Consider the following 72089-nt stretch of genomic DNA (forward strand, 5'->3'; position numbering starts at 1 on the left):
GTTGTGATTTGGCGGAGGCGGGCGTCGCCGTGCGGTAGATTTGATGGACGCGACCGGGCTAACGGCGCTAGAATCGAGGGTGCACAGGTGAGAAGACAGGCAGCCGTGGGCGCGCGGGCGAGCGCGGAGCAACAGATTGTCAGGCGGATTCTGACAAGGCGGGGAAGGAGCTGTCGCTGCCGTGGTCGGGGTTGGCGAAGGAGGAATCGTCGGGTAGCGAAGACCAGGCAGCGCGACTGTGTTCGAAGTGACGGAAAAGACGGGCGACATCGGGCTCTGTGGCCGGGATCTGGCGGTGTGATGATGGGCGCGGGAGGCGAGGCGCTGCAGAAAGGTTGCAGAGGGGCTTCCGCTGCCATTGGGGAAGGGGCCGCGAGAATCCATTCGGTCGCGGGTCAGAGACGAGGCTGAGCGGCGGGCGTCGGAGAAGATGAGCCATGTGGCGGGGAGACTCTGAAGCGGGCATGCAACTCGAGTGCGCCTGTCGCGAAAGATCCGGGGGAAAAAGATCTTGCGGGTCCACTGGTCAGATAGAACGGATGTTTGGGAAAGACTCAGAAGGATCCGACGGTGGGCTCGTTTTGGCGGGGTCGGAATCGGAGCGAAGCGGGGAGGGGTCGGGTCTCAGGGGTCGGGACTGATCGGAAGATTGAACACTTAGGCGCGGAAAAACTCGACAGGTGATCAGGGGCTCGGATTAAGATTAACTGGGAAGATTTGGGGCCGGTCGTCACACTGATGCTGCTGGCTTGTTGGCATAGGGGCAGTTGGCGATGAAATGACCTGGCTCCCTGCAGTTGAAGCATGCCCTACCGTTGCCAGTGACTTGGCTGGCGCTGCTCTGTGGGGTCTTGGCAGGGTTCTGGCTCCTGAATGGGGCAGCGGTCTGGTGCGAACCGGGTGCTTGGGACTGGGTCCGGTAATGCATGGGAGCTTGGGATCTGGGCAAGGGGTGACCGAAGCTCCTCAGCTTCTGGAATCGGTCCTGCTGATGTGCCTTGCTCTCCAGGAACCGGCGCTTGTTGTCCCTCCGCTCTTCTGCCTTGGCCCTCTTGGTCAGGATGGCCATGTTCATCAAGGTGTTGAAGTCGGGGTAGATCTGGGGAGTGAGCAGGGTCCTCAGTTCCGCGTTCAAGCCTTTCTTGAACATGTCCTGCTTCTTCTCATCCTTGTCCACCTCCTCTGGAGCATAACGGGCCAGCTCCATGAACTGGAAGGTGTACTCTTCCACGGATCTGTTGCCTTGGCGGAGCTCACGGAACTCATCCGCCTTACGCTTCATGGTGGCTGCGGGGATATGGTAGCGACGGAATTCCGTCACGAACTCATCCCAGCTGATAGTGGGGGCATCCTGGGTGGCAGAGCAGTAGTTCTCCCACCAAGCTAAGGCAGTCCCAGTGAGCTGGTGGGCAGCCAAGAGAACTTTCTCCCTGCCTCACAGCCAAATGGTTCCAGCTTCCTCTGGATGACGCGCAGCCAGTCATCTGCGTCCAGAGGGTTGACGGACCCGCCAAAAGTGGGTGGCTTGGTCCGGAGGAAGTCTGTCAGCTTCTCATTCATGTTCTGCCCGCGGGGCCTCTGGCGGGTAACGACGTTGGCCAGAGCTTCCAGCAGAAGGGTCTGGTTGTTCATCACTTGAACCAAATCAATAACCGGCGGGGGTGGTGGCTACTGTGCTCCCACTTGGCTTTCTCCCCTTCCTTCTGGCTGGCTCACTTCCTGCTCCTCAGGAAGCACTACCGGAGGCGGTTCTTGCCTTTCTGGCTGCCTCTCCGCACTGGGGGTGGCATGGGCCTGACTTGGGGAAGTCCTGGTGGCACGCTTGGGCGGCATCTGCGGATTGAGTGAGACTTTATGAGAGTGGGATTTGGATTTTAGTGATCTTTAAAGTGGTTATTTCATATTTTCGAAGAGATAGAATCCACCTCCTGTCGACAAACACACAGACTAACAAGCAACAAACACAAGCGATTTTATTTATTTTGCCAAGGGGGGGTACAACACTTTTGGGGTAAGACCAAAACACGTACTACACGACCGGTTACAGCAACACAACTGGAGGGGGTACAACTCTAAACTGCGGACCAGGTAAGCTTCATTCCTTGGGCAATTCTGGCTGGGCATTCTACTCGCGGGGCGAGTCTTCTCCCTGGACTGAGTGGTCTTCTAACAGGATGAGGAGGGCCAGCACCTCATCTTTCAGAGTCCCGCCCGTTGGAGGGGTCTCGGGCGCCTCTCCATCTGACACCTCGGAGTTCCTTTCCGAGGGTGGTGGTGCTGGGGTGGCATCCGGGCTCTTTCATTTACTGGACCCTGGGGCGATGGGAATTCCTTCAAGGATCGGGGCCTCTTTGTCCTCGATGGCCACAATCCTCCTTCTAGAACGAATGGTGAGGTGGGCATCCTTCAGTTCCTGGGAGTGCTGATCCTCGGCTTCCTTGAGAGCCTCAATGGCGATGGCCTCGTTGCTTTGGGCAGCTGCGGCTCGGGCTTTGGCGGCGGCTAACTTCACCTGAAGCCTCCTCACCATAACCTCTGCATCCTCAGCCCTACGAGTCTGCTGCTTCAACTTAGCAGCCTGCTCATCGTAGAGCTTGTCTAAGGTGAGAAGGTAGGCAACCATGTGCACCACAGTGGGGTCATCCTCGCGCTGTCCACATCCTTCCAAAGTCCTTACCTGGGCCAGCCAAACCGAGCGGTTCTTCTTGACAGGCGGGTAGAACCTCATCGAGGTGCGGCCGATGTGCCTCTCGTAGATCTGGCATAGGAAACGGAGGGCCTTCCGAGCTGCCACTTGGTAAGTGTCCTGGTGCCGGAAGCCATTGGCAGTCACATTCCAAGGCTGGATGTCGGGGTAGCGGCTACTCCGCCCGATGTAGATAATCATCTCACACCGAGGGGTCCCACGATCCTCGTACTCCCTGCTGGTGTACTCCGGACGCTCGTAGATTCCGAGGCGGTCCATGCAGGCGAACAACAATCTGGGAAAACCAGGCTCCTCCAGGCAGTGGCTGTTGACCCATCCTTCCTCTGGCATCTGGAAAAGATCCGGGGCACAAATTAGTTTCGCAATAGAGCAGAGGTAGGCAGAAATTTTATAAATCTTTTATTTTGGTCAAAAAGGACTAATCCGGTCCTAAGGTCGCGTCCTACAGCCAACGATGGCTCTGATACCACCTGAAGCGTCCCCACATAAGTAGAGACTAAATGTGATACAAATATCAGTCCCAGGAGGCTGATAGCATATTTATTCGACAGATAATTCAGTTACCGTACAACTCCCGAGGGAGTGGGCGTGAGAGCCACGCAGCGATAAGAAGTAAATAAACAACAGCGGCTAACCAAGCGACTGCCAAAAGACAGCACTCGGGACTACACGGCAGCAGCAGCATCTTGGAAAGGGCCAACACCACAGTCAGCGTTGGGTGCGGACACAACCTCTACTCAAGGTCTTCAGCGATGAAGTCAGGGTCTTCCTCTATAGTAACGAAGCAAGGGTGAGTACGAACGTACTCAACAAGTCCAACCCCATCCACGGAGGGGGATACAAGCAAGTATATGCACAGGATACAACAAGGATAGGCTAGAGTTTATTTGCAATAAAGCTAGATTTTTCAACACATGCATAGGCTCGTTTCAAACAAATTTTTGTAAAGCTTTTCTTTAGTAACCGAACAAGGAGTGGGGTTGATCCTACACAAAGGATCCAAGTTTTTATCGCTATCGGACTCCCCGTCCGCCATAGCGCACGGCACGACTGTCGGACTCTTCCAAAATTCAACTCACACACACACACACACACACACACACACACACACACACACACACACACACACACACACACACACACAACACCATCCATGCCCAAGTGCTAGTTATGTGACCAAGCCGTAACTCGTCCAATGCCGTGGACACGGCTACCCAGATAGGTTTTAACTCTGCAGAGGTTATACACTTTTCCCAAAAGTAGGGTACCGCAGCACGATCACCTTAGTGCCGGTGCAGATCCTAACAAAGCCATTACCCACCTTAGCTAAGACTGGCTAGCCCTCGCGGAAGCACCCAAAGGGTTCACGGCTCATCCAGGAGACCGTAACCGGGACCTAAGTCACCAAGATCTTATTCCTTTTCCATGGGTGCTCGCCAGCACCCCTGACGGCTAACAGTTCAGCTAGTGGGATTTATGCTAAGCTGTTGCCCATACAACAGTCGAGTGGTTGCATGATGGTGGAATTAGGCAAGATGACACATCAACTCGGTCCTTAACCATGACAAGATGGATATCTCCCGACATTGCTCAACCACTAAGGTACGAGCACAACATCCTGGCATCCCACACAAGGAATACCCATCCATCCTGTCTACACATCCTTTTTCCTCTGAACCTAGAAAGCCATTTTCCTTACTTGCACACACACACACGCTTATTTTCCGAAAACATAGTTGTAGTGGTGATTGTACTTGAGTAGTAATTTCCTAAGCATTCTAGCGGTGGCTATCGACCAAATAGAGCGAATCATATTTAGAGACAACCATAGGATAACAAGGAATGTTCATAACAATCAAGGGATGGCTATCCAACCACGTCTTGCGATGAAATAATATACATTTTGTAAAACAGGCCAATAGGTTGTGTTTGAAAAACTAGGTATTAAATATGCATCAAAGGGTGAGATTGGACTTGCCGTCTTCAAAGCCTTCCGGGAGCTCCGGCTCGTGCTGCTGGTCCTCGGGCTCGGGCTCACAGTCAAACTCCTCCTCAGGCTCCTCCTCGGGCAATCCGCGATCTACAGCACACATAAATGGACACACAAATAAATAAAAGAAAGATTGGTTTTTAACCGTGAGCTCCGAACAGAAAATGCGAACGGAAAATAGGTAGAAAGATTATTTTTGGGAAATTTGGATATGGATCAGCGAAAGTATTCTGGAGGATGACGTGGTAAAATTTGGGATTAATTGGAGGAAGTTGGCGCATGAAATGACGGGTTAAACATGAATTAGGGTTTAAATAGGAGGTTTAGGACTGTTTTGTACTAAACCAGGGACCTATTTGTAAATACTTTTGGAGGTGGAGGGGCCTATCTGCGAATAGGTTTATGAGAGTGGTGGAAGGACTGTTTCACGAATAAGAAGAAATAGGGGGTCAGATCGGAATTTTAGGGAACTTTAGCTCTTCTTCTTCCAGGAAGGGAGAGAGAGAGAGTCGGGATGAGTGGGGCGACGGTGGCCGGCCGGCCGAGCTCACCGGCGGCGGCCGTGTGCGGAGGAGGTGGTGGAGGAAGGGGTGGAGACCCCATTTTGCCTCCCTTACCGTGGGTGGCGGCAATGGGAGAGGGTCGGCCGGTGGTGGCCTGCGGCGACGGCGCACGGCTTCGGTGGCGGCTTTCGGCGGCGGCGGTTGGTGGCGCGCGGGGGACTCGGCACGGGTGGCGGTGGTGCTGGTGGATGGAGCAGGGAGATGGCCGGGCGGGCGGCCCTTTTATAGCCCAGCGGCGGGGTGGGGGTCCGGGCAGTGGTGGCGCCGGCGGTATGGGCGGAGGCGGGGTCTGGCAGGCGCGGCGGGGCTCGGGGTGGCGTGCCGCTTGGGCCGGCGGGCGGCGGTGGCCGGCACGGCACCAGTGGCGTGGCCGGTCGGAGGTGGCACTCAGGTGGGGGTAGGGGCCGACGGCGGCGCACCGTGCGCGCGTGGGGCCGAGGCGGCCAGGCGCCGGGACGGGGCGGCCCAGGTGGCCGGGGCTGATCGGCGGGCGCGCGGCCCGAGAGGGGGTGCCGGGTGGCGCGAGTCCCGGGAGGGCCAGGCGGGATGGCGTCAGTGGGGGTGGGTGCGGTGGAGTTAAGGCGTTGGGGCCGGACGTGCGGCACCAGGAAGAAGAAGGAGGAGGAGAGAGAAGAAGGAAGGAGGAAGAAGAAAGAAGAAGGAGGAAGAAAGGAAGAAGGAAAAGAAAAAGAAAAGGGGAGGGAAAAAGTGAAAGAAAAAGAGAGGGACCGGCGGCGATCGCGGCACGCGGTCGGAGCACGCGCGCGGCGTCTGGCGACGGCACGCGGCGAAAATAATACGAGCATGGATAAAAAAAGGTAGGGGTCGGCATGGGTGCCGGGACGGCGAAATCGCCGGGGGGGATTCTCGATTTCCGGGAGCTCAGCGGTAAAAAGATTTTGAAATCGATTTTTTTAACGGATGGTTTTAGTTGGCGATTTCTGCGGATGTTACAGTCAGGCCCTCAACGACTCCAAGATTCGTTACAAACAGGTTTAGAAATTTCTCTACGCAGTTCTGATCTTGTCAAGAAAGCTGCGCCATTACTTCTAGGTGCACAAGATCCGAGTGGTATCCTTGTACCCCATTGGCAAAATTCTCCACAACAGGGATGTTAACGACTAAGTTGTCAAGTGGTCCATGGAGCTCGACGAGTTCGACCTTGATTTGTGCCCGCGTCATGCAATCAAGTCGCAGATCCTGGCTGACTTCATGGCTAAGTGGACAGAGATCCAAAAGCTGCCCTCCCTGGAGAGGCCAGAACACTGGACTATGTACTTTGACGGCACCCTCAATCTCGGGGGAGCCGGTGCGAGGGTCCTATTCATATCCCCCTAAAGCGAGCAGCTCAAGTATGTGTTCCATATTCACTACAAGGCCGCCAACAACGGTGCCAAGTATGAAGCTCTCATCCATGGCCTCTGCATCGCCGTTTCCCTCGGGATCAAGCGCATCCTTGCGTGTGGTAACTCCAAGGTTGTCATCAAGCAAGTCAACAAGAACTGGGACTGCACCAAGGGGTCCATGGATGCTTACTGCGCAGAAATCCGTAAACTTAAGGCCCACTTTGATGGTCTTGAGTTCCACCATGTCCCTAGGGAGCACAATGTTCCCGCCGATGTCTTGTCAAAGCTCGGCTTCAAGCGTGCACTCGGCTCCAAGCGTGCGCTGGTTCCAGTTGGCATCTTCGTACAAGATTTCCGGAAACCATCCATCAAGGTTCTGGACCAGGACCAGGTCAACAGCAGCACTGAGGCCCTAGCCGTCCCAACTCCTACTGATGTCCTGATGATTGAGGCAGAAGACAACTGGTACACCCCGTTCATAGCCTTGATCACCGACCAGATGGTGCTAGAGGACAAGATAGAACATGAAAAATTAGGTCGACAAAGTGCAAACTATGTCGTCATTAGCAAGGAGCTCTACAAAAAGACCGCATCCATAGGCATCTTGATGAAGTGCATTTTGCACTGAGGGCATCGACCTCCTCCACGAGATCCACTCGGGGACATGCGGGAACCACGCCGCCTCGGGCACCTTGGTCGGCAAGGACTTTCGCTCTGGTTTCTACTGGCCAACGGTGGTTGCTGATGCAAAGGAACTCGTCCAAAGGTGCAAAGGGTGCCAATTCTTCTCCAAGTAGCAACATCTACCAGCCCAAGACCTGCGCACCATCCTACCATCCTGGCCCTTCGCGTACTTGGGGCTGGACATGGTCGGACCCTTCAAGATCGCTCCGGGTAGCTACACCCACATTTTTGTGGCAGTTGATAAATTCACCAAGTGGATTGAGGTGAAGGCTATCACCAGCATTGAGTCAGCTAAAGCTGCTCAGTTAATGGAAGAAATCACACACCACTTTGGAGTGCCAAACAAGATTATCACCGACCTTGTCAAGTAGTTCACAGGCTCTGAGTTCTAGGAGTTCTGCCAAGACAACCTCATCGATGTGTACTACTCCTCGGTTGCGCACCCGTGCTGCAACGGTCAGGTCGAACATGTGAATGGGATGGTCCGCTAGTCCCTCAAGTCTGTCATCTTCAACGACGTGTGCAAGTACGCCACCAAGTGGCTATGAGAGCTATCTCATGTCATCTGGGGCCTACAAACCCAGAACAGCCGGGCTACCGGCTACAACCCTTTCTTCATGGTGTACGACTCAGAGGTCATCCTGCCATCCGATGTGGCCTTTGTCGCCCCATGCATCCAGTACTACGAGGAAGGCGAGGCAGAAACAATTTGGTGAGTCGACATCTACAGCCTCGAAGAGCATCGCGTGATGGCCCTTATCCAGTATGCACGCCATGAGCAGCAGATATGGCGCTACCACGATCGGAATGTTAGGGAACACTCCTTCAACATTGGTGATTTGGTGCTACGTCGGATCCAGTCCACCATGGACATGCACAAACTGACCACCCCCTGGGAAGGCCCCTTCATCATCAAATAAGTCATCCAGGTAGGCACCTACCGACTCCAATGGGCAGACGGCTTAGGTGTCCCCAATCCATGGAACATCGAGCACCTACGATGCTTCTACCTTAGAATTTACAACCTATGTACTCTATTTTCCTCCAAGGTTCTTTGTGTACCTACTGCCTTATTGTTTCTATGTCCGAGCTGTTCCTGATGCTCGGGGGCTGTCCGACCCGTTCGATGACCCGCTCAGGGGCTGTTTCTATGTCAGATTACCTTTCACGTAACTACCAAGTAGATTAGATTCAAACCGACTTGTAACCCTAGGTCGTCAGCCTATATAAGGCAGCCAAGGGAGTCTCCCAAGGGCAGGGAAATTCATAAGGAATACAAGACACCAAGCATACAGGACGTAGGGTATTACTCTCCGGAGACCCGAACCTGTCTAAAACCCCCGTGTCCCTTGTGTTCTTGTGATCACCTTCGAGTTCTTGGTTTCACAATCGCCTCCACGAACAAATCAACCATCTGGGTACCCTCTAGGTGGACTGCCGGGCTTATAAATCGGACATCAGCATCAGGAGGATCACGAGGGTTCTGAACATCTGGAAATTTCTTCCGATACTGATAGTGGAGAGGATGTGACTAACGTCAAGGTTGATCAATCAGAGCTCATGGCTGGCAAGGACACTTTCATGCCAACACTTCGCTTTGGTCGTTTGTTGGTTTCCCAGAACACGATAGACTTTAATGTCAGCAAAGGCTACTTTCCCAAGGATGTTGCGAGGCCTCCCAACGAAGAGCTTGTGCCGAAACCCAATCATGGCAAGGCTGTAGTCTTCAGGGATTTTTTCACTACCGGCCTACATTTTCCATGTGACAAGATGTTGCCCTAGATCTTTCCTAAGCTTCACCAACTTACACCTAATGCCTTTGTGACACTTTCTAAGTTTTTCTGGGTTGAGCGCACCTTTGGTGGTGTTGTTGATGTGGATGGCTTTGCGAGGCTCTATGAGCTTCATATTCAAAAAAAGAGGGTTCAATTTGATGATGAGGAAGAAGCTTTCGAGACTCAGTTTGGTTATTGTACATTCAAAACCTGGAGGAAAAATGAAAATAAGAAGATTTCTAGAGTCAAGCTCTTTGTAATTCAGAAGAACAGATGGGATGATGATTGGCTTTCTTACTGGTTTATGTCAAGGTTGACATGTCCAAGGCTAAAGGTTTTGGTCAGCCATTTTACCTGTTCTATATCTCGATGTCTCCGCTTAACATTACATCAGTTCCCACTTTTGGGAGGACAAAAGCTTTCTGGACTTGCGAGGATGCTTTTGTTCTTGTGTGCTCGGCTGTTGCCCACGGGATTTGGTTGAAGAATTTCTGGCTACAAACATTTGGCCCCTTTCTCATGAGTGGATGCCAAAGGAAATTATAATGAAAACTGTAACGTGGTACCACAAACCAGTTCCTTTTCCTCTTTTTGGTTTGAGGTTGCCGGAGGTGGTGAATGCTAGTCTTTTTGTTGATGAGATTGGGAGACGTGCTATTGATATCTTGGGGCCTTGTCACGAGAGCATATATCTGTCGGCTCGCAAGATTGTTACACACGGTGTCCGAGTGAACCGTGTATTTTCTGAGATGGGAATAGAAGTGGAGCCTCGAGTCAAACCTCGCAAACCCTTGAAGTGGATGCGTGAGGCTGGTGCTACTGGTTCTATTGATGTTGGTGAAAACGGAGGGAAGGGTAAGAAGAGGAAGAAGAAAATTGAAGATTCAGCTACTTTGCCTGTGGTCGAGACTGCTAAAAAATCCAAAACTCCTAGCCTCGAGACTCTTAAGAAAAAGAGCTTACTTGGTCAGGGTTCTTCTAGTGATAAGCTATTAAGCTCTTCCAACAAAAGGCTTGAGGTTGTCAAAAGTTCTGAACCTATGGTACGGGAGCCTGAGGTTAAGTCAGATGCCTCAAAGTTGGAGCTTGAAGGTGCTAGAGCTTTAGCCGGGCTGAAATTGAAAAAGGCTGGCAAGAAAACTAGAATGAGAATTGTGAGTGTCTTAGATGATGATGATGATGATGATGATGATGAAGGTTTTTGGGATAAGGATTCATCTTTGGTTTCCCCTCTGCGGGGTTTGCTTGATGACGAGTCTCTTGATTCTCCTTCTCAAAAGGAGCTGTGCCTCGAAGCTGCCGTCACTGCCAAGAAGGCTAATCCCGACTCGGTGCCTATTCAGCCAGGTAAAAATGTCGTCAAATTCACACCTAACTTAAGCCTCGTGGCTACCAGCGGTGCTTCCACTAAATTTTGGATGGAATTGCAAATTACTGTTGGCGTAGTTGGAGAGCCATATAGCCAACCCTCGTTGCTTCTAAGGGTGGACTCTCTGCCCTAGGGTTCTTCTCTACCCCAGTCTGTGCTAGACTACAACAAGGCTTTCGGAACAGATCTTAAGGAAAAGTTACTGGCTGTGCATGTGCCAGGGTCATGTGAGGATGATGATCCTTTCAATCCTCCACTACTATGGGGATCGAGGGACACACTTCGGGTTGTAGGTGAGATAGCGGAGGCAGCTTTGGGGACGTCAAAGATCAATGTTCCTTTCGAGGTTCTTGAGGAAGCCGAGCTTGCCAACGAAGAAAAAAAAAATCCTCAAGCTACAAGGGTTAAGTCTTATTTTCAAAGCGATACTCGAGGTAGTTCTTTTGATCCCGAGGGTTAGTATTTTGGTAGTGTCTTTTGTTTTGTTTGATTTTTATTTACTAGCTTGCTTATATGATGCTAACTATTTTGATAGAGTATGAGAAGTCGTTGCGCTACTATGACCTTGATTACTTGGTGAGGATAACAGCTACCCTCAACTATAAGATATTGTTTGTGTGACTATTAAGGTTTTGGTTGTTTGGTATTGTGGGCTTCTTCTCAGTTTTTACTTGTTTCTCATTTCTTTTTTGGCTATGATTGCTGGCAACGTTGCCATTGATAGGCTTCAGGAGAAGGAGAGGGCTGCGCTTAGCCGCAGTGCTAGGGTGCTTAAGTTGAGGCCGAGGTTGTGAGGTTGAAAAAGGAGAACTTGGCTTTAGATGATCTCAAAGCCTCGCTTTCTGAGGAAAATATTGAGTTGAAGACGAACAAGGAACTTCTTGTGAAAATCTGTAGTGACCTCGTTCAGAAGGTGGAAACCTTGGAGAAGAATTCTCAAGACAACCTTGGGGTATTGGAGAAATTGCGCAGCACCATTGAGAAAGATTCAACGACCATTGTGTGTTTAAAAAAAGCTTGCGCTGAGAAAGATACAATGATCCATACACTGGGTAAAAGTCTCGAGGATCAGAGAGGCTTCATTGATGGAGCGGAGCAAGTGTTGAAAACCTGATTTGCACAGATTCATGAGGGATATAGGCTTGCTTTGGCAGATTTTGGAGCGGAGCCCCTTCCTTTCCCCGTGGATAAGGGTGCTAAGGAAATGTTTGACTGGATGGATTAAGAATTTGAGTCCTTACCCTCAGTTATTGCGGGAGCTAGTGATTATGCGGCCTCCTTGTGTTGCGAGGGTGTGCTGAAGTTGCTTGAGGGTGGAGGGTGCTTAGACTTTCTAAAATTTTGGGCACGTAGTTACCAGTTTCCCTTAGCCTCGGAGCTCGATGCATAAGAAATGTCCATGCATGTGAAAATTGTAAAGAAGAATTTCTTGAAGCAATTCTGGGCGGCTTCCGGATGTGATTATGCGAAGCTAGTTGCCCGTGATTGTCCTGCAAAGGTTCGCACTTTTCTTTCTTGTTTTACATTTTGCGTCTTGGTTATTTTCTTATTGGCATTGTTTTGAGCAGGCTAAGGAAGAGGAGTTGAGGGAGAAGGACGAAGCTGGAGGTTCTGAGCAACAAGGGGCATAGGCCCAAGGCTAGATTTAATTGGATGTATAGCGTAGGGCCAAGAACTGAAATATTTTCTGTTTGTAACTTAATCTACATAGGATGTCTTTCCTCTTCGATTTCATTGTGGAAATGTTGTTGCCAGTGGCCATTCTTGGCATCTCTTTCGCGCTTTTCATTCAGACGCTAGTTTGTGTGATTTCTAGTGCTTTTCGCAGTGGACATTTTTTCATGCAAAGCTCTGTGTTGGGTCGCTATTTTGAGCCCCACGAGGTTATGGACTTGGTACTAAGGAAAGAGTAACACCTGAAGCTTCGAGGTTTAAGCTTGAGCCCCTTGGCCCATAATGCCGCGAGTTTGATTTCGCCTAAGTGTGATGCTGTAGAGTTTCGAGGTTCAAAACCTGGTCATGTGGTAGAATTGTTATTGACTTGTAACAAAACTCGTACCATATAGGAATAAATGTTGTTTTTTCTTTTGAAAAACTTCAACCCCCCCCCATTCCTTTTTGCGAAGATTTTGTTGTAGCTATTAAAGATTGAGCGTGCTTGTTTAACATGGTTTTTGGTGTGTGAAATTTTGATTAGCCTCAAGGTGGGTTATTGATCTGTTGCTTTATCGTAGTTTTCACACAAAGGGATGAAAAAACTTTTTGCGAAAAAATGTCATTCCCCTTTCATTCCTTTGTGTGAATTGTGTTGGTTGATGCCTTTTTGATCAGTGATTGGGTCATCCTCGGAACTCTTATCTTTTGATGTAATTTTTACTAATGTTTTTGTATTCAAGTATTCTAATGATAAGTCGATAAAAACTTGTTTCGTGTTTTGTGGACTTAAAAAATTCGACGAAAAGTTAGTTCGAAATCGCAACTCTTGGTTGCTTCGACCATAAAGCTTGAAGACCTACAAGGTTACATAAAATTTTGGATAAATGTTGATCTTGTCAAGCTGATGCCACAACTTGCTGTTGCTTTTGGCTAGAGCTTGCGTAGAAACGCAAGTATTTTTCTTGCATAGAAATGCGAAGTTCCTTTGTGTAGAAACGCACGCTTCAAGATATTCAAAAAGTAAAATTGGTGCTGCAACTTGTTGTTGCTTTTGCCCAATGCTTGCGTAGAAACGCAAGTTTTTCATCGTATGGAAATGCGAGGTTTCACCGCAACTTGGTATTGCTTTTGGCTAGAGCTTGCGCATAAACGCAAATCTTGCTTGCGCGTAAACGCAAGTTGATAGCCCCTTCGAGGCTTAACAAACATGAGGTAAGGGGGAATTGTACTTCATTAGAATATAAAAGGTTTACATGGATCCACCTCATTAAAAACCTTGCCTCCAGTGCGGAGCCCCCCTAGCAAGGAAAAGAGTACGGTCCGTTTGCTGGAAAGTAAATGCGAGAAAGTAAATTTTCTACCCTCGACATTGTTTATGGATTCACAGGTCGAATGCTTTTGCAAGTGTGGCGACTACGGGTAATATTTGAGCAAGTTGTCCACATTCCAAGAGTGTGGTAACTCTTCTCCAAGCTGGTCTGTGAGGTAAAAGGATCCTGGCATGTTGCTTCAAGAGACAACATATGGCCCTTCCCAAGTTTTTTGTAACTTCCTGAGGTTCTCCTAGTTCTTTCTCCTTTTGATAACTAGATCTCCCACCTTGATTTCTCAAATGCTCAAGTGCATTGATTTATATACTTGAACCACAGATGCAAAAGCTATTCTCCAAAACAATCTATGTTTCAGGAGGCAAAAGGCATTCTTCCTACTGCAAATATCCATACTACTAGAATTCAGCAATAACATTGTGTTGTAAATTGATTTGGAATGCTATTGTGAATGCAATGCACAAAAGATGTCACTCTGTACTACTAGAATTCACCAATAACACCATCTGTCATTGCTCCCTGAAAAATAGAACAAAAATAATTCAACATAATGACCATGTATGATTCAGAGGAAAAATGTATTACTTTGTAATATTACCGTCAATAGTTGAGAGAAACTATGATGACTGTGTATGATTCAGAGATCTCTTCCTGAGATAAAGATGGATGGTTCGGGCATGTATTTTGTAGTGTTGCGCCATCATCGACTGACACTTTTGTAGTCTGTTGCTCCTGATCAGATAGAAGAGAATCAAATAGTTAAATACAATTGAAATTTTTTGTAGTGAATACAGTTAGAGAGAATCTGATATATTTTGTGTTGTTAAATACCTTTGAACATTTTTCTTTTTTCTTGTCACAAACCTTCGAACTTTTTTTTTCTTGTCACACACCTTTGTACTGTTTTCTTTTTTGTTACCTTCCTTTTTTATACACTTGCGCTTCTTGTCAAGCCAAGTTCTTTTGCGCTTCGAGGTTTTTGTTTCCACCTCCTTTTTCTTTAGGCTTGCTGTACTCAACAATTCATTAGGCAGAGTAACATTGGTGGGAGCGATGATGGGATCCATAGGGCTTGTAACACCATTCATTTCTTCTTCAACTTGCTTGCTGAGCATATCCAGTGTGTTGTTTACTAATAAGGTGCATTTTGGATGGCTAGCAGCTCGATAAGCCAAATTGAGAAATTTACGAGCCATATCTTTGTAGCGAAGCATAACATCTAATTTTGGATTCTCTATTATGTCTCGGCCTTTGTTGTCCTGTACTGCTCCACTGCGTGCTTCCCGTGTCCATCTCTTCAGTACATATTGTGTGGGAAGTGATTTGATATTCATCAAATCAAGGACTTTTAAAGCATGGCCACATAGTATTCCGATTCTATTGAATTTCCCACAACTGCATGTACTGATCTGTTCTAATGGATCACCAATAACTTTGTACTCCTTCTCAAAGGTAAAATTTTCATCTAGACTCCCAATTGCTACAAGATATTCATTTGTGCCTTCCAATGTTGTGGTGCATGCTACCATTGATCTCTCATATTCACCTTGAAAAGCTTCAAAAATAGTTGGTGTGTACAGCTTGCTAGCTTGGATTAACATAGGTGTCCTTATTTTGATTCTAGGCAATTTTTTCCTTGATTCAAATTCAGATTGCAACTCCTTCTTTCTTTTATATTCCACAACCCTTTCAAAATGCTTAAGAAATCTGATTATGTCAAAATCAGATTTGAAATGTCGCTTCAGGTCGCTATTCAAACTTTCACTGAGTTGTGTACTTCTCATCCCTAATGTGAACACATCCTTCATATAACATTCGGCCCATTTTTCTCTTACCTTGTATATACTATCCAACCAAGTTTGCTTGCTTACCTTTGACCTCATGATGTTAAATGTTTCTTCAAATGTTGCTTCATCTTCATACTCATACATACACGCACTAAAATCTGAGAGAATACTCGGTTCTTTATTGCTGTCTTCTACTTCTTGTTTAGGAGAAGCACCTGATTCTTCATCATCCAGTTCAGCTAGATGCTTGACAGCATTCTGCATAATGTGAAAAGTGCATAGACCATGCCATGCTTCTAAAAAAAACTTCCTTAACTGCTTTTCCCATTGCATAATCTTGATCGGTATATATTGTTTTAGGTTGCTTGCCATTATGGGCTCTCAGGAAGGTCTCAAATAGCCACTTGAAGGATTCAAATGTCTCATCATACATGAGAACAGCACCAAAAACCACGATTTCTCTAAAATGATTGAACCCAACAAATACGCCAAAAGGTCTACTCTCCTTGTTTGTACCAAAGGTAGTATCAAAACTGACAACATCACCAAAATATGCATAGTCAGTGAGCATTTTAGCATCAACCCAGAATATGTTTGCAATTTGTTCTTCCCGATCCATCTGCAGTGCATATTGAAATGATGGGTTCTCAGCAATTTTTTCCTGAAAATACATAAGCATGCTTCCTGCTTGACCATATGCCATCTCCCGCTGTCGCTTGACCCGTAAATAGTTCTTGTGGTCTTGAAGAGTGTAACTGAGATTAGCTGAGCCACCAACTTGGATGCAAGCCAACTCATGTGCAGCTTTGGGCCCAATTCCTGCATCGTCAGCCGTCTCAATTTCAAAACCTCGTAACTCTGAAGTTTTTCTTTGGGACGCCATCAAGTGTGAGGTTTGTGGCAGGTGAAGGGTATGATTGTGTTTCAAAATCAGATCATTCACTTTATAATTTCCCTTCTCCCTATCTAGTATAAGACCTATGCGGACTTGACAATCAGTTCTAGTTTCAGCTCTTGGACACTTTGTGAGATGATCTCTTTTATCTTGCACTCTATGACCTTCATTTGCACAAAAATATCTGCAAGATCTAACCTTTCCATCACATTTTCTTTTGTTTGCGTACTTTTTTCTAACCTCAAAGACTTTTTGACCTCCAAAGGTAACCCAAAACATCTAGGCCTCTTCTATGGTACTGAACTCCATGCCAACTTGAGGGAACAAACCAGGAATCAAACTCTCCCTACAAGAAATAATTGATTTGGTGCTAAACTGAGCAACTAAAAGGAGACTCTGTACTTGTGCGAACAATTAGTCTAATCTGACGATGCAAATAAACAATCATGATATTACACACCTGTTTTCCGCCATCTGAAACATGCAGGTTTTGTTTCAACACATCTAGGGATGCCAACGATGACTAGATTAGAACACCGAAAAAAATTAGTAGAGAGGAAGATCTAGGAGTGCAGAGTACTCCACCAAGTTATCATATCAAACGGCAGCATAGCACGAGCAGTCGACGATCGCCGCCTCAGTCCTCCCGGCTCCAGCCCTGGAACCGCGCCAAAACAAGCTGTGTCCGCGCCAAAACAGCAAGGTGTCACGCCAAAAGGAGGAACGCCGGCTGCTGCTTTTTACGCTTAACAGGCCGTGTTGTTGGGCCACAATACATGCAAACCAGCTAGAGTGCCTGGGCTCAGCTGCTCCGTTGGATGGCAGTGAACGACAGCGATGGAGTGACTGCCGGGAGCAGTCGTCAAGACCGACTTCAGAGGATCTCGTTCCCATTTCCTCGAGCCGCCGCTCTGTTCTCCGGTTGCTCCATCGCCTTTGGTGCCGCCTGTTGATCACACCGCCCCGCCACCGTTCTGCCTGTGGCCACGCCCTTTGGCCGGCTCTGGTGCTGGCCTGCAGGCAGCCACCGCAGGTCGCGCCCCTTCGCCACCTCGGGCGGTTGGCCATGGCGCCACCTGCGGGCGAGCGCCTCCGGCCTTCTGGTGGCCTAAGCCACCTGCGAGTGGCCTCCGTCACCTTGAATCGCGCCACCTGTGGGCGGGCGCCACCGGCTTGTAGATCCGCCTACGGGCGGGTCTCGCCGATTGGGGCCGTCGGCGGGTGGCCGCCGGTGAAGCCGACTCGATGCGCCGGTGCGTGCTTTCGCCCGATCTACTTCTCCTCCTCCTCTTCCATCCCGATGCCCCCCAGGTTCGCCAGCCGCTGGCCGCCGGCCGTTGGTCAGCCCATCACTGGTTGGTGGAGAAGCCCAGCGTTGCTGGGCCCCATGTGCTGCACCTAATCTCTGGGCGGCGGTCCACTGCTGTCTTGCGGCCATGGTCCATGGGTGTTTCCGCATCCTTGGTTGCGGATGACTCCGACACAGGGGTGCCATCCTCCTTGAAGAATGGTGGTTCTCCCCTTCTAGCCGCCATTGTCCCAAGCCTGAAGCTTGGGTGCGCCTCCTGGTGCCCACCGTTGGCCGTTGGGCCGACCTGAGGGCCAAAACCAGCGTTGCCAGTCCCTGCCCTTGGTGTGTTAGTGTCGGCGAGAACCCCAACGCCTTCCATTCCGGTGCCAGGATGATGAATGCGGAGGATTATCGGACAGTGAGTTTGTTCCTGCTGTGGTGTTGGCGTTGGCAGCCTAGGCACCGGCGTTGCCGTGCGTGTGCGCTCTGATGATGCACTTGTTGTGTTGTTGGATTGTGCAGGAACAGGAGGTTCAGGATGATGGACTCGACGGCGTGGATGACCACGACGAGCATGGCGACCACGGTGTTCACGGCGCCCTGCGGAACCATCCTCAAGTGCACAGAAATGAAGAACTTCGGCCATGGTTGTTACCTTTGTGATGTCGAGGCCTTCGTGCCTCTGTTCTTTCCTTTTTGCGTGCGTGTGTGTTGCCAAGTAGAGGCTAATCGTGCTGATAACGTGTTAGAGAATAAAGGGCTCCCGAAGGGAGTGGATGGATGTAATGATTCTCTTCGACTTCGCTTGCCAGAATCTATGCAAAGGGGCCACAATGGCTTCGGGTGCTAGGATTCGAACAACACCCATCAGCGTACATGCCACAAAAGCTTGCTGGGGTAGCCATCAAAAGACTTCGTTGTCTATGGTGTAAACGGAAGGTTTTATTTTATGGAAATTAACTTCGTTTCTATGACATGATTGTGTTCCCATTTTTATTTCAAGTTAATTGTTAACCTTTAACTTCGGGTGTCTATTGATCAAGGGAAGCGTGTTGCAGAAATATTTGTCCATAAGGCATCTACCATCATTATTCTATTACTAGCAGAAGTGCCCGTGCATTGCACGGAAGGAAGAAAATTATTCCGGGTCCCAAAACACATGGCATACGCCACCAAATATGCACGTATAAAATGAGGCTGGGCTAAAAAATCAACCAAATAATAATTTGGTTAATGCCAAGGCTCTCTCGCTTTTAATATGTTGTTCATTATTAAAATCAACCAAATTTGATGGTTGGTTGGAATTAGTTTTTGTTGCGTGAGGCACAGAAGTGAAGTTTTTTTTTCATGTTTTTCTTGTTTTTTCCTTTGCTAGTTGCATAAAAAAGGAAAGAAATACACATGATGGGAAGAGAGAAGTTGTAGAAACATAGGACACCAGCCCATCACCTGACTTCCACACTCTCGCTGATACACCGTGTCATCGCAAACTTCAATGAGAAGAGAAAGGAGACATGTGTTAGTAAGGTGAAGAAAAAACTGGATAGAATTCAAGAGCAATGCAAGTCACCGCAAAGGAACCTAAACACGTACTCATTTTCTCCAGGCTGAACATGACGATTGACAACTTGTCATTCTCCAGCAGCGTGCTCTGCGAGCAGGGTGATCTCCTCTCCTGCCTTTCTATCCGCAGGACACCATATGCAGAGATAAGAGTAGTTAATTCTCCAGAGCTGGTCCATCAGATTGATAAAGAAGGAAAGGGCACATGTATAATTAGATTCATTTTGCCTTGTGCTAGGAAATATCATTTGCATTTCTGCTGCTACCTTTAGTGATCCTTCTTAATGGCTAGTTTCTCTGCAAAAAAACACAAACCAAGTGAAAGCAGTAGTGAGTAGATGACAAATCCGATAACTGACGATCATATGGTTTCATAGGACAACATTAAGCCACTGCCATGAAGAAAAGAAAGCAATAGTAGTCTCCATTTTGTATATGCCTTCATCATTATGTCTAGATCCATTCACATGGTCATAGAACAAATTATGCATAGGAATCATGGAACATAATATTGGTACATCAAGTACATAAGGAAAAGGAAAAGCTTGTGTCAACAAATAGTAGAAAGGTTAGGAATATTCAGAGCAAGCAGAAGGGTTGGAAACATTCAGAGCATAGCAGACTACAATATGATAACTGAATAGCAGGGATAAGAGATTGACACTATTGCTGCAGTAATTGATTTATCTATTGATCCATCCATTATCATGTAGCAGTAATTTTAATGAGCAAACGAAAAGCAACGATTACCAAGAAAGAGAAATTTCTTTTATCCAAGAGCTGGCAAACAATTGAGGAGAGAGAGAAGAAAGGGAGAGCAAGGTGCACCTAGCAATGGAGGAACAGCCAGGGACACGCGCTGGAAGCGGAGCAGAGGAGGAAGAGGGACTTGCCGCCGGTGGGTGAGTCGCGCGACCCTTTGTCCCGCCCATTGTAGCTCCCGTAGGCGCCCTCAGAGCGGATCTCGAAGGGGCTGCTGCGCCGCTGTAGGCAGGCTGCCTGTGCTGAACGACGTCTTCAACAGAGTCCAGGCTGAACATCGTCGCCTCTCAGCACCTTGTTCGACGGGCAAGGCATGGCGCAATTCCTCAAGGCGGCTGGCGAGATGGCGCGGGGGGCAGTGCCGGCCCTTGGAGGGTGCACGAGGTGCACCGGCCTAGGGCCCATAGGAGTGGGGGGCCCAGCCCAAGACCCCAGGTAATAGGTATAGCTGCCCGTATAGGCCTTTTAGGTATACGCCTAATGACACGAACGCCTGTCGCCTGAATCTCAGCTCTACGCCACGCCGCCGTCCGTAATTCGTCGTCTCCGCATGCCCCTATGCCTGCCGACGCGGTGACTGTGCAAGTGCCCCCTGTCATGCGCTGCGACAGGCGACAGCGACCCAACACGGCAACACCTCAACTGCAGATTGCATACGGCGACACCACGACAGGCAGACCTAAGACCACAGACGGCGCATCATGCGGGACTGCGGCTCGTGCAGGTGCAGTGTGCTTCCTCCCTTCCTCGTCAGGATTTTTTTTCTTATCATTTTTAATCTAAATTAATTACTTCGATTTCTAGTACTCGGTACTCATATAGTCATATTTTTCTTCTAATTTAGGTGTTAGAAACTTAAAATGTTACCTAAAAAACATTTGTCGGGATCTCAAAAAAGAAAACAGAAAAGAGTAGAAGATCAATTTATTGAATCTCAAAAAGGTGCTATACATAACTTTTTTTCAGCTTCAAGCAGTGTTGTGCCTGACGATAATCCTGTAGATGCACTTGATATTGAAGAACAAGGGCAGCAACAGCAACAAGTTAATGATAATTTAAGTGAACAAGTTGATGATATTGATGAAGCTACAAAGAATGAAAATTTACAGCCTTCCTCTCAACCTGAAATTTCAATTGATGATGTGCAAGAAGCTTCTATTCATGATGTCTTTGATCCTAGAACTTGGGAAAATCTTGATAATAAGGGTAGAGATATATTGATTGAAAAGGGGCCGGTGAGAGAATTGAATCTTGAGTTCCCTGTAGATGCTCTTAATAGACATTTTTCATATGCTTACTACTCTAGAAAGTTAAGCAATGGTGAGGTGGTTGATAGAAAATGGTTGGTTTACTCTAAACATGTGGACAAAGTTTTTTGTTTTTGCTGCAAATTGTTCAAATCAAGTCAGAGCAAAAGTTTGCTAGCACATGATGGATTGAGGGATTGGAAACATCTTAGTCTTAGACTCAAGCAACATGAGAACAGTGCTGAGCATATAACAAACATGAATACTTGGAATGAAGTTAGGCTAAGATTGAGCAAAAATAAAACAATTGACGATGATTTGCAACGAGAAATTGCAAAGGAGAGAGAGCGTTGGAGACAAGTTTTAGTAAGAATTGTTTCTGCTGTCAAGTTTCTTGCTAAACATAATTTGGCTTTTCGAGGAAAAAAATGAGAAACTATATCAAGATAGCAATGGTAATTTTCTGGACACAGTTGAAATGATGGGTGAATTTGATCCCGTGATTTGATCATCATTATCTTGGGTATAAAATTCAGAATGAGATGATTTCTCTTCTTGCAGATTGTGTGAAAAAAACTATACTAAAGATCATCAAAGATGCAAAGTATTTTTATGTGATTTTAGATTGTACTCCAGATGTGAGCCATGAAGAACAAATGACTCTAATTATTCGGTGTGTCAATATGTCGAGGAATGTTCCAAGGGTAGAGGAGTTCTTCCTAGAGTTTTTGAAGGTAGATGACACATCAGGATTGGGTCTTTTTAATGAATTAAAGAATGTATGGGCCACCCTTGATTTGAATATTGATGATGTGAGAGGACAAGGCTATGATAATGGTTCAAATATGAAGGGTTCTCACCAAGGTGTTCAGAAGCGCTTGCTTGAAATTAATCGAAAAGCACTATACATGCCGTGTGCATGTCATAGTCTGAATCTTACTCTTTGTGATATGGGAAAATCTTGCAGGTAAACTATTATTTCTATTATACATTGTTTTCATATAATATGTCATATTTTGGGAAAAGTTTCAAACTTACTATTTGTTAAATCTTGCAGGCAAGCTATTTCTTTTTTTTGTCTCATCCAACGTATATACACATTGTTTGTAAAATCTACTAAAAGGTGGAAGATTTTAATGGACAATGTTCCAGGATTGACAGTTAAGTCATGGTCTAATACACGCTGGGAAAGTCGAATAAAAAGTGTTCAAGCTATCAGATTCCAAACTCCTCAAATAAGATCAGCTTTAATAGCGCAAGAGAAGGCTTCAACTGATGATCCAATGACAGTTAGTGAATGTCAATCTTTGGTGAGTGCACTAGAGAATTTTGAATTTTTAGTTGGTTTGGTTATTTGGCATGATATTTTATTCTCTATAAATAAGGTGAGCAAGAAGTTGCAATCTAAAATTGTGAGTATAGATGATACTCTCAAACATATTGAAGGTGTCATATCATATTTTAAGAAGTATAGAGATGAAGGTTTCACTTCTAGTATGGATACAACAAAAAAACATTGCATCTGAAATGGATATAGAGCCAAAATTTCATCCAAAACGTCAAGGAAAGAGAAAGAAACAATTTGATGAACAAGATGACCAAGATGAGGAAATACAACGATCTGCTGTGGACTCATTTAGAGTAGAGTACTTCAATGTTATGATTGATGCTGCAATTGCTTCATTGACTAGTAGATTTGAGCAGATGAAAAAATTTGATAATATTTTTGGGTTCTTGTTCAACTCAAAAGATTTGAAATCTTTGGATGAAGCTGATCTTTGGCTGCACTGCAAGAATTTTGTGAAAACATTTTCTCAGGATAACTCATCCGATGTTGAGATCAATGATTTTTTTTCAGAATTAAAGGTGTTGCAAGTGACTTTGCCAGATTCTTTGATGTCAGCGCTTGAGATTCTGGAGTTTGTTATAGCTGCAGATTGCTATCCAAATGTTTCAGTTACCTATCGAATCCTCTTAGCTGTACCTGTGACTGTAGCTTCGGCAGAAAGAAGTTTCTCAAAATTGAAGTTGTTGAAGAACTATTTGAGATCAACTATGTCACAAGAAAGGTTAAATGGATTGGCTATGTGCACCATCGAGAGGGATATCTTGGACACTATTGATCTCAATACCGTCCTTGATGATTTTGCATCAAGAAATGCCCGAAGAACTATATTTTTATGAGAAGCAATGTATATTATGGAGTTCTATTCTTCCTTAAGGTAATCTTATTAGTTTTAGTCTTTATTGTTCTTCGATAATTATCAAACATGCTGAATTAAAAATATATTACTAGATTTGTTTTTGCAAGAATAATTAGTGCTTATATATATTATAAAATTTATATATAGTTTAGAGGGCCATCGTGATGAGTTCGCCAGAGGGCCCTTAAAAACTTAGGACCAGCACTGGCGGGGGGCTGCCGGCGCCGTCGGTGGCATCGGTCTAGGACCGCAAGCCTTTTTCCCCTTCGCCTGAGAAGTTTTTTTCCCAGGCATCATGGAGGTGGACCTGGAGCGGCACAGCAATGCCACAGACCCGCCGCGCCGCCTCCTCCGACCATGACACGGCCTCCTCGTGCGCGGCGACCATTGCCGCCGCCGGCGAGCAGATCTCGTGGCTTCCGCTACCCTCCTCCTCCGGTCCCGGTGTCATCCCTTCTGTCGTCGGTGGGCAAGCTTCTCGATCTCCTCCGGGCCCCTCCGGTGGCTGTGGCCCTATGCCCTTCGGCAGCTCCCCCGCGCGGCGGGCAGCCCGTCGCCGCCGCCACGGATCTTCAGCGGGTGGGGCGGCTGCTGCGGCCTCCAACCCCGCATCACGGAGGACAGCGACACGCATGATGTGGCCCCCGGAGCGGACGCCGAGGCGCCCCGGCCTCGCCGGCGGCGGCGGCACGCTCCCCTCGCCCAAGCCTTGCGGCCTCACCCTCCTCCCCTTCTCCACGGCCGCAGCTGAGCCCAGGACATTGGCCGCCGCACCATCGATGCTGCCGGCCGCCCACGCCCAATCTCCCTCGTTTGCCTCTCTGTTTCGAAGAAAGAGAAGCTTTTTCCCCTTTAACCCCTCCCTTCTTTTTCCGCCCGAGCTCCCCTCTCTTCAAAATTGGACTGCGGGTTGATTACTGAAAACTTGAAGGGTTTTTTCGCAAAATGACCACGACGGTTGAAGGATTGAATCTTTAATATTAGGTATAGATTTATTATTTATTATGCTTGTATTCTCTTATCGCTTAAAAACATATATGGATGTGCTCGCTGACAAGATTTTGCAGATAAAATTATCATACGTCTAGGCATCTAATGAACTTCTCTTCTTGAAATTGGATAATATATTGGCTTCATCTATATGAAGAGGAGAATACTCTTATGTCCCGAGAAATAGAAAGAAGAGAAAAGAAAAAAAAAGCTAAAGAGACTTCTACTTTTCAAAGAGGAATCACTTTCGGCAAACACGAGTCAGAGACTCAGAATAAGTGAAATTTTTAACGATGTGGTAGACAGCCAAATCATCCAAAAAAACTCACTTAAGCGCATGGAAATGTGTTGCTGACTTTCTGTAAACTCAGTGAGTGCAAAGTCTTTCGAGGAAAAACGAAAGCACCTTCATGAAACGTGAAGGGAATGAAAAGTCAACTCGTGAAACACGAAGTTGCACAAAAATCAAAGTAAGGCTCACGAGCCACTTCGTGTATTCTCATGCATTTTATTTTGAACCAAGGAAACATTTGTTAAAATGTGAACATAAAATAGGAGAAAGATGTTAAAAGGATTTATGAAAAATATTATACTCGAAAAATTTGAAAGTAAATATAATACTTGCTTGCAACCGTTTGTTAAACATTGAACCAGCAAGGGGCTTGTCATCAACTTCAACATCATCTGCTTCGACCCCAACAGCATTGTACCAGAAAGGGGCTATCCGACAACTTCACCTCCATCCTCAATGACATCATCCGGCTCGAGGGGCTTGACATCGGTGTCATCATCGATTTCACCTCCGTCGCTACTTCGGCTCAAGAGTTTCGTTACCATCTTCACCACAAGCACTGGCCAAGAGGGGCTAGGGCGGGATCGTGGAGAACCAATTCACCCTGAGATTTGAGTCTTGCCCGGCACATGTGAGCGAAGATTCGAAGGTGTTGAAGGCTTCGGCAGGATAAAGGAAGCAGCTCTCTGCTTCCTCTACTTCGACTACATCGACAGCGATAAAAAACATAATTTCTTCTTCGACTACACAAAAGATGGAATAAGTTCTCCGACTACATCGACTACACGGAAGAAGCGTGTTTCTACTTCATCTACCTTCACTACTTCGATGAAATTTTCTACTTCGACTACATTTTTTAACGCTCAAGATAAAACGAGAAGCTACAAAACTGAAGTTGAGAAATACAAGATGTCTAGCAAAGTAGAGTCCAACAAGGGAGTAGATGCGGCAGGGGGTGATGATGTAGCACTGGTCCGATCTTCCGAAAGGTAGTGATAAATTTGATTGGTGGAGACTCGATGTTGATGATCCGGGCTTCTAATCAGACATGATTCAAATCCCTGCAACCGCTACACCACTGCTCCATTGGTTATCAACCAACCAAAACATGATTGACCTCGCCGAGAAGGCTTTCCCTGCAAGTCAATCGAAGAACACAAGCAAGAAGGTATAAACACGCAATCTGAAATTGCAAATATGAATGAAGTAAAGAAGGGTTCAAGCTCTCAATTTGAAAGGACTAGTCGACACAGTTGAGGAGAACAAGAACAGGGGCCCTGGATCACTGTAAAAGGACTTGTCGGCATAGCTACAACGAATCAATCCCAGTTTCTCAAAGGAAAACTAGAACTAAACAAAACCCGAGTTTCTAAGGCGGTGGCTACTAAGTTTATATCAAAAGGGGCAAACTAGGGTTGGGGGCGACCAGGAAGGGGGCGCCCACAACTTGGGCTTAAGGCCCGACACAATACAAGGCGAAGCTGGCCCAAAACTGGTGACGTAGCGCCTTATCATGGTCACACAGAATGATCCACGAACCTTCTAGAGCTAGGACCAAAACCAAAAGAACGGCAGCGGCATCCCTGTTCCAACGCATCAAAGAACGCCTCGTTTTGATGTCGTATGAGGGAGATATGACCGAAACCGTGCATGGTGTCGGCTGAATCCGAACTGAACGGGACGACTGAGATGGTGACCACTTGTAACTTGGGGAAGACAATGACTCGTGTGTGTCCAGCATGGTGATGTCCTCATCATCTTCCCCTTATTGAATTGGAGTCATCCTCAACTCCATCCCATCATCAATCTCCTGCAAAAGGTTAGGGACAGCAGGATGCAAGGTACGAGATATAGGATTATCGGTAACAAAAATATTTCGACAAAGCATAGTATAGCAAGGTGCATCATGGTTATCACATAAGGCCGCAATAGCAGTAGTGGTGGCAAGATAAACACCCTCGTTTAACTTAATCCCATTATGTGTAGCATGAGATGGAACTAAAGCATGATCATTCTTAACAATTTCAGCAAGCTCGTTATGATATTTCCTAATATCCACAGGAGATAAAGGAAGGAAAGTAATATTCTTATTTTGACGCATAAAAGTATATTTATTAGTTCTGCTATGGTGTAAAGCATCAACATCAAATTACCATGGACGGCCTAACAAAAGAGAGCATGCTTGCATAGGTACAACATCAAAATCAGCATAGTCATTATATGAGCCAATAGAAAAATGCACGTGTGCTGATCTAGTTACCTTTATCTTACCACTATTGTTGAACCATTGTAGGTGGTACAAATGCGGGTGCACACATGTGGTCAAGCCAAGTTTCTCGACCAGATCTGAACTCACCAAGTTGTTGCAACTCCCACTATCAATTATGGTGAGAACACGACGATCCTTAACGATGAGAAACATGTGGAACAAATTGCAGCGTTGGAGCTTCTCTTCCTCATGTCTAGTTGGGAAGTCAACACCCGCTACACAAGAAGGCTCTCATAACCCATTGAGACAGCCAGAGAATCAATGGCAACCTCCTTCTCTTTATTCGCTTCATCTGCAACAATGTTAGCAGCAAGAGCCAATTCATCTTCAACATCACTAGCACTTACATATCCTGTTCCATCAGCGGTGGCTATGTAAGCACGATGATTTGGGCAATCCTTCGTGACATGTCCAATGCCCTTGCAGCGGTGGCACACAATTTTGTCAGAATGTTTGATGACGCACCAGGGGCCATAGCTTTCTTCTGCGGTTGGTACTGCACAGGAGACAAATTGCTCACCTCGAAAGCATGTGTAGTAGCAGACGGTGTCGCTTGTGGCTAGGCAACAGAAGCCTTGGGCTTGTTGATGTCGGAACGCTGCTGCTGAAAAGATCTTCCAAGGTTGGACCTAAAAGTGCGTTGTTGACTACGTCCCTGTACTTCTCTTTCAGCTTTAAGAGCAAGATGATATAATTGGTTGAACCTGTTCCAATATTTGTAATCAAGAATATCCTGTATATCACGATTCAAACCACCAAAGGATCTAGCACAAGTATCTTCATCATCCTCATGTATATCACAACGTGCTAGACCAATGAGCAATTCCTGATAATATTCTTCTACTCCTTTTTCACTTTGTTTTAAAGTTTGCAGTTTCATACGCAAATCACATTGGTAATAAGGAGGAACAAAATGAGATTTCATATATTGTTTTAAAACATTCCAAGTCTAAGATACAGCATTGGCATTATTATTATTGCAAAGATCATTCCACCAAAAGAGAGCAAAACCAATAAACTCACTAGTAGCAAGCCTAACTCTATACTCAGCAAGAACTAAATGAGAATTAAATTTTTGTTCAACAGCAAGTTCCAATCTAAATAAGCCTCAGGATCAGCATTACCAGCAAAAGGAATCATGGTAAATTTAGTTTTAGCAAAATGATCATTATTACTATGGTGATGATTATTACCTCCCATACCACGACGATTACGCCGAAGACGGTCCATGTCACGTGCATCATCATTAAGATCAGCGTCATCATCATCCTCCAGACCATCAACATGAGAGGTGGGTCGGCGTGGTGGCACTGGGGGAGGTCATTGCTCAACATGTTCAATCCGGGTAACCAGAATATTAATGTTGCGCATCAAGTCATCAAACTTCCCGTCGATGTAGGTGTGCTGGTCAGCAAGAAGCTCCGTAAGCTCGTCCTTGGACACACACTCATTAAAGTCCGAAGGAAACTCCACTCCTTTCCCTTTCCCTATCATGGTTAGAAGACAGCAAAAGACAACACAAAAGTATTATCCCTATCAACTAGCAACTACTTGGTGGTGGTGAAAGTGGAAAGCAATATCTCAAACGGCTTACTACCACCTTGCAAGTGTTCTTACCAAAGCCAATAGGGCAGTACAATCTGTTGTCAAGCTTGGGTGTAACAGTTGCAAGGAGAACCTGTACTGACAGAAGTATATGTGGAGTTTTGGGCAGGCACAATATGGTAGTAAGGAAAAATAATAGCCGAAGTAGATTGGCAAAGTTCAATAAGTATCCAAAGTACAAGTCACAATTGCTGGCTAAGACGTGTCCCTAGATGTAGCACAACAGGTTGGAATGAAAGATGGTGGATAGAACTCAAAGAACAAGCAACCAACAACTCATGCAATTGTTTTAATTCTTTTCCCTGATTTTCCCTCCAGGACTAGTAGGAATCCACTTTTTTATTTTTCTCAATTATTTTTTTATATTTTTCTCTGAATAGGAATCACAGAAGATGAAACCACAAAAATTTGCACCTTAAACAGAGGTGTGATGTGGTCTACAAAAAAATAGGCACGTTTGTTGAAAACCGTGCAACAACTTAAAGGCTTGAAAACTCCCACTTCCTGATTTTTTTTGGGAAAGCTGAGAATCACAAAAACACCAAAGGCATTGAATTGTATGTGTAACTTTTCGTTCTGAAAATTTTAAAAAAAAAGTCACCTCAATCAGAGTTCCGAGCGAAAAGTTATGCCTATTTTAAGGAAGGTCACCCGAATCAGGGTTTCGGAAAGGCACAACGCGGCTGGTAAGGCGGCAGCGGCTAGGGCAAAGCTTCCCTATCCTTCCAACACCGATCACGACTAATGCAAAGCTTCTCAGCAAGAAAAATAGGGGCACAAACTTCCCTGGTATGCAGCAATAGGTATTCGCCAGATGAATCAAGAAGGGCTGCAATGCAAAGGCGACACAATGCGGATTGCAACCTATCTAGGAATTGCGTGGCAAGAGTTCACACAAGGTGGCTAGCGGGGCAAGTCAAGTAAAGTGGGGGCTCGACTTATTGTTTGGGTAAAGGTGGATGGGATAGCGGCGGAAACAATCAAACAACGACGGGGCGGTTGAAACTACGACCACGAATACACTAAACTAACAAGACTTAACAACGGACACAAACTGAACAAAGCGAATCTGAAACGAAAATTGCAAAGGCTAAAAAGGAGGGGAAAGTGTAAATATCTTTAGGCTTTTTGTGGACTATAGGTGTTGGACACGAACTGAATCTAAAGGGGAAACACGATAGTATACCTCATGGGTAATCTGGAATCCTGATACCACTTGATGTAGCACTGGCCCGATCTTCCGAAAGGTAGTGATAAATTCGATTGGTGGAGACTCGACATTGACGATCCAAGCTTCTAATCAGAAACAATTAGAATCCCTGCAACCACTACACCACTACTCCGATGGTTATCAACCAAGCACAACTTGATTGACCTTGCTAAGAAGGCTTTCCCTACAAGGGAATCGGAAAACACAAGCAAGAAGGTATAAACACGCAATCTAAAATTGCAAATATGAATGAAGTAAAGAAGGGTTCAAGCTCTCAATTCAAAAGGACTAGTCGACACAGTCGAGAAGAACAAGAATAGGGGTCCTGGATCACTGCAAAAGGTCTTATTGCCACAGATACAACGAATCAATCTCAGTTTCTCAAAGGAAAACTAGAACTAAACAAAACCGGAGTTTCTAAGGCGGCGGCTACTGAGTTTATATCAAAAGGGACGAACTAGGGTTGGGGGCGACCAGGAAGGGGGTGTCCAAAACTTGGGCACGACTTGGGCTTAAGGCTCGACACAATACAAGGTGAAGTTGGCCCAAAACTGGTGATGCAGCACCTTGTCCTGATCACATAGAATGATCCACGAACTTTCTAGAGCTAGGACCAGAACCAAAAGAACGGCAGCGGCATCCCCGTTCCAACGTATCAAAGAACGCCTCGCTTCGATGTCGTATGAGGGAGATATGACCGAAACCGTGCAGGGGTGTCGGCTGAATCCGAACTGAACACGACGACCGAGTTGGTGACGACTTGTAACTTGAGGAAGACCATGACTCGTGTGTGTCCAACATGGAGATGTCCTCATCAGGGGGCATGTCCTCATGGCCAAAGTGTTAATTGTAGCCAAGCTTTTCCCATAAATTCAGGTACTTCGGTTTGTTGTGCCAGCCAAACCAAAGTAGTTGAGGGGCTTCTATTGGGAAAAAGAGCTTCGCATGGCACCCTAACCTTTCAGCCCATGTAAAGGCAGATGTAAGGATCAGAAGGTCTAGTTGTAAATTTTGTACTCACCAAGGGTTTGGTGGCTAATTGCCACCCACATCCTCCACTATATAAAGGACGCATGGTGTATTAAGGAGGGGACTCACCTTGAGCACTCCCGCACTTCTTCCTCTAAGTTATGACTTCTTCTCCATTGCATCTCTCTTCTCTCCTGTGTGGTGGAGACAAATCCTAATACTTTGAAATTTTGTTCTACTTTTGCATGACGATGATGTCAACGTATGAAAACTAAATTATGACTTACTAGCTATGTTTGGTGGCAATGGGGCGTGTTGCTACGCGAGCATGGTATATGAAGGTCGTAGAGGCACGTCTTGTAGGGTCTCTGTAAAAATCGAATGCTCTTATTTTTGAGAAAATTTTCACGGGCTCATAATGAAAAACCAATGGACACTCGCTGGGAGGTATCCTGTCCTATTGTCAACGTCGACAGACGAGTGAGGACGCCTTCAGTCACTATAGAAAGGAAGGAATAATAATGTAGATGGGATATGGAGTTGACTTATAACCTTTTCCGATCAATATAATGTAGGTCGGATCCACAAATGTCCATGCAATCATAAGCCTAATTTTTTTTATTTACCATGGTGCAATGCTAGTTCGATTTAACTAAATCTAATTTAATACATTTATTCTAAAGTTTGACATGTAACTTCAAATTCATTCAAATATTCCAAATTCCAAATTAGACTGACGTGGGGCAGCAAAACCTGTCCCTAAACTTTGTTTCTTCTTTTTTTCTTCACACGCCGACTATTATTTCCGTTCCTTTCTCGAGAATGACAAGGAAAACATCCGAGTCCATCCGGCATATTTTCATGAACACGATCGCACCTGGACACGCTGACAAACATGGACCCACCTGTCATCCTTCTCCTCCTCCGGTCCTTCTCGATCCGGGAAATCCCCCCTCTGCTCAGGTCGAGTCTTCTCCCCAAAGCTGAGCTCCCACCCCTCTTTCTCCACCGAGCCAGCCAGTCGCTCGATCCCCTCGCCGTGGCATGCAGGACTCCCTCCGGTCTCTCCTGGAATTCGCCTCGCCGGGGTCGGAGCCTTAGCTCCCCTCAGGCCTGGCGCCTGTTGGATTTCACCGCAGCCGGCTGTCTCCAGGGTGAGCTCAGCTTACCGCCTCCCGGTCCTGATTTTTCTCGCTCCTCCTATTCCTTCTCCCTCCACACGGGGTTGAATCAGGCTCCTCTGACTTTGTAGCTACTCCGCGCGAGTGCGCACTGCAAATCTCTTCTTTTCTTGGATACTTGTGGCTGGACCTGCACAACTCTCAAACTCTCCCTATGCATCTGGAATGGATACAAATATACAATTACTGTGAAAAAGCTCGTATTTTTCTAATCTTCAGCAGCTTTCATCTTTCCCTTTACTAATTACTAGCTGCTAACATGTCTCCTGCAGGAGGGTAAAAGGGGAATACTGGTTCCCCATCTGGTGATGCATTGCTAGTTGCTACCCACTGGGTAAGACAAAAACAAGGTAGTATCAATAAGAAAACAGTGGTTACCACTTTCTACATTACTGAGAAAATTGCCTTTTACTAATCATGATTCCATTTCAAACAATAGAGGGTACATTTGATGGGACTATGGGAGCGATGAGTCAATATGCTATTTGAAGAGTCGGTTGTAGATCGAGGTCAATATGACCACATAAACTGGATGATTGTGTGAACAAGCCACAACAATGTGAAATCAACATAGTGCTATACCAAAGTATAGCTATGCAATCGCTTTGAGATGCTAAGAATATAAGAAATATCCTATATCCATCTCCTACCTGGTGTGTTCTTTGTGTGTGTATTTTCACTATGTGTAGATCCAGATCCTGAACTAACAGAGAGTAGTACGAATACAGAAGTAATTTGATGACCAAGCCTCTGTTTCAGCCCTAAAAGAAGAATAATAAAAGAGCCCTCTTTCTGCTTTGCATACCCAGATGATGACTGGAATTTATCTCTACAGGAAAACCACACACACTTGGCCCATTTTCATGTCCTACAAGACTCCAATAGTATTTTCCAAGTCTCACTTCCACCACCTGGGTGGCTCATCTGCCCAAGGGGTTCTGTGCTGAAGTAGCATGCTAACATTCAGTCCCTCACGCTCTTTCCATCACAGTTCTAAAATCTACATCATGCAAAGGGCACAAACCGGTAACTGTAAGAATTTCTATTTGAGAACTTTCTGAATGGTTGTAAGTTTTGACAATGCATGGCCTTGGATGTAAAAAAATGTTCCTGCCTGATTAATTTTACCATTTAGTTGACTGACTTCATATGTCTTTTTGTCAGGTAAAAGCATGGAGTATACAGCTTCAGAACTGATGTATCCAAACATAAATTCAAAAGTGCACACAGAAACATTGATGGCAATGATAGATGATAATGTGCCAAAGCTGAAAAGGTTGCCCTTATATGTACAAGTACAGAATTGGCAGTCTTATTGGTACTACGTCAGCACCATTATTGGTATACTCGTTTCACATCTTGATACTAGAAGACTCAGAATAATTGATATGAAAAAGGAGAACAAAGTTGCTGTCATGACTACTACAAAGATGGGTGTCAAACAAGACTTTTGTTTTGTAACTAGCTTTCCTTGGGTGTTGGTTTCCTAATTCCTAGTCACCATTACTCCAGAAGTAGAAGCAGTACGAAGAATCTGTATCTGAACAACACCTTTTGGCATTGTGGCCTCGGCAGTCTGGTGATTCATGCTGAATTGGTCTCCGCTATCAGCAGCCTCAGCAGTATTTTGGTTCAATTGTTGGTTTTCTGATGAATTTGCACCATGGCCAGCAAGTCAGCAACTGTTTTACATTTCATATCATATTCTTCGACGAGCTCTGTCATGTACAGTGATGCAAGACGGAAGAGTCTCGTTCCTTTGACTTTTGAGGGCTGAGGGAGGACAGATCTTAGCTTCTCGGTTCCATCTTCCGCTTGGTGTCCAAATGGTATGGGTTCAAGGACTGAAGCTGCAGGGACATTTTGATCTTTCAAGCTGCTCTCAAGTTCATCACCCACAGTCCCATTGCTCCTCTGTGACTCTTGGAGTCTCTCAAGATGAGTAGCAACCGAGTCAATCATTGCCTCAAGCTGTTTAATCCTCGCTGCTGCTTGTAGCATGAGACCATTCTCACTGATTTTACCAATCCCAGGTATCATTGATCGAACCCTAGCTCGAATGTCGTTCTTCAGATGTCTTGCTTGTGCTCCTCGGCTCAGATTGCACCTAAATACGTACGGAATTCCATGAAGATTTGGTCAGAATCCCATTCTTTGTTGCATTAGAACTCAATCAAACACCCAAATGGCAGACTGAAGGTACTCGTACCAGTCTTTGTGTCCCGCGACATTCTGGTCTGTGCTTCCGCGCTTCCCTTTTGCTTGTGCCGTCCATTTCTCCGCCGCCCTCCTCCCTGCCGTCGCGTTGGCTTCCCGCTTCGCCGCCGCTTGGCCAGGTGTGGAGCGATGCCTGCACGGAGCGCTCCCCATTGCCTGTGTCGTCTCCCTCGCCGCCTTAGCTTGGCTCTTTCCTTCCCCCGCCATGGCTTGCCTCGCCGCCACCCCCTCCGCCGCCGCTTGTCCGGACGTAGAGTGATGCCTGCTGGAAGCAAAGAGACATGCTTATTGGCTAATTTCTGCATAACACATTCATACCAAACAGGAATTGAATTCAAGAAATAAGAACAGTTCCGGCAGAACACCGGAACCCCGCAAGAATTCAAGAAACACACCAAAACCCCCGCAACAATCCAAGAAACACCTAGGTTCGCAAGAATCGAGGAAACATCAAGTTCCTGCAAATAAACATAGATTATTGGCCAATTCCTGCATCATACCAAACAAGAATTCAATTCAAGAAACAAGAACACCCTGGACTCGGCAATAACGCAAGAAGCACACCAAAACCCCCGCAAGAATCCAAGAAACACCCAGTTCCGCAAGAATCGAAGGAACATCGAGTTCCCTACCTCTTTTCCTGTTCCTGACCCGATCTTCTATCTTCGTCAGGGTTTTCCATCCTCTGCCTCTTGCTGGCAGAGGGATGCGGATCCGTCATCTCGTTTTTCTGCACCCGGACTGAATCTTCTTTCTCGCGCAGGGAACAGAGGAAAGCGGCCGAAGGGGACCTGCGATCCCTCTTTTGTTTCTTGGAGAAGGATAGATCAGGAGAGGGGAGCCCGGGGTTCGTTCGTTCTTGGACAGGAGCCGAACAAGCGGAAGCTTAAATGGTCGGAGGAAGACGACGGAGGGAGCAGCGGGAAGGCGAGGCGGGCGAATTGGACGGCTGAAGAGCGCCAGGAGCTAGCCAGCACGAATCGTGAAGCATACCACGTAACCGCTACTAACATGGCATCCCGGGCTGAATGCTGCTTTGAATGAATTTTCGGGGCACTGAGCCCACGTCATAACCACGGGCCCAGGCCCATGACATCCGTGATTTGCAGGATCTTAAATACTTCCAGGATATTACCAGAAAAAAATACTTCCAGGATGGTCAATTGCTGAATGCCAAGGAGGGTGGGTAATGGGGAGCATCATGAGAGGCATTCAGGCATTGAAAGATGGGCTAATTTGGAGGGTTGGTAATGGGGAGCAGATAATACTGACACGGGTCTCGGAACTCACCGATCCATCTACTGGAGATTGGGATTCTGAATTAGCAAAGAGCAACTCAAGCTGCTAATTTTAACTAAAAGGAGAAAAAACGAACTCCAATAGTCCATCCAAACCTTCCCTAATTTTTTAACAACGCTAAAAAATAGCCTACCACTGCGTATATTTTAGCGTTGGCATTCCTCCCCCAATCTTAATTCTCGCACGCTCGCGCGTCCCTTTCGATAGGCCCAATACGATGACGTGGCTTGTTTTAAAATATTGGGGGCTATTTATTAGCGATCTGCTGTGGATTGATATGTTTTTGGGGGAAATTTTTTTTAGAAGAACCCCCAATACATAGTTTTGGGGAAGAATTTTTTGAAGTACTCTTGGAGTTGCTATTGCTATGCAGATTTTTTTGGGAGGAAGATCAGAAAAATATCCTTGTAATCCCTGTCAGATATGAGACTGAGGATCCTCCTACATGGCATTTTGACACAAAAGGTGTTTTCTCGGTCAAATCAGCCTATCATGCCAGTATTGCACCTGGCCTGGCATGAAGCACCGGCATGGGTTCATCGTCATCAAGGCAAAAAATGGTTGGTTTATGAGACACCAAAGCAAAGAGAAGCCAAGGAGAACCAGGGAATGAGAGGTGGCAGTTGCTTAAAAAAATCAGAGGTGGCAGTAGTTCCCTTTGAAGGCATCATCTTCTATCCTCGCAAGTCCATGGCAAGTCCATGGTAGTTCTAACTTTCAAGTGGTTTGATAGGAAAACAAACATCAAAATAAAGGGATCAAGAGATAGGCAACGCTGGTCCAATTTACAAGTGACTTCTCATCGTCGATACTAACCAAAATAACCCCGTTTGGTTAGTTTTGCTTATTTTTAGCACCCGTCACATCGAATGTTTAGATACTAATTAAGAGTATTAAACATAGACTATTTACAAAACTCATTATATAAGTGGAGGCTAAATGGCGAGACGAATCTATTAAGCCTAATTAGTCCATGATTTGACATAGTCCATGATTTGACAATGTGCTGCTACAGTAAACATTTACTAATGATGGATTAATTAGGCTTAATAGATTCATCTCGCCGTTTAGCCTCCACTTATGTAATGAGTTTATAAATAGTCTACATTTAATCCTCCTAATTAGTATCTAAACATTTGATGTGACATGTGCTAAAAATAAATCCCCAAATATTAACACAGATATAGCGCTGCTCCGGTCCGGGATGCCGTAAGCAGGTCGATCCCTTCATGGCATCGAGGCCAATCGATTTCCATCTTCTGACCTCGGATCAATGCATGAAATGGCGCTGCAGTGATTGAATTTGCCACCTCCAAGAAAAAGAAAGAAAGAGATGTGGTGCCAAGACGACAAGGTAGTCGCAGGACCCAAAATCTGTTGAACAGTCCAACTAATGCCCGAAATTATTAAATGACGGACCTTTGTCAAATATTTAGTTACGTATTACTCCCTCCATCCCAAATTATAAGTCATTCTAAGAACCTTGGAGAGTCAAAACATCTCAAATTTGACCAAATTTATATGATAATATTATAACATTTATGATGTCAATTAAGTATCATTAGATTCTTCATCAATTTTATTTTCATAGTGTACCTATATGATATCATAAATCTTTATAATTTTCTCTATAGTTTTGATCAAACTTGAGATGCTTTGACTCTCCAAGATTCTTAGAATAACTTATAATTTGGAATGGAGGGAGTACTACGTATTGAGGAAAAATATGTCATCCAATACAATAGCAAAAAAAGGAAATTCAAGGTACATCGCAACAAAACTAAATTATACGCCTCTTTGCATGTCCAAAGAATTTGGTGGCCGCTAACTGGACGATTTCTTTGAACAAGAAAAGGAAAAAATAACTCTTCCTATGGGATATGGCCTTTCCCTGTAGGCCGTATTTCAGGCACATCACTGCTGCTGTTAGGTTCGATCGGTCAGTTGGCCCACTCTGGGCCGAAGTATTTGGAGTTGCGCCGCCTGGGCCTTCTTGCTGCTGCCTCCGTAGGGACGGCGGCGGGCGGCGCGCCGACGCGGCGCATGAAGGCAGCGAACTCGGCGGCGCGCGCGCCCATCGCGGCGGCGGTGGCGGCCTGCCTCCGCGCCGCCTCCACCACGGCCTCCCCGCCGGGAGCCGCCGCGTACTCCGCTGCCATCCGCGTGGACTTGTCCACCGAATCCGCCGCCCTGCGGAGCGTCTCGAGCCCGAGCGCCTCGGCCCGCGCGGAGGCGTCAAGGAACTCCGGATCCCCGGGCACGATCTCCCCCGACGCCAGGCTCTCGGTGGTGGCCAGCATGACGAGGCGCATCACCTCTGCCAGCTTCGCGACCACCGCCTCGCTGCGCGCCAGCAGCTGCAGCGGGTCCTCGAACGCCATGGATGGCTCCGTTCGTCCGTTGGAAGCGTGATCCGATCGATGGATCGATGCATCCTGAACCCCGGGTCCTGGGTCGCCTTATATGGACGAAGGACGCGAACCACATTGCCGAAACGGAGTCGATCTCGAATCGGATTCCTGCTGAGTCGCAAAGAGCTGGAACGGACTCGGGCGGCACGCCGTGGCGCCGACGCGTTGAGAACCAGCTTGCCGTGCCGAACCTGACGAGACCAAGGATTGGCTAATAGCTAGGCGAAGAAGCAGCACGGAGCTCGATCCAAGGACGAACCCGAACGCGGCTCCCCATCCATGGCCACCGCCCTGCCGCGGCCTCCGGCGTTTGAATCAGGCGAGGCGACGCCGGCGGCAGTGCGGGCGCCGAGCCCTCCCTTGAGCGCGCGTCCCATCGTTCCACAGTAGTGCAGGCGGCCTGTGGCTCCGTCCGTGGCGCGCCATGGCCCCCCGGCCTCCGAGCTCGGCGACGGCGAGGAAGCACGCGGCACGCCTCCCCCGGACCCACCCGATCCGAGCCGCACGAAGACGATCCGACGGGGCTCAGATTCCAGCCTCCGGTTCCAGCCGTGGCGCGCGGGAGCTCCTCCGCTCTCAGGCCGTGCCTACCTTCCTCCCCCCGTCGTCCTGACGGCCCTGCAGCGCCGCCGCAGACTCGCTGTTCACGCCGTGGCTCCTCCGCAAATCCATTCATTTCTGGGAGCACTAGCACAAGGCTCAAGCCGTGCCGCCTATCGTCCTGACGGCCTCGCAACCGCGGTCACAACTGAGGAACAGAGCACACGTTCGAGACAAGGAAGAACCTGACGATAAACATAAGCGCACGCTAGCTGCTGCTTCATGCCGGAGCGTCGCCGCGTTCCGGCCGGCCGGAACCATTCCTTCCGGATACCTCGCGCCTCTGCCGCAGCTCTCAGGACGTCTCTCCACAATGCCACACACTGCTCCTCTCAGGATGCTGCAACTGCAAGTCTGCAGCACTAGTGCAGTTGCAAGGTCGTGCATGCCAACGATTATGAGCGAGAGACGATGCGCATCAGGATCACGGAGGACCCGGAAAACCTTAAAGTTCTTGCATCCGGAGGTCTGATGGATCGGAACGGGCAGGACGGAACCTGCCCTGCGGGGGACAGGATGAAGGAAATCTGGAGGAGAAGGATGCAAGTAGCCAACCAGCCGCGGCGAGACCGTGAGGTGCCTTTGACGTTTGCTTTTGCCAAATGCCAATGGTACCCGTCCTGAGGGGGCTTTATGTAAAAATTTGGATCGTGATTAATGGTCACGATCCGATTTAGGGGTCCATATGCAAAATATTAGGAGGCTATATGTATATATTCGGATCGCAGTCAATAGTCGCGATCCAATTTAGGAATCTTATTGTAAATAATTAAGGGGTCTCTGCAAAATTACTCGCCGCCTCCAACGTCGCCCTTGCCGTCCAACGCGCATCTAGACCTGCGGAGACAATTCATAAATCGACCAAATCATAAATGAGGTTGTAATTCTTTCTCAAATCAACCATAGAAATGCCGTGAAGCTCCTGGGATGCTGCCTTGAGATAGTAGTGGCGCGGGTACTGTAGCATCGTGAAAAAAAACTACCCAAGGGTAAGAGTGACTATTCCTAGTAGTTCCTACAATTTCTAGAGCTGGATTTGCATACGGTAGCCAAATAGGTACATAGCTCCATATTTTCTTGGAGTTGGTGGAGTGGAGCTAAAAAAAGGTGGAGTTGGTGGAGTGAAGCTGTTTTTTTGAAGTGAAGCAGTCCCAAACAAGCAGTTGAAATAACCGGTACTAAAGGAGTATTTAAAAATTTTCAAAAAGGAAATCTAGCGCCGACCCCACCCCCTGCCGCTAGCCCCCTCCGCCTGCCTCCTCCCACCGCCCGCCTCCGCCCGGCCTCGACGCCTTCCCATTGCCCACCCCCACCCAGCCCTCCGCCTCCACCACTTTCCCGCCGCCCACTCTCCGCCTGCCCTCCGCTCCACCGCCGCTGCCGCCTCACCTCGCCCAAAGCAAAGAGAAGCCAAGGAGAACCAGGGAATGAGAGGTGGCAGTTGCTTCAAAAAAATCAGAGGTGGCAGTAGTTCCCTTTGAAGGCATCATCTTCCATCCTCGCAAGTCCATGGCAAGTCCATGGTAGTTCTAACTTTCAAGTGGTTTGATAGGAAAACAAACATCAAAATAAAGGGATCAAGAGATAGGCAACGCTGGTCCAATTTACAGGTGACTTCTCATCGTCGATACTAACCAAAATAGCCCCGTTTGGTTAGTTTTGCTTATTTTTAGCACCCGTCACATCGAATGTTTAGATACTAATTAAGAGTTGTTGGGGCTAGAAATCGGTCAACCGAATCCCAGCGACCGACACACGACCCGGGAGAATCTGCTTAGCTCCTGTTCGGGTGAAATGCCCTGGTGCGGTTCGCGCGGCGTGCCAGCCAATCTGACCTGTTGATTGGCACGGAAGAATGCGTGTCAGGTTCAGAAATTACGATCGGCTAAGTTTCCGATCGAGAGAGTTTATCGGCGAATCGGCCGATTTACTGTGATAATGAAATCGGCTATAAGACAGCCCGATCTCTATAGCCTCGTAGACAGGAAATTACTAAAGTAATCGGAACAAAGCTTGTGATAACAATACTAGGAACAGATCTAATCGGCAATAGATGAATCTAACGATAGAAAATAAAGAAAGCCGATACTACCGATTCCTAGCTGGATAACTGGTGATAAAAACTAGAAAAACAGGTAAAAACCTATGAATCTAGCAAATATCGATAACTGATGAATAAATCTAAACGAAACAACAGCGATGCGCCGGAAGTTAAAGCTTAGATATTACTCGATAAACGGAACTTACAGAATCGGCCGGAGATCAAGATGATACAGCCCTGCCAACCCGCACGAACTCGTGAGAAGAAAAAAGTAATGGCGAAGTCGCCTGCTCGAAAGTAAGTACGAAGAAAAAGTAGCTTGTTGTATTGATTGGTTGATGATTACAGATTTACAAAGGTAGCTATTTATAGCCCCGTACAGACAACTTCTTAACCGACTAGAATCCTATCTCTAATTCAAACAGAAAACGAATATCTACAAGCACAATTCGTGCTAGGTTAGTTATTCCACGCTTCGTGGGCTGACCTCCACCTTATCCTTCTATCCTTTTCCAAGCCCATACAGGCCCAATTAATCCACCCTCCTAATCGGCCGATTTCTCATCGGCAAAAGATTATCGATTGAGACTCTGGTGCATTCGTCCTAAAGCGAGACAAAAGTCGTCAGCCGATTCCGCACTGTAGCACCATTTGGCCGATTCCCAACTGTGTTTCTCCAATTTCCTTTCTTCTTGGCGCCGATTCTACTGGTGACGAAATCTGGCGTCAACACATGCCCCCCAGTTTCGGAGTAAAACACAGTCCTTTACTTCGAATTCTTTATAACCTCCCCTCCGAAACGGCCGCAGTGAAAATCTCCTTCCGTTTCGCGGTCTCCCAGCTGATCATTGCAATTTTTGAAACGGGCGCCCACGATAGCCACTACCCCCGAAAAACTCGAAACGCCGGCGCGGTGAAAATTCCATTTTTACCCCCCCTTCAGGCATCCTTTAAATAGCGCTTCACCGCATCTCATCTTCAAGCTCACGTCTCTTTTCTCAACGCGCGCGCATCCTTCTTCTTTCGACACTTTCCCTTGCTGCCGAAGCTTTCTAGCTCCACCTCCTGTTACTTCTTCCCTCTTTCTTTCGATGGCGGCTCTTTCCAGCAGCTCCCCGGCACGCGATACCCCAGAGTCAGCGCCTCCGGTGGTTGTGGCGACAACCGTCACTCCATCCACAGATGAGGGAGCTTCATCAGAAATCCCAATGGCGATCCCCATTGCGGCCCCATCATCCACATCCGCATCGGCGACCACACCGATTACTCAGAACTTCATCCCGGAGGTAAATACTGAATCCTTCCCCTATCGGCAACGTATTTTTCTTAGATCTGTTTCTTATATTTCCATACTCTTTTTCCTTTTTTAGGCGGTTAGGCATAGAATCACTATTCACCTCACGGGAAGTCCTGGCCTTGTTTGCCTCGGTCCTATGGGAGACCCTGATCCAATAGATCTTATAAATTTGGAAACTGATCGGATACCCTTCAAACGATCCGATATGAACTTAGACCAATGGGTGAGCACTTTCAGATCTTGGCCGAATGAAACCCCAGGTTGGAGGGAATGGTACCAACGGGTGGCCGCGTCAAAGAGCGTCTCGTGGGAAGAGCTCAAAATCGGCCAATGCATCAACCTCTCCCTGTCTCAAATGGAGAAAAATGAGCCGTTAGTGATGGCGGCTTCCTACTTTTGGTCTGACGCACTTAATGCGTTCTTATTTGGACACGGTCCTATGACTCCCACCCTGGCCGATGTGGTCCTCTTGACCGGCCTGGACATATCTTCCCCTGACACACCCTTTCAACTTTTGACCACAACGTCGCATCGGTTGGACACGAGGGGAATCGGCGGCTGGAAAGGCTTCATCAACAGTAACAAGAAGACCGGTACCGTTGAGAACAGGGAGCACACAGCTTTCCTGATGTTGTGGCTAGAAAAACACTTCTTTTGTGGAAGAGCCGCCGGCCCAACAACCAACACCCAATCCTTAGCTGAAGCACTGTCCAGAGGAAACCATATTCCTCTCGGGAAACATCTTCTGGGTGCCGTGTACCACATGCTTCATCAAATTGGCACAAAACTTTCCAAGGGAGAACCGATCGGCAATCCAGGTGGGCCTTGGTGGTTTGTCAATCTATGGTTGAACCTTTATATGAGCAGAATCACCCGACAGCCGGTGGACCATATGACGTTTCCCAATATCGAATCGGCGGAGGACCCCACCGAGCGTCGCCGATGCATGTCCTTTGGTGAAGCAGCGTCAGCTTTTCCGGGTTGTGCGTATTCTGCTACAAAGGTAGCCGAGTACTTTCGGTGCTTTTATAATGGATTTAATGAAGATGCATCCATTTGGTTCCCGTACCAGCGAGACAACCCAGTCTTTGAGCTCCCCACCTGCTTCGACTCGTCTTCTGGCCGGTTTGATGAGGATCTTTATGAAGAACTGATCAAACCAGGACTCCTGCCGGCCAACTTCTTTTCAGGGAAGGATGCCCCTACATATGAATTCTACAACCCGTCTACTGCAGCACGACAATTCGGCATGGGTCAATTGCCGATACAAGTGTATTTTGCTAGCCGAATCAAGTTCAGAGATGTGCTCAAATCTGGCCTGGATTACTGTCGGTTGCGAGACCGAATTCCGGACTCCAGTACGATTAACTTGAATGACTGGCTATTATTTCCATTTGCCGTCCAGCCGTTCAAACTTTGGTGGGCCGAATGGAAGCAATTTCTATTCTGCAACTCAGCATCGGCATACTGCAACCTTCTAGATCCGGCCAACATTGATCCAAACGCCGAGGTATTTCTGATCGCTGATTTTTATTCTTCCCAACATGATTGAGCACTAATGATTTCATTGTTTCTTCAGGCCGGGAATCGGACCCCTCCAACGCACAGCCGCAGCGGACGGTTGATAGAGAGCAATCCATATACCTCCTATCCTCTTATCGGCTATAACGCCCCGTCTGTTGACGTGATTGCCGGCCGATCAAAGCAAGTTCATAAGAGAACCACTAAAAAGACCAGTCGCCGAGTCCGGGCTCGCACGGAATCGGCGGATCCTCCTGTGCTTGTATCGGTAGAAACTTTGACCGCACCGCCTTCCCAGGTCACTCAAAGTGCCGATACTCAAGCCATTACACAAGCCGGGGTGGCTGCCGCGTCATTATTGTTGGAAGCTATGCAGGTAAGCCCGAGTTTTACCCTCTCCGATTGTTATTTTGATATTAACTCTTCTTAACTTTGTACTTCTCAGAGCACCCCTATGGAAATACCACAGTCAGCGACAACTCAACCGGACACCAACGCGCCCCTGCCCTCATCCATTGAGGTATAGTGCTTATCTTACGGATTTCCTTCGGGTATTTGCGTAATGTACTTGATTCAATTTTTCGACACAGGCCATCGGCATGCAGAGCGTTTCTCGACCACCGATTTCTTCTCAGGAGGCTGGTCCGAGCACCGTGCCGATTGTCGTGGAGTCCTCTTCATCAGATGAACCTATGGCGCAGGCCACTGAGCAAGACACGACAGCTTTACAAGCGCAGCATGAAGAAATTCGCTTCAAAATGGTAAGTTACTAACCAGCTTTCAACCAGCCGATTTGCTCTGATTCCCCGCCGATTCATCCTTTTTCCTTGTTTCCTCAGGAACAAGATTCCCCTGACAACAGCCTCTTCTCCTTCGCGGTTGCTCTTTCTGATGATTAGGAAGTCGCATCCCGCCAAGTTGCTCTAAGCTCAGTTCCTGATGACGTTCGAGCTAAACTTACCAACATCCGATCCCTCCTACAAGGGGACATCGGCCGATTGGTAGAAGATGCTTCGCCGATTCGGCAGCTCTTCAGTGACGTCAGTGGACGAGTACCAGAGGAAGCGGAAGAGGCCTTGGCGCCGGCGGCCTTCATCGAGTCCATGAGGATCCCAGTCTTTAGAGCCCTTCGTCATATGGCTGATCGCGCAAAGCTGGCCAAGACTCGTGAAGATGAAAACGCTTTCAAGCGCCGCTCAAGAAGCGCATCGGCGTATCCATGTTTTAGAAGACTCCCGCCCGTCGATCATCGGTGAAATAGACCGCCTCAAACGTCGGAGGGCGGAACTTGCCAAAGAGATGGAGCAAGTGACCAAAGCAATCAGTGCCGAAGAGAACAAACTCCAAGAGCTGCCCTCTGCTATTGCCGATTTGACACGGGAGAGGCAGCGTTTTGCTCAGGAGGCCCTGAGACTCCACCGCATCGCATCGAAGGTCCCTGGATCGGCGGAAGAAGACCAACGGGTTCTTGATTCTGCCGATCAGATCCGGCGCCGGGCCATCACGGTTATCGATACCCTTTTGGGTAATCTGTAACACACTGACCGTTTTGTACGAACATTTACTATCTTCTTTGACCGTCCCTCGCCACGCCTTCTCTATTTACTGCCTTCCTTATTACCAATGGGACGTGGCCTCACCAGATTTCCACGCATTTTTCTCCATAAATATCGACCTCGGCGCCTACTCCCGATAGTATCAACTCGGCTCTCACTTCACTTTTCTTCTTCTTCTCATCGGCGCGACTGTTTCGACATGGCCTCATCGTCCTCTTCTTCTGTTAATCAGGTGAAGCTCTGACTTCTCCTTTTAGATCTTAGGAAACGAATGTTTCGCCTTATTCTCTCTTTGTTTTAGCCCCAACGCCTCAGTCCGGAGCTCGTGCGCGCCATCGAGTGCATCCACTCTGAAGATCCATTGACCCCGGAGGACAAGGCTCTGATTCTGGCCTACCGAGAGGAGCTTCAAGACCACATTACTGCAGAGGCTCGTGCAGTCTTGGATGCCGTGGTAAGTGAAAGCCGTCGCCGATCTCCAACCATGAGGGGTTGTCGTCGTGACGCTCCTGGAGATGACGTCACTTCGGCAGCCCGCACGATCCTGGACCACATGGAGAGGAACGGCGGCCAGCGGCCTTCCACCGATAGGGCCCGTCTGCTTCCTCGGCCAGTCATCCTTGCGGCGGCAGAGGCCTCGCGCCTTCGTGTTGTGGACGAGTTGGAGCGGAATGGGAAGGCATCCCAGAAGAAGAACAATTAGTTTGTTTTTGTATTTTTTGTTCTAAGGGCGACTAATGTTTTGTCGGCCATGTAATCTGTCGTCCGTACCGAATGAATGTAATCGGCCGATCCGATCGACTTATATATTTTGAACCGATTTGTATCGGCTACGTGTGATTGTGCTACGGTCGATTTCTTACGCTCCGACCCATATACTAGGGTAATATCTTTTTAAGTATCTTCCATTCAGAGCTCTAGTGAATTCTTCTCCTTCTATTGTTTCCAAAATGTAAGCATTTCCCGGAGCGCACTTGCCGATTTTATACGGCCCTTCCCAGGTAGGGGACCATTTTCCGAATTTAGGATCCTTCGACCCGATCGGCAGTACTAACTTCCATACCAAGTCTCCGGGGGAGAACTGTTTGACTTTGACCTTCTTATCGTACCACCTGGCTACTCTCTTCTTATTTTCTTCAATGCTTATCAGGGCTCTCAATCGTTGGTTAGCCAGATCGTCAAGTTCCCTTCTCATAAGTGATGAGTAATCATCGGCTGATAACTGGTCTTGGAGCGAAATTCGCCTCGATCCTGCCCTCGACTCCCATGGCAGTACTGCATCGTGACCGTACACCAACTGATAGGGAGACAACTTGGTAGCCCCATGACAGGCCATTCTGTATGCCCACAGGGCCTCAGTCAAACATAGGTGCCACTTCTTCGGATATTCTTCAATTTTCCTTTTGATCAACTTGATTATCCCTTTGTTGGAGGATTCTGCTTGACCATTGGCCTGGGCGTAATACGGAGAAGAATTTAACAATTTGATGCCCATATCGGTCGTAAATTCCTCAAATTCCCCTGATGTGAACATTGTTCCTTGATCGGTTGTTATAGTTTGAGGGATGCCGAATCGGTAGACGATGTGGTCTCTTACGAAGTCAGCCATGATAGCCGATGTCACGGCTCTCAACGGAATCGCCTCCACCCATTTGGTGAAGTAATCGGTAGCCACCAGAATAAACTTGTGCCCTTTGCTCGATGGTGGGTAAATTTGGCCGATAAGGTCTATTCCCCATCCCCTGAACGGCCATGGCTTGATGATGGGGTTCATGGCCGATGCAGGCGCACGTTGGACGTTTCCGAACTTTTGACATTCCTGACAACCCTTATAATATTTGAAACAGTCTTCGAGGATCGTAGGCCAATAGTACCCGTTGTTCCTGATCATCCACTTCATCTTATGTGCCGATTGGTGTGCTCCGCATACCCCTTCATGGATTTCTCCCATTAGAGTCTTGGCTTCTTCTGTCCCAAGGCATTTAAGAAGGACTCCGTCGATCGTTCGGTAGAACAGATCATCTTCGAGCAGTACGTATTTGGTGGCGTGAAAGCATACTCGTCGCTCCACCTTTTTAGACGGATCCTTCAGGTAATCGGCAATTTCTTTACGCCAGTTGTCGGCTGCAAGTTCTAAGGCCATGGCGCTCAGAATCGGCCGATACCCAGATGCGTGCTGGGCGAGTTTGTTTGCTTCCTCGTTGCGGTCTCTTGGAACATGCTCGATTACTGCCGATCTGAATCCTTTTAAAAGCTGTAAGCAATCTTCGTGATAAATTCTTAATATGTCATCTTTGCACTCAGCCCTTCCGGTTAGTTGATCCACAATTAGCATAGAATCTCCGAAGATCTCAACAGAATCGGCCTTGACTTCTCTCAATAATTGTAAGCCTTTTAATACAGCTCTGTACTCCGCTTGATTGTTAGTGGCGGCGGTTTCTATCGGCAGAGAAAAATCATAGCTTGCCCCCCGAGGCGATATGAGAACGATGCCGATTCCTGATCCGACCCCGCATGATGACCCATCAAAAAATAATTGCCAGGGCGCTAGTTCCACGAGGGCGATCTCCGGTCCACAGTGCTGGGCGACGAAATCGGCCATGACTTGACCCTTGACGGCTTTTGCCGATTCATGCCGCAGGTCAAATTCTGACAAAGCTAAGATCCATTTACCGATTCATCCTTTCAATATCGGCAGTGATAGCATGTACTTTACTACGTCATCTTTGCATCCCGCTCTTTGCCTTCAAACTCTTGGACTAGAGCCGACCCAATAGCTTTTTCATCGGCTGATAAATACAGTTTAAACGGCTTACCAGTTTGAGGGGGTACTAAGACTGGCGGTGAGACCAAGTATCGCTTGATATCCTCTAACGCCTTGCGCTGTTCTTCTCCCCATATAAATTCCTGGTCTGGCTTCAACTTCAGAAGTGGCGTGAACGCCTGAATTCGTCCAGATAGATTAGATATAAACCTTCTGATGAAGTTTACCTTGCCGATTAGAGACTGTAGCTCAGTTTTGTTCTGTGGGGCCACGACTTTGTTGATGGCCGCTATGGTCTTCTGATTGACTTCTATACCTCGTTCGTGCACCATGAATCCTAAGAACTGTCCGGCGGAGACGCCGAAAGCGCATTTGTTGGGATTCATCTTAAGACCATGCTTTTTGGTACACTCTAGCACCCTTCGCAAATCGGCTAGGTGTTCCTCGTGGCTTTTGGACTTGACCACAACATCATCGATGTAGATCTCCACCAGGAGGCCAATGAGTTTGTGAAAAATGTAATTCATAGCTCTCTGATATGTAGCGCCAACATTCTTCAAGCCGAAAGTCATCAGTACCCATTCGAATAAACCAAGATGGCCTGGACATCTGAAGGCCGTTTTGGGTATGTCCTCTTCGGCCATAAGTATTTGATTGTATCCGGCGTTTCCGTCCATGAAGCTAATAATTTTGTGCCCCGCGGCGGCGTCGATCAGTACATCGGCCGTAGGCATGGGGTAGCCATCCATCGGCGTGGCCTGATTAAGATCCTTGAAATCAACGCAAACGCGTAACTTCCCGTTTTTCTTGTATACTGGCACGATATTGGAAATCCACTCGGCATAACGACATTGCCGAATAAATTTTGCTTCGATTAGCCGAGTTATTTCAGCTTTTATGTCTGGTAAAATTTTAGGATTGCAACGCCGCGCGGGTTGTTGGTACGGCCGGTACCCTGGCTTTATGGGTAGCCGATGTTCAACAATAGATCGATCTAAACCGGGCATCTCGTGATACTCCCAAGCAAAACAATCCTTGAATTCTCTTAACAAATTTGTCAATTTACACTTGTACTCTGGATCTAAATTTGCACTAATAAAGGTCGGCCTTGGTTTGGTTCCATCACCTAAGTCTATCATTTCTAAGGAATCGGCCGACGTGAATCCGCGCCCTAGCTTCCCATCTTCTCGGGTGAACTGATCCATCTATTCTGATTCTTCGGAGCCGACTGCTCGGATCGGCTGTAGGCCAAAATCGGTGACCTTCAGGAAATCGGTCTCCCACACCCTACCTGATATGCACCTGACGGTTTCGCAGCTCCACTGCTGTGTGTCGGCTGCTGCAATGCTGTACGCGGAGTCAGCTTTGACCACCTCAATGTTATCGCCGACCCATTGTACGAGGCACTGATGCATAGTTGACGGGATGCAGCAGTTTGCGTGTATCCAGTCTCGGCCAAGAAGCATATTGTAGGATCCCTTGCCATTAATAACGAAGAACGTGGTAGGAAGGGTCTTACTGCCGATGGTGAGGTCGACGCAGAGAGCACCGCGAGCGTTTGACACCTTGCCTTCGAAGTCCTTGAGCATCATGTCCGTCCTGGTCAGGTCGTCATCGCTTTTCCCCAGCTTCCGGAGTACGGCATACGTCATGATATTGACAGCAGCTCCTCCGTCGACCATCAATCTAGTGAGGGGGCGACCGTCAACATGCCCTTTAAGGAACAACGCCTTCATATGTTGTCGTTCGTCGTCCTCGGGCTTTTCGAACGTGGCCATCATTGGCTCTAAAGCCAAACGTGCTGTCTGTTCCTCTATCGCCGATACGTCCTGTTGATCGGCGGGGGTCATGAATTCCATCGGCAGTATGAAAACCATACCGATCTCAGCTGCCGATTCATCACCCGCCGACTCATTGTTTCCCTTGTCGTTTCTTTTGGGGCGCCACACCCGAGGCCTCCCTTCCTTCTTGTCCGTCGCGCTCTCTTCTTCTTGCTGTTCCCATTGGCGGAGACGTTGGATCCTCCGTTTTTGTGATTTGGTCAAACCATCGGGGCACCACCTGGGGTTTATTGGCCTCCCTTCTTTCCTGGCGCGTTCCCACTCCGGTTCGCGTCCTAACGGGTTCTCATCCGTCACCCGAGCATCGGCCATGTCTTCGAGCCGGCTGTGAACGCTGGTTTTGTTGTTTGACTGATCATGTCGATCAGCCCTGCCCCCCTGCCTATCATAGCTTCTATCTTCCGACCGATCATATCGGTCACTTCTGCCCCCCAGCCGATCACGCACGGGAGGGCGCTGGTCCTCTTGGTTGCGCCGATTCCTGCTGATCGGTTCTGGCCTTCCGTCTCTGGAGCGAGACCTGGTGATCGGCCGATTGCCTCGATAGGGACCGTTGCACTCTGGGCAAGTATCGGCCGATGGTAGCCTGAGGTTATTTTTCCAACAATGAATGAAGAACGGGCATCTCCAGTGCTCCTCGTGCCGACGCATCGCTTCCTCTCGGGACCTTGAGCGTTCATGTTGGCGTTGGTACTTTTGGAGCAGGAACTGGGAAGTAACATGTGGTCCATCTGACTCACCATCATCGTCCTCCATTCGCCGTTTCCCTTTGACATCTGCAGGCGTAGCTTGATTTCTGGGATCGACAGAGCCGCTCTTTTTGGCCGATTCGGACGTCAGCACTTTTGTTTGGATAGAATTCTTTCCCGTATCAACCATGTTGGTAGGAAAGGGGTGTTGGTCGATCTTCATTGGTTTGACCGATTTTGCCGGCACTTCAAATTTGAGTCTGCCTTGCTCAATGGCCGACTGTATCTGTTGCCTGAAGATCTTGCACTCGTTGGTATCATGTGATGTGGCATTGTGCCACTTGCAATACTTCATCTTTTTTAATTGTTCGGCAGAAGGTATCGTATGGTAAGGCGAGAGTTTAATCTGCCCTTCCTGGAGTAGAAGATCGAAGATTTTATCGGCTTTAGTTGTATCGAAACCGAATGCTTCCGGCTCCTTTTTGCCGATGGGCATGATATCGGCTTCTTTCCCTTAATCCACTCCGCAAGTCCGATTTCGACATCTTCCTCATCCTCTAATTCTTCCAGGAATGCTACTTTCTTCTGGAAATTCCTTCGCGGATCGAATGGACGCACTTCCTGCCCGGACAATCGGTGAACAATCTGGCTCAGGCTCTGGAACTCTTGTGAGGCATATTTCTCTTTAATGTGTGGCAGAAGGCCTTGGAAAGCTATATCGGCCAACTGCGCATCGGTTAGAGCCAGGGAGTAGCATTTGTTTCTGATTTCCCGAAACCTCTGTATATACGAGGGTATCGGCTCATCACTTCTTTGCCGGAGGCTAGTCAGATCGGACAGCTTCATTTCATGGACCCCAGCATAGAAGTACTTGTGGAGCTGTCTTTCTAGATCGGCCCATGTGATAATTGAGTTTGGTGGCAAAGTTGTGAACCATTGGAAGGCCGATCCGGACAAGGATGATGAGAACAACCGTACCCGCAGGGCATCTTGCGTAGCTGCCTCCCCGCATTGGATGATGAATCTATTCACATGCTCTACAGTCGAAGTGTCATCCATCCCCGAAAATTTGGTGAAATCAGGAACTTTGTACCGATGGGGGAACGGCAACAAGTCATATGTAGATGGGTATGGTGTTCTGTAGGTATAAGTTTGCATTTTCGGCTTCAAGCCGAATTATTCTTGCATCACCTCCGCAATTTGCGCCGACCAATCTGGTTGTTGCTGGGGAATAGTTGGCTGCGGTATCGGCACGTGCTGATAAGTCGGAGGCTGAATAAAAGGAGACTGATGAAAAGGTGGTATCTGAGTATAAGCCGGCGGTGTAGTAAAGGTTGGCTGTTTGAATGAACCACTCGTTTCATCATATAGCATGAGCTCTGCCGTCTTGTTGACCTCCGGAGCGACAGGCTGGTATGGTGGTATGGTCGGCCGGGTGGCCATTTGGGAGGGTGTCTGGAACGGAGGATTTCCTTGACTGGCCGATTGATTCAGACCGGCCGTGTTTAAAGGTGCCCCCCAGGGTGAAGGGCTGACTGGAGGGAATGGTGCAGAGGACAGTTGGATGGAACCATATCCCAAAGGAGTCAATGACGCAGAAGCACCGGATCCTCCAACAGAAGATTGGATCGGCTGTGAAACCGGATAAGCCTGATTTGGTGGAATCGGCTGAAAATACGTCGGCCCCCTGTACCCTTGAGGTATGCCTCCGGCGAAGGAGTTGACAACGGCATTGTGCACCATGTTTGAAAGCACCGGAGATTGATTGATGAAGGCGTGATGAAGAGATTGTTGAATCATATCGGACATTTTATCCGAATCCTCAGAAATTGTGATCTGACGGGGAGTAGGGAAAGGAGTCTTCTTAACAGTCTCCCTGCTCCTGGAACGACTGAAGGATTTTAAGCAAGTTTTCCGGACTTGTTCCATATACTTATTCAGATCTTCCTTTTGGTCGTCCTTTAGATCTGCTTCCGTCACTTCGATGACGTTATCTTCAGAGACTTCAGCAGCTTTCGACATGATAGCGGTTGTGTTGGTCCCACCAGGCGTGCCAAAAGTGTGTTGGGGCTAGAAATCGGTCAACCGAATCCCAGCGACCGACACACGACCCGGGAGAATCTGCTTAGCTCCTGTTCGGGTGAAATGCCCTGGTGCGGTTCGCGCGGCGTGCCAGCCAATCTGACCTGTTGATTGGCAAGGAAGAACGCGTGTCAGGTTCAGAAATTACGATCGGCTAAGTTTCCGATCGAGAGAGTTTATCGGCGAATCGGCCGATTTACTGTGATAATGAAATCGGCTATAAGACAGCCCGATCTCTATAGCCTCGTAGACAGGAAATTACTAAAGTAATCGGAACAAAGCTTGTGATAACAATACTAGGAACAGATCTAATCGGCAATAGATGAATCTAATGATAGAAAATAAAGAAAGCCGATACTACCGATTCCTAGCTGGATAACTGGTGATAAAAACTAGAAAAACAGGTAAAAACCTATGAATCTAGCAAATATCGATAACTGATGAATAAATCTAAACGAAACAACAGCGATGCGCCGGAAGTTAAAGCTTAGATATTACTCGATAAACGGAACTTACAGAATCGGCCGGAGATCAAGATGATACAGCCCTGCCAACCCGCACGAACTCGTGAGAAGAAAAAAGTAATGGCGAAGTCGCCTGCTCGAAAGTAAGTACGAAGAAAAAGTAGCTTGTTGTATTGATTGGTTGATGATTACAGATTTACAAAGGTAGCTATTTATAGCCCCGTACAGACAACTTCTTAACCGACTAGAATCCTATCTCTAATTCAAACAGAAAACGAATATCTACAAGCACAATTCGTGCTAGGTTAGTTATTCCACGCTTCGTGGGCTGACCTCCACCTTATCCTTCTATCCCTTTCCAAGCCCATACAGGCCCAATTAATCCACCCTCCTAATCGGCCGATTTCTCATCGGCAAAAGATTACCGATTGAGACTCTGGTGCATTCGTCCTAAAGCGAGACAAAAGTCGTCAGCCGATTCCGCACTGTAGCACCATTTGGCCGATTCCCAACTGTGTTTCTCCAATTTCCTTTCTTCTTGGCGCCGATTCTACTGGTGACGAAATCTGGCGTCAACAAGAGTATTAAACATAGACTATTTACAAAACTCATTATATAAGTGGAGGCTAAATGGCGAGACGAATCTATTAAGCCTAATTAGTCCATGATTTGACATAGTCCATGATTTGACAATGTGCTGCTACAGTAAACACATTTACTAATGATGGATTAATTAGGCTTAATAGATTCATCTCGCCGTTTAGCCTCCACTTATGTAATGAGTTTATAAATAGTCTACATTTAATACTCCTAATTAGTATCTAAACATTTGATGTGACATGTGCTAAAAATAAGTCTCCAAATATTAACACAGATATAGCGCTGCTCCGGTCCGGGATGCCGTAAGCAGGTCGATCCCTTCATGGCATCGAGGCCAATCGATTTCCATCTTCTGACCTCGGATCAATGCAGGAAATGGCGCTGCAGTGATTGAATGTGCCACCTCCAAGAAAAAGAAAGAAAGAGATGTGGTGCCAAGACGACAAGGTAGTCGCAGGGACGATGCGCATCAGGATCACGGAGGACCCGGAAAACCTTAAAGTTCTTGCATCCGGAGGTCTGATGGATCGGAACGGGCAGGACGGAACCTGCCCTGCGGGGGACAGGATGAAGGAAATCTGGAGGAGAAGGATGCAAGTAGCCAACCAGCCGCGGCGAGACCGTGAGGTGCCTTTGACGTTTGCTTTTGCCAAATGCCAATGGTACCCGTCCTGAGGGGGCTTTATGTAAAAATTTGGATCGTGATTAATGGTCACGATCCGATTTAGGGGTCCATATGCAAAATATTAGGAGGCTATATGTATATATTCGGATCGCAGTCAATAGTCGCGATCCAATTTAGGAATCTTATTGTAAATAATTAAGGGGTCTCTGCAAAATTACTCGCCGCCTCCAACGTCGCCCTTGCCGTCCAACGCGCATCTAGACCTGCGGAGACAATTCATAAATCGAACAAATCATAAATGAGGTTGTAATTCTTTCTCAAATCAACCATAGAAATGCCGTGAAGCTCCTGGGATGCTGCCTTGAGATATTAGTGGCGCGGGTACTGTAGCATCGTGAAAAAAAACTACCCAAGGGTAAGAGTGACTATTCCTAGTAGTTCCTACAATTTCTAGAGCTGGATTTGCATACGGTAGCCAAATAGGTACATAGCTCCATATTTTCTTGGAGTTGGTGGAGTGGAGCTAAAAAAAAGTGGAGTTGGTGGAGTGAAGCTGTTTTTTTGAAGTGAAGCAGTCCCAAACAAGCAGTTGAAATAACCGGTACTAAAGGAGTATTTAAAAATTTTCAAAAAGGAAATCTAGCGCCGACCCCACCCCCTGCCGCTAGCCCCCTCCGCCTGCCTCCTCCCACCGCCCGCCTCCGCCCGGCCTCGACGCCTTCCCATTGCCCACCCCCACCCAGCCCTCCGCCTCCACCACTTTCCCGCCGCCCACTCTCCGCCTGCCCTCCGCTCCACCGCCGCTGCCGCCTCACCTCGCCCAAAGCAAAGAGAAGCCAAGGAGAACCAGGGAATGAGAGGTGGCAGTTGCTTCAAAAAAATCAGAGGTGGCAGTAGTTCCCTTTGAAGGCATCATCTTCCATCCTCGCAAGTCCATGGCAAGTCCATGGTAGTTCTAACTTTCAAGTGGTTTGATAGGAAAACAAACATCAAAATAAAGGGATCAAGAGATAGGCAACGCTGGTCCAATTTACAGGTGACTTCTCATCGTCGATACTAACCAAAATAGCCCCGTTTGGTTAGTTTTGCTTATTTTTAGCACCCGTCACATCGAATGTTTAGATACTAATTAAGAGTATTAAACATAGACTATTTACAAAACTCATTATATAAGTGGAGGCTAAATGGCGAGACGAATCTATTAAGCCTAATTAGTCCATGATTTGACATAGTCCATGATTTGACAATGTGCTGCTACAGTAAACACATTTACTAATGATGGATTAATTAGGCTTAATAGATTCATCTCGCCGTTTAGCCTCCACTTATGTAATGAGTTTATAAATAGTCTACATTTAAGACTCCTAATTAGTATCTAAACATTTGATGTGACATGTGCTAAAAATAAGTCTCCAAATATTAACATAGATATAGCGCTGCTCCGGTCCGGGATGCCGTAAGCAGGTCGATCCCTTCATGGCATCGAGGCCAATCGATTTCCATCTTCTGACCTCGGATCAATGCAGGAAATGGCGCTGCAGTGATTGAATTTGCCACCTCCAAGAAAAAGAAAGAAAGAGATGTGGTGCCAAGACGACAAGGTAGTCGCAGGGACGATGCGCATCAGGATCATGGAGGACTCGGAAAACCTTAAAGTTCTTGCATCCGGAGGTCTGATGGATCGGAACGGGCAGGACGGAACCTGCCCTGCGGGGGACAGGATGAAGGAAATCTGGAGGAGAAGGATGCAAGTAGCCAACCAGCCGCGGCGAGACCGTGAGGTGCCTTTGACGTTTGCTTTTGCCAAATGCCAATGGTACCCGTCCTGAGGGGGCTTTATGTAAAAATTTGGATCGTGATTAATGGTCACGATCCGATTTAGGGGTCCATATGCAAAATATTAGGAGGCTATATGTATATATTCGGATCGTAGTCAATAGTCGCGATCCAATTTAGGAATCTTATTGTAAATAATTAAGGGGTCTCTGCAAAATTACTCGCCGCCTCCAACGTCGCCCTTGCCGTCCAACGCGCATCTAGACCTGCGGAGACAATTCATAAATCGACCAAATCATAAATGAGGTTGTAATTCTTTCTCAAATCAACCATAGAAATGCCGTGAAGCTCCTGGGATGCTGCCTTGAGATATTAGTGGCGCGGGTACTGTAGCATCGTGAAAAAAAACTACCCAAGGGTAAGAGTGACTATTCCTAGTAGTTCCTACAATTTCTAGAGCTGGATTTGCATACGGTAGCCAAATAGGTACATAGCTCCATATTTTCTTGGAGTTGGTGGAGTGGAGCTAAAAAAAGGTGGAGTTGGTGGAGTGAAGCTGTTTTTTTGAAGTGAAGCAGTCCCAAACAAGCAGTTGAAATAACCGGTACTAAAGGAGTATTTAAAAATTTTCAAAAAGGAAATCTAGCGCCGACCCCACCCCCTGCCGCTAGCCCCCTCCGCCTGCCTCCTCCCACCGCCTGCCTCCTCCCACCGCCCGCCTCCGCCCGGCCCCGACGCCTTCCCATTGCCCACCCCCACCCAGCCCTCCGCCTCCACCACTTTCCCGCCGCCCACTCTTCGCCTGCCCTCCGCTCCACCGCCGTTGCCGCCTCACCTCGCCCAAAGCAAAGAGAAGCCAAGGAGAACCAGGGAATGAGAGGTGGCAGTTGCTTCAAAAAAATCAGAGGTGGCAGTAGTTCCCTTTGAAGGCATCATCTTCCATCCTCGCAAGTCCATGGCAAGTCCATGGTAGTTCTAACTTTCAAGTGGTTTTATAGGAAAACAAACATCAAAATAAAGGGATCAAGAGATAGGCAACGCTGGTCCAATTTACAGGTGACTTCTCATCGTCGATACTAACCAAAATAGCCCCGTTTGGTTAGTTTTGCTTATTTTTAGCACCCGTCACATCGAATGTTTAGATACTAATTAGGAGTATTAAACATAGACTATTTACAAAACTCATTATATAAGTGGAGGCTAAATGGCGAGACGAATCTATTAAGCCTAATTAGTCCATGATTTGACATAGTCCATGATTTGACAATGTGCTGCTACAGTAAACACATTTACTAATGATGGATTAATTAGGCTTAATAGATTCATCTCGCCGTTTAGCCTCCACTTATGTAATGAGTTTATAAATAATCTACATTTAATACTCCTAATTAGTATCTAAACATTTGATGTGACATGTGCTAAAAATAACTCTCCAAATATTAACACAGATATAGCGCCCTCCGGTTCGGGATGCCGTAAGCAGGTCGATCCCTTCATGGCATCGAGGCCAATCGATTTCCATCTTCTGACCTCGGATCAATGCAGGAAATGGCGCTGCAGTGATTGAATTTGCCACCTCCAAGAAAAAGAAAGAAAGAGATGTGGTGCCAAGACGACAAGGTAGTCGCAGGACCCAAAATCTGTTGAACAGTCCAACTAATGGCCGAAATTATTAAATGACGGATCTTTGTCAAATATTTAGTTACGTATTACTCCCTCCATCCCAAATTATAAGTCATTCTAAGAACCTTGGAGAGTCAAAACATCTCAAATTTGACCAAATTTATATGATAATATTATAACATTTATGATGTCAATTAAGTATCATTAGATTCTTCATCAATTTTATTTTCATAGTGTACCTATATGATATCATAAATCTTTATAATTTTCTCTATAGTTTTGATCAAACTTGAGATGCTTTGACTCTCCAAGATTCTTAGAATAACTTATAATTTGGAATGGAGGGAGTACTACGTATTGAGGAAAAATATGTCATCCAATACAATAGCAAAAAAAGGAAATTCAAGGTACATCGCAACAAAACTAAATTATACGCCTCTTTGCATGTCCAAAGAATTTGGTGGCCGCTAACTGGACGATTTCTTTGAACAAGAAAAGGAAAAAATAACTCTTCCTATGGGATATGGCCTTTCCCTGTAGGCCGTATTTCAGGCACATCACTGCTGCTGTTAGGTTCGATCGGTCAGTTGGCCCACTCTGGGCCGAAGTATTTGGAGTTGCGCCGCCTGGGCCTTCTTGCTGCTGCCTCCGTAGGGACGGCGGCGGGCGGCGCGCCGACGCGGCGCATGAAGGCAGCGAACTCGGCGGCGCGCGCGCCCATCGCGGCGGCGGTGGCGGCCTGCCTCCGCGCCGCCTCCACCACGGCCTCCCCGCCGGGAGCCGCCGCGTACTCCGCTGCCATCCGCGTGGACTTGTCCACCGAATCCGCCGCCCTGCGGAGCGTCTCGAGCCCGAGCGCCTCGGCCCGCGCGGAGGCGTCAAGGAACTCCGGATCCCCGGGCACGATCTCCCCCGACGCCAGGCTCTCGGTGGTGGCCAGCATGACGAGGCGCATCACCTCTGCCAGCTTCGCGACCACCGCCTCGCTGCGCGCCAGCAGCTGCAGCGGGTCCTCGAACGCCATGGATGGCTCCGTTCGTCCGTTGGAAGCGTGATCCGATCGATGGATCGATGCATCCTGAACCCCGGGTCCTGGGTCGCCTTATATGGACGAAGGACGCGAACCACATTGCCGAAACGGAGTCGATCTCGAATCGGATTCCTGCTGAGTCGCAAAGAGCTGGAACGGACTCGGGCGGCACGCCGTGGCGCCGACGCGTTGAGAACCAGCTTGCCGTGCCGAACCTGACGAGACCAAGGATTGGCTAATAGCTAGGCGAAGAAGCAGCACGGAGCTCGATCCAAGGACGAACCCGAACGCGGCTCCCCATCCATGGCCACCGCCCTGCCGCGGCCTCCGGCGTTTGAATCAGGCGAGGCGACGCCGGCGGCAGTGCGGGCGCCGAGCCCTCCCTTGAGCGCGCGTCCCATCGTTCCACAGTAGTGCAGGCGGCCTGTGGCTCCGTCCGTGGCGCGCCATGGCCCCCCGGCCTCCGAGCTCGGCGACGGCGAGGAAGCACGCGGCACGCCTCCCCCGGACCCACCCGATCCGAGCCGCACGAAGACGATCCGACGGGGCTCAGATTCCAGCCTCCGGTTCCAGCCGTGGCGCGCGGGAGCTCCTCCGCTCTCAGGCCGTGCCTACCTTCCTCCCCCCGTCGTCCTGACGGCCCTGCAGCGCCGCCGCAGACTCGCTGTTCACGCCGTGGCTCCTCCGCAAATCCATTCATTTCTGGGAGCACTAGCACAAGGCTCAAGCCGTGCCGCCTATCGTCCTGACGGCCTCGCAACCGCGGTCACAACTGAGGAACAGAGCACACGTTCGAGACAAGGAAGAACCTGACGATAAACATAAGCGCACGCTAGCTGCTGCTTCATGCCGGAGCGTCGCCGCGTTCCGGCCGGCCGGAGCCATTCCTTCCGGATACCTCGCGCCTCTGCCGCAGCTCTCAGGACGTCTCTCCACAATGCCACACACTGCTCCTCTCAGGATGCTGCAACTGCAAGTCTGCAGCACTAGTGCAGTTGCAAGGTCGTGCATGCCAACGATTATGAGCGAGAGACGATGCGCATCAGGATCACGGAGGACCCGGAAAACCTTAAAGTTCTTGCATCCGGAGGTCTGATGGATCGGAACGGGCAGGACGGAACCTGCCCTGCGGGGGACAGGATGAAGGAAATCTGGAGGAGAAGGATGCAAGTAGCCAACCAGCCGCGGCGAGACCGTGAGGTGCCTTTGACGTTTGCTTTTGCCAAATGCCAATGGTACCCGTCCTGAGGGGGCTTTATGTAAAAATTTGGATCGTGATTAATGGTCACGATCCGATTTAGGGGTCCATATGCAAAATATTAGGAGGCTATATGTATATATTCGGATCGCAGTCAATAGTCGCGATCCAATTTAGGAATCTTATTGTAAATAATTAAGGGGTCTCTGCAAAATTACTCGCCGCCTCCAACGTCGCCCTTGCCGTCCAACGCGCATCTAGACCTGCGGAGACAATTCATAAATCGACCAAATCATAAATGAGGTTGTAATTCTTTCTCAAATCAACCATAGAAATGCCGTGAAGCTCCTGGGATGCTGCCTTGAGATAGTAGTGGCGCGGGTACTGTAGCATCGTGAAAAAAAAACTACCCAAGGGTAAGAGTGACTATTCCTAGTAGTTCCTACAATTTCTAGAGCTGGATTTGCATACGGTAGCCAAATAGGTACATAGCTCCATATTTTCTTGGAGTTGGTGGAGTGGAGCTAAAAAAAGGTGGAGTTGGTGGAGTGAAGCTGTTTTTTTGAAGTGAAGCAGTCCCAAACAAGCAGTTGAAATAACCGGTACTAAAGGAGTATTTAAAAATTTTCAAAAAGGAAATCTAGCGCCGACCCCACCCCCTGCCGCTAGCCCCCTCCGCCTGCCTCCTCCCACCGCCCGCCTCCGCCCGGCCTCGACGCCTTCCCATTGCCCACCCCCACCCAGCCCTCCGCCTCCACCACTTTCCCGCCGCCCACTCTCCGCCTGCCCTCCGCTCCACCGCCGCTGCCGCCTCACCTCGCCCAAAGCAAAGAGAAGCCAAGGAGAACCAGGGAATGAGAGGTGGCAGTTGCTTCAAAAAAATCAGAGGTGGCAGTAGTTCCCTTTGAAGGCATCATCTTCCATCCTCGCAAGTCCATGGCAAGTCCATGGTAGTTCTAACTTTCAAGTGGTTTTATAGGAAAACAAACATCAAAATAAAGGGATCAAGAGATAGGCAACGCTGGTCCAATTTACAGGTGACTTCTCATCGTCGATACTAACCAAAATAGCCCCGTTTGGTTAGTTTTGCTTATTTTTAGCACCCGTCACATCGAATGTTTAGATACTAATTAGGAGTATTAAACATAGACTATTTACAAAACTCATTATATAAGTGGAGGCTAAATGGCGAGACGAATCTATTAAGCCTAATTAGTCCATGATTTGACATAGTCCATGATTTGACAATGTGCTGCTACAGTAAACACATTTACTAATGATGGATTAATTAGGCTTAATAGATTCATCTCGCCGTTTAGCCTCCACTTATGTAATGAGTTTATAAATAATCTACATTTAATACTCCTAATTAGTATCTAAACATTTGATGTGACATGTGCTAAAAATAACTCTCCAAATATTAACACAGATATAGCGCCCTCCGGTTCGGGATGCCGTAAGCAGGTCGATCCCTTCATGGCATCGAGGCCAATCGATTTCCATCTTCTGACCTCGGATCAATGCAGGAAATGGCGCTGCAGTGATTGAATTTGCCACCTCCAAGAAAAAGAAAGAAAGAGATGTGGTGCCAAGACGACAAGGTAGTCGCAGGACCCAAAATCTGTTGAACAGTCCAACTAATGGCCGAAATTATTAAATGACGGATCTTTGTCAAATATTTAGTTACGTATTACTCCCTCCATCCCAAATTATAAGTCATTCTAAGAACCTTGGAGAGTCAAAACATCTCAAATTTGACCAAATTTATATGATAATATTATAACATTTATGATGTCAATTAAGTATCATTAGATTCTTCATCAATTTTATTTTCATAGTGTACCTATATGATATCATAAATCTTTATAATTTTCTCTATAGTTTTGATCAAACTTGAGATGCTTTGACTCTCCAAGATTCTTAGAATAACTTATAATTTGGAATGGAGGGAGTACTACGTATTGAGGAAAAATATGTCATCCAATACAATAGCAAAAAAAGGAAATTCAAGGTACATCGCAACAAAACTAAATTATACGCCTCTTTGCATGTCCAAAGAATTTGGTGGCCGCTAACTGGACGATTTCTTTGAACAAGAAAAGGAAAAAATAACTCTTCCTATGGGATATGGCCTTTCCCTGTAGGCCGTATTTCAGGCACATCACTGCTGCTGTTAGGTTCGATCGGTCAGTTGGCCCACTCTGGGCCGAAGTATTTGGAGTTGCGCCGCCTGGGCCTTCTTGCTGCTGCCTCCGTAGGGACGGCGGCGGGCGGCGCGCCGACGCGGCGCATGAAGGCAGCGAACTCGGCGGCGCGCGCGCCCATCGCGGCGGCGGTGGCGGCCTGCCTCCGCGCCGCCTCCACCACGGCCTCCCCGCCGGGAGCCGCCGCGTACTCCGCTGCCATCCGCGTGGACTTGTCCACCGAATCCGCCGCCCTGCGGAGCGTCTCGAGCCCGAGCGCCTCGGCCCGCGCGGAGGCGTCAAGGAACTCCGGATCCCCGGGCACGATCTCCCCCGACGCCAGGCTCTCGGTGGTGGCCAGCATGACGAGGCGCATCACCTCTGCCAGCTTCGCGACCACCGCCTCGCTGCGCGCCAGCAGCTGCAGCGGGTCCTCGAACGCCATGGATGGCTCCGTTCGTCCGTTGGAAGCGTGATCCGATCGATGGATCGATGCATCCTGAACCCCGGGTCCTGGGTCGCCTTATATGGACGAAGGACGCGAACCACATTGCCGAAACGGAGTCGATCTCGAATCGGATTCCTGCTGAGTCGCAAAGAGCTGGAACGGACTCGGGCGGCACGCCGTGGCGCCGACGCGTTGAGAACCAGCTTGCCGTGCCGAACCTGACGAGACCAAGGATTGGCTAATAGCTAGGCGAAGAAGCAGCACGGAGCTCGATCCAAGGACGAACCCGAACGCGGCTCCCCATCCATGGCCACCGCCCTGCCGCGGCCTCCGGCGTTTGAATCAGGCGAGGCGACGCCGGCGGCAGTGCGGGCGCCGAGCCCTCCCTTGAGCGCGCGTCCCATCGTTCCACAGTAGTGCAGGCGGCCTGTGGCTCCGTCCGTGGCGCGCCATGGCCTCCCGGCCTCCGAGCTCGGCGACGGCGAGGAAGCACGCGGCACGCCTCCCCCGGACCCACCCGATCCGAGCCGCACGAAGACGATCCGACGGGGCTCAGATTCCAGCCTCCGGTTCCAGCCGTGGCGCGCGGGAGCTCCTCCGCTCTCAGGCCATGCCTACCTTCCTCCCCCCGTCGTCCTGACGGCCCTGCAGCGCCGCCGCAGACTCGCTGTTCACGCCGTGGCTCCTCCGCAAATCCATTCATTTCTGGGAGCACTAGCACAAGGCTCAAGCCGTGCCGCCTATCGTCCTGACGGCCTCGCAACCGCGGTCACAACTGAGGAACAGAGCACACGTTCGAGACAAGGAAGAACCTGACGATAAACATAAGCGCACGCTAGCTGCTGCTTCATGCCGGAGCGTCGCCGCGTTCCGGCCGGCCGGAGCCATTCCTTCCGGATACCTCGCGCCTCTGCCGCAGCTCTCAGGACGTCTCTCCACAATGCCACACACTGCTCCTCTCAGGATGCTGCAACTGCAAGTCTGCAGCACTAGTGCAGTTGCAAGGTCGTGCATGCCAACGATTATGAGCGAGAGACGATGCGCATCAGGATCACGGAGGACCCGGAAAACCTTAAAGTTCTTGCATCCGGAGGTCTGATGGATCGGAACGGGCAGGACGGAACCTGCCCTGCGGGGGACAGGATGAAGGAAATCTGGAGGAGAAGGATGCAAGTAGCCAACCAGCCGCGGCGAGACCGTGAGGTGCCTTTGACGTTTGCTTTTGCCAAATGCCAATGGTACCCGTCCTGAGGGGGCTTTATGTAAAAATTTGGATCGTGATTAATGGTCACGATCCGATTTAGGGGTCCATATGCAAAATATTAGGAGGCTATATGTATATATTCGGATCGCAGTCAATAGTCGCGATCCAATTTAGGAATCTTATTGTAAATAATTAAGGGGTCTCTGCAAAATTACTCGCCGCCTCCAACGTCGCCCTTGCCGTCCAACGCGCATCTAGACCTGCGGAGACAATTCATAAATCGACCAAATCATAAATGAGGTTGTAATTCTTTCTCAAATCAACCATAGAAATGCCGTGAAGCTCCTGGGATGCTGCCTTGAGATAGTAGTGGCGCGGGTACTGTAGCATCGTGAAAAAAAACTACCCAAGGGTAAGAGTGACTATTCCTAGTAGTTCCTACAATTTCTAGAGCTGGATTTGCATACGGTAGCCAAATAGGTACATAGCTCCATATTTTCTTGGAGTTGGTGGAGTGGAGCTAAAAAAAGGTGGAGTTGGTGGAGTGAAGCTGTTTTTTTGAAGTGAAGCAGTCCCAAACAAGCAGTTGAAATAACCGGTACTAAAGGAGTATTTAAAAATTTTCAAAAAGGAAATCTAGCGCCGACCCCACCCCCTGCCGCTAGCCCCCTCCGCTTGCCTCCTCCCACCGCCCGCCTCCGCCCGGCCTCGACGCCTTCCCATTGCCCACCCCCACCCAGCCCTCCGCCTCCACCACTTTCCCGCCGCCCACTCTCCGCCTGCCCTCCGCTCCACCGCCGCTGCCGCCTCACCTCGCCCCATTGCTGCTCCTCACTACCGCTAAGGGGCGATCGAAGGGGGGAAGGGCCGGTTGATTCGGGACTGAGAGAGGAGAGAGATAGGTGAGTGTGAGTGAGAGAGAGAGAGGAGGGGGCGGTGGGGTGGCGGATGGGAGTTTTAGTACCGGGTGGGAAAGTACCGGGTGGAGGCTCCACCTGGTACTAAAGGGGGTCACACGGGACTCCTCGGGGACTATCCGTTAGATCCGGTACTAATGCTCACATTAGTACTGAGCTAAAATGCAACGGTACTGAGTTTCGGGACGAATGCTCAGTTTTTCAGTAGTGAAACCTCTAATTGTCTCTTTATTTTTGAGTAAAAACCTCTAAGTTTGCAAGATAAAATTTCATTGGATGATGACTATTTTCAAGTTGGAATTCTAGATCAAGAAAAGGAATTTTGGGGAATTGTAACGAAATTGCACATGAGAGAGAACAAATTCAACTTTAAGGCAGTAGATGCATGGTTATGTTATCCCTTTCCTACTTGTATCTATTAACCTACTCTTCTCAATTCTCATTCTTAGAATATAGAACTCCCGTCCGCCACCCCCCCACTAAAACTCCCGTCCACCACCCCCCACCGCCCCCTCCTCTATCTCTCTCTCTCACACACACAGACTCACCTCCCACTCCTCCTCGATCTGCCTCCCCTCCCCTTCCCCCTCCGCTCGTCCCTTATCGGCAGTGAGGAGTAGCAGTGGGGCGAGGTGAGGTGGTGGCGGCGGGAGCGGTGGTGCAGCAGAGGGCGGACGGAGAGTGGGCAGTGGGAAAGTGGCGGAGGCGGAGTGCTGGGCGGGGGTGGGCAGCGGGAGGTGTCGGGGCCGGGTGGAGGCGGGCGGTGGGAGGAGGCAGGCGGAGGGGCGGCGGGGGCCGGTGGTAGGGGTGGAGCCGGCAGTAGATTTCCTTTTGAAAAAGTTTTAAATACTGGTTATTTCAACCGCCTGTTTGGGACTGCTCCACTTCAAAAAAAATAGTTTCACTCCACCAACTCCACCTTTTTTTACTCCACTCCACCAACTCCAAGAAAATATGGAGCTATGTACCTATTTGGCTACCATATGCAAATCCAGCTCTAGAAATTGTAGGAACTACCGGGAACAGTCACTCTTACCCTTGGGTAGTTTTTTTCCGCGATGCTACAGTACACGCACCGCTACTATCTTAAGGCAGCATCCCAGGAGCTTCACCACATTTCTATGGTTGATTTGAGAAAGAATTGCAACCTCATTTATGAATTGGTCGATTTCTCGTTGTACCACTATCTTTGATTACATGAAGGTCTAATATTCCTTTGTATACAACACCATGTCCTCCACCACCAACCTCACGAGATTTGTCAAAACTGTTTGTGGCTTTCTCCAGATCTGCTAAGGTAATAATCATCCTTTCACCAATATCTGCATTCCGTGATATTAACTGCTGTAGTAGCAAACCATGATTTTGATTGAAAAATCTTTCTTTTGCTTTTTGAGCCTTCCGTAGCTTGATCTTCCCTCCTCAGCTATGTACACTGAAGACTCTGCATCAAACTCGGAAATGTTATTGGGGGTTGGACTTAGACCTGCCTTGCTGCCAGTCGGCAAGTTACTGGTACAGACAGCAATGCAGAAACTACCGATTCTGTCGGCGAGGGAGACAGAGATTGCGGGGGCGCCGGCCAGCTTTGCCTCTGCCTTGCTGCCAGTCGGCCGTCATCGTCGCGCGCGGCGAACAAAGCATACGATCGACGTCGCCCGTCACGTCCCGTACGCCGCACCCGGCGGGCGCGATACCGATCGTGTCGCCGCGCCACCGCCTGCCGCTCAGGCCACGGCCTGAAGGGTGAAGGCGGCCGGCGGCGAGAGAGGTGGACATGACTCTGTTGGTGCTCCGCCGTGTGTGCGCGCCGCCGGCGACTGCGCTGTGCTGCCACAGACTGGGCGGTGGACCGGTGGCAGAGATGCGCGCACCCTGCACGGAGCAGTGGGGAATGGGCGCCTGCGCTGAGCCGTGGACTTTGCCTTTGGATGAAGACCCGCGGCGGATGTCGTGTGCCCGCGTCCACAGGCGCAGAGATCGACGACGGTCATGGCCGCGCACGAACAGCTTCTCCTTTATGTAAAGATGACATCACAGAAAGAATATTTGTTGGCGCCTAAAATCTGTTACCGGGTTTTGGATGTGTACCTGTTAATGTTTGATCTGTTTAAGATGTCGACAGATTTTCGGTTGCTAAATCTGTCAGTTTTTCTCTGCTTAGGTGTTAGCTTCTGATTTGTTAAAAATTTGACAGATTTAGACAACCAATATCTTTCGACAGACAACTAGATAGTCCCAACATAAAACAATCGGTTTTTATTACCATTAAATTGGAGACGCTGACATGTAGCAATCGTCAGCAAATCAACCATCCCCGACCCGAAAATGTTGAACACACTACGGGAAACAGAAGCTTTGCCGAGTGCCAGAGGCACTCGGCGAAAGCCCAAAAACACTCGGCAAAAGCTTTGCCAAGTGTAACACTCGGCAAAGAGCACACGACAAATTTCCTGTCGGCAAAGCCTAGTTTGCCGAGTGTCAAAACGTGAGCACTTGGCAAACATTTTGCCGACGGCCAAAAACACTCGGCGAAAAGATGTACTCGGCGAAATACGCGGTGACGGCGTCGGGTGTAACGGCAGCTTTGCCGAGTGCCAGACGGGAGACACTCGGCAAACCCAGGGTGTTTGCCGAGTGTCCGCACTCGGCAAAGGGCCCATGTTTGCCGAGTGTCTGCACTCGGCAAACCTAGTGTGTTTGCCGAGTGCTGTGACCCTGACACTCGGCAAACACGGGCCCTTTGCCGAGTGCAGTGTCCATGACACTCGGCAAACAAGCCGCGGCTCGACCTGGGAGTGCCCCTTTGCCGAGTGTTAAAGCCAAAACACTCGGCAAAGGCCCATCTGCCCAGAACCCTCCCTTTTTCGACATTTCGCCACGTATAACGGACCCCTCTCAATTCACAATACACATATCACAGGCATTTGTAATAAACAATCACATGCATAATTCACAACCACAGGCATAATTCATAAACACCACAGGCATAATTCAACATAAGCACGAAATAATCCATAAATCCAAGTTCTTGTCACAATTTAGTTTCCACATTGTTCACAACCAAGTCTACTTCCGTGGAGGCCAAGGAGACCACTGCGACAAATCTTGATCTTCATTATTCGAAGCCGCCGATTGATTCTGCACATAGGATAGGACATTCTGAGCTAACATCTAAAGTTGTCAAATTTAAAGTATTAAATCTTAAGCACAATGTGTCAAGTGACACACAAGAGTAGTCGTGGGTGGCTGAGGCGGAGGGAACATCATCGGCGGTGGTGGAGGCAAAGACTGTCCCATGCTCGAAGCAAAGTTCTGCATGTACTGGAACATCTGCTCCATCCTAATCCGGTTTTCCTCCTCCATCCTCCGCCGCATTTCCTCCATCTGCGCCGCCATCTCCTCTTGTTTCTTCCTTGATTCTTCCACCTGGGCCTACAATATTTCATTGCAATGTTATAATGCAAAGCTAAAGTATAACAACAAACGAACGATGAATGGAAGCGAAAGAACCTGTAGAGCCTCCATCTGGAACTGTGCAGCGGTGGGTCGTGGCCGTATCGCCGGGCTCGAGTCTGTGCTCCTAGCTCGGATCTGGGAGAGAGTGGGAGTAGAGGCCGTGTCGATGACGCCGTCGCCAATCCAATATCGGCCATACTTCTTGCCTCCTCCCACCCTCATCACGATTTCTCCATCAATGTCCTCGGAGCTCGGATCGAAGTCTGGCCCGTGAACCTCCCTAGCCATCTTTGTATACTCGCTGACGCGGCTGTGTATGCTAGGGTGGCTGTACGCCTCGGACGGGTCGTCTGGGTTGAAATCTATATCGGCCGTCGCCTTGCCCTTTTTGGAGAGGACCCATGCCTTGAGCTGGGAGCAAGGTCGGCCATCATGTGATGCTGACTGCGGCAAAATACAAAATCATTAAAAATTACGTAGAACTGAACGTTACAATAAAGAATTGAAGTTGCGTACCCATTTTTCTCTATATTCATCAAGGCTTAGGCTGCCTTGATGGTGTGGTGCAGTCGGCATCTGCAAACGCCGCTGCGGGCAAGCAAGCTGGTTCTCCAACCACCCGGGCTCCAACCACACGTCGACCATCCTCTCCCAGCACGGCATATGCGCATGACACCACCACGGAGGCACCTACATCATCAAGCGTGTGACATATGAAAAAGAAAATGAGCCTAATTAATCATAAATAGTAAGCATCAACGTTCTTTACTTACCCTCATGAATTGGTCCTTAGTCATGTTCATTGTTCTTGCCTCCTCTTTTCTAACCTTCATCTGTCTGTATTGAGCGTGGAATTCGATGATGGCCTGGATGCGCGCCTCGTAATGCATGTCCTTCACGAGCTTCTTGGCGGCTACATCACAGACGGCCTTCGCCTTGGCCTCGAACCCCTCCTGGCATCTATAGAAGTCCTGCATATACACGCGTATACAGTTATTATTTCAAGAATGTCGAAAGTAGGTGATGTATTGAGCAATTTAGTACGAGGAGTACTTACCCACAGCTTGGCCTTGACCCGCTCCGCTATGTTGGGTAATCTTCTCTGTTGACGATCAGGGATGTCGGGGGCGGCGACGTAGTGGTCCCACGTGTAGGCCGGCTGCAGTTGTCCGGCGTACACCACCAAGCCAGGGAAGTGAACCCTGCACAAAAGGCCAAGGATCCCGTTGGCCTTACGGTTGTGGTCACCCCCACTGAGCTTAATCCAACTCCTGCACAAGTCATTAATATGAATTATTAGTTTTTGTAACTTTCAACATAAGAACAATATTAAGAATATTTAAAGTTACTTACTTGGTCCCAACCGGTTTAATCAGCGGGCGTAAATGCTCAGGTATCGGCCGCTTCGGGAGGGATGAGGGACCTCGCAACCATATCTTGAACTGGGCATCCCCTGCCTCCCCGTCCCCGTCCTGCTCCTGCTGCTCCTCCTCCTCCGCCTCCTCATCCCTAGAGGTGTGTGCGGAAGGTACCTCCTCCTCCTCCTCCTCCACCTCAGGTTCAGGCGACGGGGGCCTCGCCGCTTTACCCTTCCCTCGAGGCCTCTGGACCACCTCCTCCTCCTCCTCCTCAACCCTACGTCGAGGCCTGCCTTGACGCCTCCCTTGACCGCTCCCTGAACGTGACCCTGACCCTGAACCAGTCCCTATCGCGGCCAGTCTCTCGCAAATCGACGTGAGCTTCCTCATACCGCCCACCATTGCTCAATGACCTGCAATTAAAAAGAGTACATGAGTCAGCATAGGCAAACAAAACATAATTACAAAGATATGCAAATTATAATTAAATTATAACTAAATTAGTACGAATCATACATGTATTAGAAATAATCATGACTCTTGAGCCCGTTGATTCGCACAAAGTCGGCGGAAGAAATTGCTCAACTCCGCTAGCACCTGCCACACATGCTCAGGGACATAGCCTCGAACCATCATCGGAAGTAGGCGCTCAAGCCATATATGGTAATCATGACTCTTGAGCCTGTTGATTCGCATAGTTGCTAAATTCACTCCCCTCTTCAAGTTCGCTGCATAGCCATCAGGGAACATTAACGTTTGGAACCATTCTAGAACCTCCCTCCTTTGGGCCCTCATCAGAACGAAATCGGCCTTAGGCTTCCTCCACGACTTGCCAGCTCTTGGAGGCGCCATGTTTAGCTGTGGTCTGTTGCACAATGTCGCTTGATCCACTCTAGCCTTAACGTTATCCTTTGTCTTATCAGGAATGTCCATTATTGTACCAAAAATTGCCTCGGTGATATTTTTTCCGTGTGCATTACATCAATGTTATGTGGAACAAGGAGATCATCAAAATAGGGAAGCTTCCACAAGCACGACTTCTACGTCCAAGCATGTTGCTCGCAATATCCCAAAAAACCACCTTCTTCATTATTGACCTCGAGAGCGTCTAACTGAGCACGAACTGCGGCCCCTATCATCATCGGCGGTGCGGGGGCTGTAACTACAACATCTTTGGTAAAGTTCTTGATGTCTCGTCTAAATGGATGGTCAGGAGGGAGGAATTGTCAATGTTTGTCGAACGAAGAATATTTGCCACCTTTCGACAACCAAATGAACTTCAAAGATGCTTTACATACTGGGCATGGGAACTTCCCGTGAACACACCATCCGGAGAAAATCCCATATGCCGGCAAGTCATGCAGTGAGTACTGGTACCAAACATGCATCTTGAAGTTTGTCTTTGTGGATCGGTCATAGGTCCATACCCCTTCCTCCCAAGCACGGAGCAAATCATCAATCAGAGGCTCCATGTATACACTCATATTATTCCCCGGATGCTCTGGAATTATCAACGACAAGAATATATTATGTCGTTGAAATAGGACGCCGGGTGGGAGATTCAGGGGGATAACGAAAATGGGCCAACAGGTGTACGGGGCGGCCGCCATTCCATAAGGATTGAACCCATCAGTTGCCAATGCAACGCGTACGTTACGGGCCTCTAGAGCTTTTGCAGGATAAATCGCATCAAAGCTTTTCCAGGCTTCAGCATCGGATGGGTGTACCAGCTTCTCAGGATTATAGCGACGGCCATTTTTGTGCCATGCCATCTATTTCGCGGATTCTTCAGTCATGAAAAGCCGTTGGATCCTTGGTATGAAAGGAAGATACCGTAGAACCTTCACAGGAATTGCGAGCTGCTTTTTCTGACCGTCACCACAGTCAACCTCCAGAAACCTAGACGATTCGCACTTCACACAGTATTTTGCTTCCGCATACTCTTTCCTAAATAAGATGCATCCCTTCGGGCAAGCATGTATGTGCTCGTATGGCATCTTAAGTGCACGAAGGAGTTTCTGTGCTTCATACATGCTCTTTGGCAAGATGTGACCAACCGGGAGCAGGCTTCCAAAAACTGTCAACATAATATCAAACGCGTCTCGACTCAAACTAAACTGAGACTTCACAGCCATTAGGCGTGCAATGGCATCTAGTTGAGAAACCTTGGTATGGCCGTGAAGGGGTTGCTGTGCCGCAGACAACATTTCGTAATAAGTCTTAGCGGTAGCCTCTGGCTCCTCCTCCCTACGTGCTTCTTCGAAGTGTGCTTCATGATAGTCATTTAACATGTCTCCCACCCCGGCATCATCATCAAATTCCTCGATGCGTTGTCTCAAGACCTCCTCTCTCCCACGGTCAGATTCACCATGGTAGATCCACCTGGTATAGTCTGACGTAAATCCGTTCTTCACCAGATGTTTGCCCATGTCTAGCTTGGTTTGCCGACGCATGTTTCCACATTTGCTGCACGGACACCAAGTCGATCGAGCTCCATTGACACTTGCAAACGCCCGTTCCAAGAAAGCATCCGTCTTGTCAAGCCATTCATTGGTCAACGTATTCTGACTAGTGCGACCCGTGTACATCCACTGACGATCCTCCATCCTCTACCATTTAAATGAGTAATACAAAATTCACATTGCATATACACGTTCCTATATTGTCTACTAGGTAAAGATAGGTCCTAATCCCACCCGAGGATGTGTAGGTAGGTTTAGTATCCATGGTCTACTCCGACCCGAGATAAAATTTCGGCAGCACCTCCCCGCTGTTCTCCAAATACACGTCCTTGATAGGAGATTGTGTATCTGGAGAACAACAGGGAGGTGCTGCCGAAACTCTATCTCGGACCGCAATAGATCATGGATACTAAACCCACCTACACATCCTCAAGCTGTCCAAAACACGTGGACAATTCAAAACAGATACGATTATAGATATGCAAAGATCTGCATATTTCCAACCGTATCTCTTTCGAACGGGAGACGCCTAACTAGGTTACGTGATATACGAATATTATACGGAAAGAGAGGTGTAGCATGCCTCACCTTGCTATCCTGCAAAGTAACGAGTCGAGGACGGTCCTTGTAAGCCTCTCCTGCAACAAAAGAAACAAAGCACTGTTTAAGTCAAAATTTTGGCAGCAACTCCCCTGCACGGGGAGGTTTCCAAAACCTGCAACATAATAAACGGCACGATAG

At 48.2% G+C, this 72089-nt stretch overlaps 1 protein-coding gene, 1 long non-coding RNA gene and 2 pseudogenes across 4 annotated transcripts; 3 read left to right on the forward strand and 1 right to left on the reverse strand.

The window, feature by feature from the left end:
- Positions 1-6784: 6784 nt before the first annotated feature.
- LOC117864626 (uncharacterized) lies at positions 6785-7234 on the forward strand. Its single transcript, XM_034748753.1, has one exon. It carries the CDS (start codon positions 6785-6787, stop codon positions 7232-7234), a length of 450 nt encoding a protein of 149 aa, XP_034604644.1.
- A 6667-nt stretch (positions 7235-13901) lies between these two features.
- On the reverse strand, positions 13902-16448 carry LOC140223444 (protein FAR1-RELATED SEQUENCE 5-like; annotated as a pseudogene).
- Positions 16449-19004: 2556 nt separating this feature from the next.
- LOC117864627 (uncharacterized) lies at positions 19005-21612 on the forward strand (annotated as a pseudogene).
- A 9773-nt stretch (positions 21613-31385) lies between these two features.
- Positions 31386-35063, forward strand: LOC117865600 (uncharacterized). Of its 3 annotated transcripts, none has more exons than XR_004642585.2 (4): positions 31386-31656; positions 31755-32033; positions 32519-32715; positions 32848-33828. It is a non-coding gene; the product is annotated as an uncharacterized lncRNA (long non-coding RNA). The 3 variants fall into 3 exon arrangements; XR_004642584.2 differs by lacking the exon at positions 32519-32715 and adding an exon at positions 34664-35063 and having other exon boundaries at positions 31395-31656; positions 32848-33716; XR_004642583.2 differs by lacking the exon at positions 32519-32715 and having other exon boundaries at positions 31391-31656.
- Positions 35064-72089: the final 37026 nt, after the last annotated feature.

The sequence above is a fragment of the Setaria viridis genome, chromosome 7 (genome assembly GCF_005286985.2).
Source record: "Setaria viridis chromosome 7, Setaria_viridis_v4.0, whole genome shotgun sequence".
NCBI classification, from domain to species: domain Eukaryota; kingdom Viridiplantae; phylum Streptophyta; class Magnoliopsida; order Poales; family Poaceae; genus Setaria; species Setaria viridis.

Bases quoted from the DNA above. Each gene is read 5' to 3' on its own strand.
- LOC117864626 (XM_034748753.1), top strand. From the start codon at position 6,785: ATGGATGCTTACTGCGCAGAAATCCGTAAACTTAAGGCCCACTTTGAT.